Raw genomic sequence first — 72,089 nt, 5'->3', positions numbered from 1 at the left:
AACAATCAGTGGGGACACTGGACGATCGAGGTGCTAAAGGAGCACTCCAGGAAGACAAGGCTGTTGTGGAGAAGCTAAATTAATTCTTTGAATCAGTTAGCACTGCAGAGGATGTGAGGGAGATTCCCACACTTGAGCCATAATTTTGGGTGACAAATTTGAGGAACTGTCCCAGACTGAGGTGTCATTAGAGGAGGTTTTGGAACAAGTTGATAAATTAAACAGCAATAAGTCACCACGACCAGATGGGGTTCACCCAAGAGTTCTGAAAGAACTCAAATATGAAATTGCAGAACTACTCACTGTGGTATGTAACATATCACTTAAATCGGCCGTGTTACCAGATGACTGGAGGATGGCTAATGTAACACCATTTTAAAAAAATGGCTCTAGAGGGTATTGTAGTAATTAAAGGCTGGAAAAAGGTACAGAGAAGGGAAACAAAAATGATGAGGGGTATGGAAGAGCTTGTTTATGAGGAGAGATTAAGAAGACTGGGACTGTTCAGCTTGGAGAAGAGTTGTCTGAGCAGGGATATGATCTATGTACCATGTGTATATGTATATGGGCTATACAATCATGAATGGTGTGAAGTAAGTGAATATGGAAGTGCTATTTCCTCCTTCCCAGAATACAAGACCTAGGGGTCACCCAATGAAATTAATAGGCAGCAGGTTTAAAACAAATAAAAGGAAGTATTTCTTCAATCAACACATAGACAACCTGTGGAACTCATTGCCATGGGAGATTGTGAATTGCAAAAGTATAATTGAGTTAAAAGGAATTACATAAATTTGTGGAGGATACATCCATTAATGGCTGTAAGCCTGGAGGGTTAGGGATGTAACCCCATGCTCTGGGTGTCCCGAAACCTCTGACTGCCAGAAGCTGGGACTGAATGAGAGGGGATGGATCACTTCCTAATTGGTCTCTTCTGTTCATTCCCTATAAAGCGTCTGGCACTGGGTAGTGTCAGAAGACAGGGTACTGGGCTAGATGGACCATTGGTCTGATCCAGTATGGCCATTCTTATGAACTGTGCCACTTGGAACTACCCGAGTCAGGAGAAAGAGAGATGCACATCTCTACCCAAAAGAGGTCCTTCCTTACTTCAGGGAAGGACATGGAGGTACTTGCTGAGGGAGAGATCCTGCCTTCCTAAGGGGCTGCCATGTGAAGGTCCTTTCTCCCCCTTGGCCTGCCCACTGGTGAGCTGTTCTGCTCCCTTTTAATGCCTCCCCCAGTCTGTGCATCTCTGGCAGGTTGGTGGGGCAGGGCTGGCTGAGCCAGAGCAGCTACTTATAATCATAGAATCATAGAATCATAGAATATCAGGTTGGAAGGGACCCCTGAAGGTCATCTAGTCCAACCCCCTGCTCGAAGCAGGACCAATTCCCAGTTAAATCATCCCAGCCAGGGCTTTGTCAAGCCTGACCTTAAAAACCTCTAAGGAAGGAGATTCTACCACCTCCCTAGGTAATGCATTCCAGTGTTTCACCACCCTCTTAGTGAAAAAGTTTTTCCTAATATCCAATCTAAACCTCCCCCACTGCAGCTTGAGACCATTACTCCTCGTTCTGTCATCTGCTACCATTGAGAACAGTCTAGAGCCATCCTCTTTGGAACCCCCTTTCAGGTAGTTGAAAGCAGCTATCAAATCCCCCTCATTCTTCTCTTCTGCAGGCTAAACAATCCCAGCTCCCTCAGCCTCTCCTCATAACTCATGTGTTCCAGACCCCTAATCATTAATCCCTTATTAATCCCTTAATCCCTTATTGCCAAGGCTGGCTTTGTATACCCCATCCCAGCTGGTTTGCTCCAGCTGAGGACCTGATTTATAAACTCTATAACTGTTGAGCAACCATCAAATAATGACACAGGTTTCAATCTAAGTGTTCTGAGTATTTTCAGACCATTTGTTTGCCTGACAATTCTTTGAATTTTTTTTATTCACCAAATGAAATAGCTTTTGTGACAAAGTTCCTCCTCTACCTTGGTGGGTCTTGCACTTATTAGCAGATTTGCTCGCCTTGGAGCTTCACGGCAGCCCTCAGCTTGGCCGTTTTTCTGAACCCACAGTCCAGGTCCACTCCTCCTGTGTCTGACCAGAAGTTGGAAGGTTTTGGGGGAAGCGGGGCCCGCCCTCGACTCCGGGTTCCAGCCCAGGGCCCTGTGGAATGCAGCTGTCTAAAGTGCCTCCTGGAACAGCTGTGTGACAGCTACAACTCCCTGGGCTACTTCCCCATGGCCTCCTCCCAACACCTTTGTTAGTCTCATCATAGGACCTTCCTCCTGGTGTCTGATAATGCTTGTACTCCTCAGTCCTCCAACAGTCCGCGTTCTCACTCTCAGCTCCTAGTGCCTCTTGCTCCCAGCTCCTCGCACGCACACCACAAACTGAAGTGAGCTCCTTTTTAAAACCCAGGTGACCTGATTAGCCTGCCTTAATTGATTCTAACAGCTTCTTGATTGGCTGCAGGTGTTCTAATCAGCCTGTCTGTCTTAATTGTCTCCAGAAGGTTCCTGATTTTTCTGGAACCTTCCCTGTTACCTTACCCAGGGGAAAGGGACCTACTTAACATGGGGCTAATATATCTGCCTTCTATTACTCTCCTGTAGCCATCTGGCCCAACCCTGTCACACTTTATAATACAACAAGTCCAGCTTTCAATATAATGTTAGTGAATTTTCCTTTTGTGTATCACATAAATAGCAGTGTTATACACTAACATTAATACCCATTCTTATTGTACAGTGCAGTAGCACTTAGAGTTGTCAAGCAGGTCTCCCCACATCGGGGTAGGTGCTGTGCAAAAATAGTAAATGACAGTTGCTTCCCCAACAGAAAAGTCCTAGCAAGTGGCTAAAAAATAATTGGGTGTGTGGGTAACAAAAGTACAATATTTTAAAAATCATAGGTTGTTTTAAGATGTAAGTATTTAACATAAGAAGACATTTAAAATCACCTCAACAGGGAAGAATTGGATGTTTTATTTTTGTAGGTAGACTTTAAATAATCCATTAACTATACTTACATACTATTTTAGCTTATTTTCCCCCCACCTATATTTTTTATGGGGACTTCTCCATATCTATTCCACATATTTCATTAGTATTGCATTTTATTAAAATCTTTGTGTGGTTATTAGAATTTTAAATGAATGATTAAAGAGACCCCAAAGAGATGAAATGAATGTTAATGGAATTTAAGACACTCTGTTAGCAACTTTATGCCATATTTATATATTTCATGAAGGAACACATTTAATTATATATGCTGAAGAAATCCAAGTTTGAGAGCCTATCAATGGATTAACATCAACATTACATGTTTGGTTTAAGGTTAAACAATATATCAATCTTGATAGTTTCTGGAATAAGTCATTTATTAAAGCTGTCAGAATCATGCAGAACCATTTATCAAAACAAGTGATAAGCTACAGAGGAGGTATTCTAAAAACAGCAGAAAGTTCAGCAACACAGCTTCTGTTTGTTTAATGCACTTTTTAAATTATTAGCATGTATTTGTATTGCAGTCATGTCTAAAAGCCCCACATAAGGTCAGGTCCCTGTTTTGCTGGGGATGTACAGACACACAGTCAGAGATATTCCACACCCAAAGAGCTTGTGTTTTAAACAGAGAAAACAGACGACAGTTTGTGGTTGGAGGCAGTATTATTATCCCTAATTTACAGATGGAGAATTGAGGCACGAAGAGATTATATGACTTTCCCAAGCCCACAAGTGGAGTCTTTGGCAGAGATTGCCTCTATAGTCGGGTGGGTGGGGCATCCTGGGGGCACTCCTGGGATGTGGCAGCCCCAAGTTCAATGAAAAAATAATTATTTACTCAAAGTGAACTGACTTTAGCAGGAGGGAAGGAGAGAGTTGTCAATAACCTGATGGTGAGGGCTGGGAGGCCCAAGTTAAAGTCCCTACTCCAAATCAGGGATTTGAACACAGGTCTCCCACTTCCCAGGGGAGTACCCTGATCATCTGGCTATTCCCTCTCATAGGGTGATTTTTGCTCATAAAAAAACACACTCAGGAAGTGCTGACCTGCATAGTGGGTTCACTAGTGCAGGAATGGGTTCAAAAAGCTGAAAACAATTATGAGTCAGATCAGCTGGAAGGAAGAATTTAATCAGAAAAATGTGAGTGGTAACTGGGCAGTGATTGTGACTTTACTAGATGCCCCAAAGGCCATGATCCTACAATCAAGAAAAAGGCAATACTGGTATAAAAACCTGACCTGGTTTATGGGTGGGGGTGAGGAGTGAAAGCATTTATAAAAATCAAATATGTATACAATAAATGGAAAAAAAGGGGAAGTTGATTGTAATGAATAAAAATAAGAAGCTAGGAATTGTAGAAAATTGATAAGGGAAGCAAAGGGATACAAGGATACACTTATGGCCAGCAAAGTTGGGACCCTCCTTCCAGATGATGTCATGGTATCCTCTCACATGGAGGATAACTCTCCGGGGGGAGACAAACTCCAGTTATTAGGAAGAGACAGGTAATAGTTATGGGGGATTTGATCATTAGAAACATAGATAGCTGGGTTTGTGATGATCCAGAGAACTGCATGGTAACTTGCCTGTCAGGTGCAAAGGTTGCAGATCTCTAGAGTATCTAGACATACTTATGTGTAGTGCTGGGAAGGAGCTGGTGGTTGTGGTAATTGTAGATACCAATGACGTAGGGAAGGATAGTAAAGAGGTCCTGGATGCCAAATTTAGGCCGCTGGTCTAATGTTCTTATGTTCAAACAATGGGATTGGTACAGTACTAGATGGACATGGTAGAATTCTGAATAATAATGCAGAAAAGGTGGAAGTGCTTAGTAAAGGTTTCTGTTTTGTGTTTGGGGGGGGGGGACAGATGATGTATTCTTCTCATATGATAATGACTCTTTTCCCACTCCACTCCTCTCTCAGGGGGATGGGAAACAGCAGCTACTAAAGTAAAACATTTTTAAATCAGAAGGTCCAGATAACTTGCACCCAAGAGTTTAAAAAGGGCCAACTGAGGAACTCGCTGGACCATTAATGTTGATTTCCAATAAGTCTTGGAGCACTGTAGGGGGAAGTTCCAGAAGACTGGAAGACAGCTAATGTTTTGCCAATGTTAAAAAGAATAAATGGTATGACCTGGGTAATTATAGGCCCGTCAGTCTGACATCTATCCCAAGCTAGGTAATGTAGTGTCTGATATAGAAGGACTGGATTAATAAAGACTTAAAGGAGGGTGATATAATCAATGACAGTCAACATGGGCTTATGGAAAATAGATCCCATCAAAACAACTTGATATCTCTTTTTGGATGAGATTAACATTGGTTGACAAAGGTAACAGAGTTGATGTAATATACTTAGACTTCTATAAGGCATTGGACTTGGTACTGCATGATGTTTTGATTTTAAAACTAGGACAATATACAATTTAAATGGCACACATTAAACAGATTGAAAGCTGGCTGATAGGTCTCAAAATGTAATTGTAAATGGGAAATCATCATCAAGTTGGTGTGTATCTAGAGGGGTCCCACAGGGGTCAGATCTTGGCCTTATGCTGGTTAACATTTTTAGCAACAATGTGGAAGGAAAGAAAATCATGACTAATAAAGTTTGCAGATGACACAAAAATTAGGGGAGTGAAAAATAATGGAGGGACACCAATCTGTATTGCATGGTAAGGTGGACACAAACAAACAATATGTGATTAAATATGACTAAACACAAATGTATACATGTAAGAACAAAAAATGTGGGCCATACTTATAGGAGGAGAGATTGTATCCTGGGAAGCAGGGACTCTGAAAAAGATTTGGGGGTTCAAGCAGGTGATCAACTGAACATGAGCTCCCAGGGTGATGCTGTGGCCAAATGTGAAAATGTGATTCTTGGACGTATAAACAGGGGAATCTTGAGTATGAGCAGAGAGCTTATTTTAACTCTGTATTTGGCACTGAAGTGAATTTGGCGCTGCTGTTGGCATACTTTGGCCAGTTCTGGTGTTCACAATTCAAGAAGGATGTTGATAAACTGGAGGGGGTTGAGAGAAGAGCCACAGAATGATGAAAGGATTAGAAAAACTGCCTCATTGTGATAGAATCAAGGAGCTCAATATATTTAGTTTAAAAAGAGAAGGTTAAGGGGTGACTTGATTAGTCTATAAATACCTGCATGGAGAACAAAGATTTGATAAATGGTTCTTCAATCTAGCAGAGAAAGGCATAACATGATTCAGTGTCTGGAAGTTGAACCCAGACAAATTCAGACTGGAAATAAGGTATTAACTTTTAACAATGAGGATAATTAACCAGTGGAACAATTCACCAAGGGTCGTGGTGGATTCTCCATCAAAGACCATTTTTAAATCGAGGTTGTATGTTTTTTTCTGAGAGATCTGTGCTTGGTATTACGTAGGGGAAGTTTTCTGGCCTGTGCTATAAGTCAGATGAGATGATCAGAGTGGTCTTGTCTGGCCTTAGAATCTATCTAGTATCTATGAACCTTCCTCTTTGGCCTCATTCCTGTGGTAACTTGTTGGCTGACCAGTAGCTGTGCTAATATTAATGCAGGACTGGCCTTTCCTGCACGCCTGGTTCTTTTCGCCATTTCTAACTTTATGCTTAACAAGAGACTCTTCTCACCCTCCGGGACAATGCAAACCACTCCTTAAATCAAACTATTTCACTTGTCACATGACCAGCTCCTGAAGCTCTTTCTTGATTCTTACTCTGGCAAAACTGCCATTAATTCAAACGTAAGAATGGAGTTTACTAAACTCTCTCTCTCCCTCTCTTAGGTTTTCATACTGGTGCCCATCAGAAAAGTGTAATGTTGGCCACAGACTTTAGGATTTGGCCTCAGACTTGGTTTTACTTGATTTATTTGTAGACCAAGAGGCAAATGTGCTTCAAATAAATAGATAATATCAAAGCAGAGTCCCATAGATCACTGTATTTTATCACTGTTCTCCCTTCTCTGGTTTAGTTGCAGACTCTCTGTGAAATTGTGTGTGTGTGTAGGGTTGAGGATGTGCTGAGTGAAGACTGCTGGGCAAGTATCCACTTGAATTATTGAAACATTTAGGTGAAAACAATTTTTGTACTATTGGTATGTAAATAATATGTGGAAATAGACGAAATGCTGGGTGATGACATGAAAACCTGGAGAGAAGGATATATGGAAATAGCAACAAAATCTCTGGAAATTACATGGCGGGGCTAGCAAGCATCATGCATAGCTGAACGATTGCTTTGGCTTTGTCCTTTTTGCATCATTTTCTTTTTCTTTTCTTTTTTTTTCTTTCAGATTCTCTGAGCACTTTTTCTCATTCTTTGCATGAAAACCAAGTGCATTATTTAGGACCAAATCTTGCTCTCTGTTTCCCCACAAGAAATCTGCTAGGTTTAAATTAAGATCCTCAGGTGAGGCAGGCAAAGTGATTTAGCCCTCAAAAGCCACTCCCCCTCTCCAAAACTAGACAGGGATATAATGCCCCAAATGATCCATAATTACCACGGATGGCAAAACCATACATTGAAACAAACACGCTATCACTGCTCAGGGCTAGCTGTGCCTCTTGATCCTTCTCTGGTGTCTCTGAATTGATGCTCTGAATTTGATGCCCTCAGACTCAGACCTCTTGTCTTACCCTTTCCGGGGGTAAATCCCGTGAGTCTCCCACTCCTACTCCAGGCCCTGGGCTGCAGTCCCGTGTGCACTAGCCATGATTATTCGTCTCATCCAACCGGGCTTCATATTTGTGGTTCTTCCCTTCAAGAGCTTGTGGCCATGGAAGAACATAAGAAACAGGTTCAGACCAAAGGTCCATCTAGCCCAGTTTCCTGTCTGCCGACAGTGGCCAAAGCCAGGTGCCCCAGAGGGAATGAACAGAACAGGGAATCATCAAGTGATTCATCCCCTGTTGCCCATTCCCAGCTTCTGGCAGATGGCGGTTCAGGGACACCTGGATCATGGGTTTCCATCCCTCACCATCTTGGCTAATAACCATTGATAGATCTATCCTCCCTCAACTTACCTCATTCTTTTTTTTTTAACCCAGTTATACTTTTGGTCTTCACAACATCCCCTGGCAAGGAGTTCCACACATTGACTGTGTATTGTATGAAGAAGTACTTCACACAATTCACAGTGACACAAAAAGCCTTCTTAAAACAAAACAAAAACAGTGTTTAATCACAGGAACAAAATATAAGAGAAAAAGGATTTTAAAGCAACATGAGATTTACAGGCATGTCTGTCTTACCCAGAGTCTAACCATCCTCCTGGTGGGGACCCTGGTAGGTCTAACTTCCCACAGATCTTCTCCAGCAGGCCCAGGGGGCTCAGTAGCTCAAAAACCTGTCTTCCACTGAGGTTGTGTGCATCTCTTTATACCCCCCCTGGATCCTTTGATTCCCCTCCTCACAGGGACCAAGTCATTCCTGTGGAAACTGGTCTGGCAGGTCCAACAGGTGCCTGAGCCAGGACATCAAAGTGCATGGCTCTTGCTTTATTTCTTTAAGTGTTGCAAAGAACTGCCTTCCCATTTCCACCTCCCCTTCCTGGGTGCATTTGCTGACTACGCTACTATTGAATTAACCCTACATATGCATTCAGTGAGCATCACCATAACCAGGTCCACACCAAATATGAATACGTTGTTACTGGCAACTCCAAATCCCGCACATTTGCATAACACAAGCACTAGTGCTGTGGCTACATTGACACGCAAACCTCAAGGTCATTTGAAGGTCACTGTAGGAGTGAACAGACTGACGACACATTTTCAACATAAGAACGGCCAGACTGGGTCAGACCAAAGGTCCATCTAGCCCAGTCTCCTGTCTTCCGACTGTGGCCAATGCAGATGCCCCAGAGGGAATGAACAGAACAGCTAATCCTCAAGTGATCCATCCCCTGTCACCCAGTCCTACCCATTCAACGGCGTTACCATGGACATGCCCATAAGAAATGTTTATTGGAAACCTGTTTTCAGAACGTGTTTGGCTGCTCTTAGCAGCTGCTCCCACGTGTGAGGTCGGAAGGAATAGCAGCAGAGCATAAGAGCAGCAAGCTAGCACAGTCGAAGAGCAGGTCTTGGAGCAGCAGACTGGTACACCGCAGACACTGTGCAGCACCGATCTCGCTCGGCACAGTGACTCACAAAGATCCGGGCCTCTTGTGCAGAACTGGGGGAAGTGGCAGATGTGCCAGACATTCCACTGTCCCATCTGCGCAGTCCCAGGCTTGCTCCCCAGTGGGGGCTCCCCTGGTTTATGGATGGTTTAAAAGATAACGAAGGTGCCTTTTTAGCAAACTGTTCAAGCCCTTGCCAGCCTTCACCTTCCTCCCATCTGCCTTTCTCAGCTGCCCAGTGACTGTTCTTGCCAGCAAGGGAGAGGGAAGGTGACTGTTGGCATAAATTGGCACATTAGACTCTATTTCTGCATGACAAGAAATAAACCGGTGTGAAGGAGCTGGACGGGACCTCAGCTACAGCGTGCCGATGAGGAGAGCGTTTGTCAAAACATTTCTGCATGTTTTTAAACAGATGGGATACAGAGGGAGTCAAAGCTGGGAGTTAGCAATGGGAGGGAGGCCGTAGGAGGCATCGCAGAAGGAAGCATGACGGGACTTGGGCTAATATCATAATGAAAGAGGAATTAACATGCTCCTTACGTTCCTGTGCTTTAACTGAGGGCAGCTCAGAGGGGTGATCGGACCCAGACTTTCTTTTCCTTTTTAAAAATACTTTTGGCTGAGCTAAATGCAAAAATGCTGGGGCCTCTTTCCCTTTAAACCCAGAGAGAGAAGCTCTGGGTCTGAGGGGCTAGGGCTGAAATCTCCAGGCCCCTCTGCCATGTTTGCAAAAAGGAAAACAAGCAAAGGACGTAGTGGAAACCCCAGCTTGCCTGCATTGCTCTGAGCTCTCCTTTCTCTGGCCACTTTTCAAAAAGTTAGTTGGTGCCACATAGAAAATAAACCCCTTGTGGTTCTCTGCTGATTCCATGTAGCTACATGCTACTCTGAGCCTGGACTTAGCGATGGGCTGCCTTGAGCCTGGATAGACTACAGCTGTGTGCCCAGGTGCAGGGCCCCAACTCAGCTGTCAGCAAACAAGGGGTTAAATCCAGCTTAGCCTTCCCTTCCCCTGCACAGGTGCCTAGGGAAGGAACAAAGAAGGGCTGGAGCCTGCAGGCCAATCTGATTTCCCAGAGAGAAAACAGGAAACTCTATATAAACCTCTGCTTGGCATTGGCAAGAGGAGGATGTCTTGGAGCAAGGAGATAAGTATCAGGGTGTAGCTGTGTTAGTTTGTAGCCACAAAAACAACAAGGAGTCTGGTGGCACCTTAAAGACTAACAGATTTATTTGGGCATAAGCTTTCGTGGGTAAAAACCCCACTTCTTCAGATGCGTGGAGTGAAAGTTACAGATGCAGACATAAATATACTGGCACATGAAGAGAAGGAAGTTACCTCGCAAGCTGAGAACCAGTGCTGACAGGGCCAATCGGATCAGGGTGGATGTAGTCCACTCCCAATAATAGATGAGGAGGTGTCAATTCCAGGAGAGGCAAAGCTGCTTTTGTAATGAGCCAGCCCCTGCAGAGCTGGGGAAGCTCCTAGCTGGGATAGGCATCCCAGCCCCCTAATGATGCAAACACCACAATGCGGGGGGAATGAGCAAACCCCAAATGTATTATTTTAAAAAATCTAACAATTGGGGTGGGCCAGGGGGCAGGAGGCAGAACAGCCAGAAACTGCACTGGAGTTGTTGGGTGATTTGAATAAAGAATTAAGCTGCTTAATCTTAAAAGTACCTAAACTTGCATTAAAGTCAGCCCTTAAACTCCTCCCTGGGATTACCCCGGTGAGAGCAATGCACTGATGCAAACAGTGCATTCGTCCTGCTGCTCCAAAGGGAGTGGAAATTAAATTTTGTCTGTAAATCACTGACCTAAAAACAATTTCAGTAGTGTTGCAGGTTGTCACATTCATTTAATTAATACATCTAAATATGAGGAAATAACAAGCACCCAGGAGTATTTGGGTTTGGAGGAGATGGGAAGGATTCCGAGAACAGCAGTGGGAAGATACTCAGAGCTTTCAGTGGTACTTCAGCCGGCCATTGGTTAGCTTTGCAATTTGTTATTTTTGTTTTCAACCTTAATTATGTGGCAGATTGCAATATCTTTCAAAGGCTTCAGAATAAAGCGAGATCTCCTGGAGCCAGCATTATAAATCCCAGGCACTTTCTCCAACTGGGAGGCACAAATTCAACAAAGTCAATACGTGCTTATGAAGAATTTCCCAATTAGTGCATGGCTGAGTATAGAAGAGGGAAAAAAAACCCAGAAAGCTTAGAAATGAGAGAGGGGGAGAGAGACAATGAATTGGGGTCTAATCTTGCAATAAGCCTCATACATGCACCACCCTCCAGCTGGGCTCTGTGCGGGTGTGGGGCTGAGCTCACTGCACAAATGGAACTTTGGAAACAGCTGATAGGTTCCTAATTCTCCTTTCGGCTGCTCTCCACTTTTGTACATGCGCCAAGTGCTTTGCCCCAGCCTTGCCTCCGAGTCTAGCCGTTCCTTGGGGGATCTGCGGTGCACTCGCTACCCCTTCTGTCACCTCGACCGCTCTGCCCCTCAGCGTATGCCCGTGTGAAACGGGGAAAATCCTGCTGAGGTTCCTGTGCCCTGGAGGTGCTGGAAGGCTGTCTCTAGGAGGTCCCTGACAGAGGCCACGTGAGCGCAATGAATTATTTTTGCTAACTTCTCTGAAACTGCAGTGGAAATATAAATGCCATGAAAATGTAAATATAAGGCTGACAGAGGGTGCCCAGCCCCGTGGGCTCCTAGGCAGCACTCTGCAGGATGCCATGGAGCCTCTGCTGACATTTGGAGTTTGCCCTTCCTGTGTTTGAGTCCCCAAGGCCAATTATAAAACTGTGTCTATTTTAAAGTACACTTTTAGAATTGGAAACCAAAGGGCCCTGGAGGAGGCTATGCAGGCACCATTTCCCATTTTGGCCACCTTTATGCATGCAGATTCTGGCCCAGGTTCAGCAAGGTACTTAAGCATATGCCTAACTTTAAGCATGATGGAAATCCCACTGGAGTCCGCTCACATCCTGAAGTACCCTGCTGAAGCGGGGTCTAAAGCTGCGGAAATCAATAAGCACTGAGTGGAGGTGCATTCGGTAAACGACTGCTCCTTGAGAGACTTCCAGCCAGAGACCCCGCAGTCTCTGCGGCTCACAGGTGACCCGCAGGATGTGCACCGCAAACACATGCGACATTGTGCAGCCTTGACACGTCTTTACCTGTGATACATGGTGACACTTTTAGGGCCAAATTCTACGGCGGTGCAAATGGTTGCAAAAGAAATAGATGTCCCTACACCTCTGACTGCCAGAAGCTGAGACTGGGGCAGGGGATGGATCACTTTGATAACTGTCCTGTTCTGTTCATTCCCTCTGAAGTACCTGGCATTGGCCACTGTCAGAAGACCGGATACTGGGCTAGATGGACCATGGGTCTGGCCCAGCACAGCCGTTCTTATGTTCTTTGGCTGCAGGGGTGTTGCATCTGGTTGTACCAGTTCTGGATTCAGCCTGTAATGTTGAATGGCTCATATATCTCCAATGGCAACATCACACTGCGGTGTTGTGGTGTTGCATTGTCAATCTGGGCTGGAGTATAAAACACATAGGAAGGAAATATGTTTAAAGACCTACTCAACTCCTCCTCTCACTGCCTTGGCTGGTTTTTGTAAAATAAGGAACAAATATCCTGAATTCATTCCAAAATATTGTGAAGTGGGTAAATACTATAGGTTATATTTTAGGTAGGGAGTTTTTCACTCTCCAGCAGTGAGGTTATTCTGTTAACACCAGACACTCACGGGCTGCACCATAACAATAACACCTGGCTCTTATTCAGCACCTTTCATTAGCATGTCTCAAAGCACTTGACAAAGGAGGGCAGTATCATTATCCTCGTTTTCCGGATGAGGAAACTGAGCCACAGAGCAAGGAAGTGACTTACTCCAGGCCAGCAGCAAAGCCAGGAATGGAACCTAAATCTCCTGAGTCCCATTCCAGTGCTCTGTCCACTAGACCATGGGTTGGCAACCTTTGCCATGCGGCACATCAGTGTAATCTGCTGGCGGGCCACAGGACATTTTGTTTGTGTTGACCGTCCGCAGGTACAGCCCCCCGCAGCTGCCAGTGGCTGCGGTTCACTGTTCCCAGCCAATGCGAGTTGCGGGAAGTGGCAGTCTGGCCTGTATCATGCATGAGGTCAGAGTAAATGCTCCAAATGGCCTTAAAATCTTAATATCTGAGTCAAATACATTCACAGAAATCTAGATTGTTTCCTGAAGATTCATGCACAGAGGGAAGGTCTGAATTTACAATTTACAATGAATAATTTGATCAGTTGACCGGATTGGTCTATTTCATATTTATTTTCAAGTATTCCTTTGCATTTTTAATAACTATGCTTATTAAGGGCCTAATTGCTTCCTAATTAGTCGTAACCTATTTCTTTGTTTTTAGCCCCACACTAAACACACTGTGTATGGAAATAGAGCCTGGCAAGATTTACCAATATAATATAAATGATTGACATCCAAAAAGCCAACTCGATATAAGCCTGGAATACATTCCAATAGGAACTCCAGCTAAAAACATTCCAAGATCTTGAAATACAAATGTACTTTGCTTTCACTTCCTGCCGATTTTATATCAAATACTCCGAGAAATGGCTTTATTCCACATTGCCACTCGGGATGTAACAGTAGCAATGCCCATTTCAAAGAGGGCCCCGGTGTGAAGACACAGAGCGGGGGAGAGGCTCATTTGCTGGTGTAGCCTGGCGTCCGAAGCTGATGTGTATTGACAGTTGTTGGGAAAGGGGAAGGCTATCAGATGCTTTTACACAGTTTATTTAAAAGAAACTTTCTCACACTTTGACGAACATCGAGTCCAGGTAGGCGAATGGGAACAGCCGGCACCCAGAACTTTTGGAAAGGTGCCTAACCCAAAATGTAGATGCCTCACTTTACAATACCCCTGTGTCCAGTTAAGATCCTTGTTTCTTAAGAGGTTCTCCGCTTCTCCTCTAGCTGAGGGGCTACTCCTCTCTTTGTCCCATAGTTGCTGGCTGCCAGAAGTGCTGTGACAATGATTATGATGTGACCTGTGCAGGAAGGGAATGGATGTATCCTTACTGAGCAAAGATCTCACTTACGCCCAAGTACCCTCATAAATACGTAACTTTAGCGCCCTCGTGGCCAAGATGGAGTCTGCTCTGCAGGCAGCTCCGGTCAAGAGATGCACAGGAATGCAGCAGGAAAAATCCCTTCCACCCCAGGGGCACCTGTTCCAAACCCCCCAGAGTGAACACACACCCACCGGAAAAGTACAATGGATATAACAAAGGGAGATATTTATTTACAGAGGGATGAGTGGAGAAAAACTACAAGGGGGAAGTATAGGGGGAGCAGCAGAACAGGGTTGCATCCAAACCAAAGCCCCACAGGCCCAGTGGGAGCACAGTCTGACAGGGCAGACGCCGAGCGATGTGTCTGCACACAGAGTTCGGGAGTCCCGAGCAAAGACCCAGTCCAACGGTGAGTCTTGGGTGCTCCTGGTCGTCTTCAGCACCAGTGAACTTTCCCCAACAAACCCCTCCGGTGCCCTCTTCTGCAGCTCTCTGCAAAGCCACCCAGAGCGACCACCTCCTCACTTAACTAGCTACAGCCTCCCTCCTTATTCCCAGTGCAAAGTCACCAGCCCCAGGACTCACGGCCCCATGCAGCTCCGGGCAGCAGTGATCCTGGGTCCAGCTCCAGCCTGTGCTTCTGGGGTGATTCCCCCCGGCACAGTGCTCCTCCTGGCTCCTGTCCTGGCGTGTCCCCGATCTTTCCTTTGTCAGGGCCTGCGGGCTGCTGCCCTTCTCACTGGAGCTCCAGAGCCACTCCTGAGTTTCCCTCTTTTACCTCACTGCTCCCCTCTCCACTAGGAAAAAGATTTAAAGGGGCCATGCTCTCTAAACCCCCAAGGAGTTACAAATAAATAATGAAATGCACATAGTGAAACTGTCCTGTCTACGACAGAAACACTTCTGGAGTGCCTGGCTTTGTACTTGCTACACAAGTTGTAGGCCGGTATGCATCCGCTACCATAAAACTAGCGTAAAGGAATTGAGAATCAGGTACAGAATGGTTCCCAGGTCCATATCTGAGGATAGGCCGGTCTTTACATGACAGTGAAAACTCCTCTGACTAGACACACAGTACTACAAATACCTGTAATGGAAAGCATGGAAGTCAACACTTTCAATCCTAATGGTTTGGCCTTAGGACAAATCATCTTTTAAACTTCCACAGAAAACAGAATGAGACGAAGGGCTCACAGACTGTTCCTCCTGCTTCCATTTTTGCCATTTGGGAGTTTAAAAATATTAACCAGTGAAAGCAGCGTGGTACTTGACCTTTACCTCATTTGTGCTTATTTTAATTAATAATACCCTATTTGAAAAAATATACAGTGGGTACGATCAAAATCTTCACAATTGCCACTTGCAAGTAATTACCCAGTGCCCTGGTATTCTCTACACTTACTTTAGGGGAATATGGCAACAATGTTAATGAGGCAAATGGCCAAATAATAACAGTTTTAATGGTGACTGCTGCATACAAATGCTGTGTTAAAAATAAAACATCAGATACCATGGTGCTCACTTGGAAAATTAACTGCTCAGACCCACAGGAAGGTCAGACTCATCTTAAGAATTAGGATAGACGGGATATACTGGGTAAGTAGGGTGTATTGGTTGGGTGCTCTTGCATTAATTTAGATATAATATAGGGGCCCAAAAGTTTTAACATACCCCATAAAGTGTTCATCGTTAAACAGTGTTAAATAAAGTTCAGTGTGTGGTACACAGACACCTCAGATTCATAGAATCATAGAAGTTTAGGGTTGGAAGGGACCTCAGGAGGTCATCTAGTCCAACCCCCTGCTCAAATCAGGACCAACCCTAACTAAATCATCCCAGCCAGGGCTTTGTCAAGCCGGGCCTTAAAAACCTCTAAGGATGGTTAGCTCCATGGCAAACATGACATTAAAAACAGAGAAGAAAGACAAATAGTTAGAGTATTAGAAATGTAAAGTACGATGTAAGGCTTTCATTTTAACAACACCCTTTGTTCCCCTTCCCTTTAGCCAGAGAGAGTTTTAGAAGAAAAACTGCCTTGTCTGATAGTCTCTTAGGTGATATCAAGGATGGTAAAAAACATCATTTTGGGGGAAAAGAAAATAAGTTGGCCGAGATGGGCTGCTGTTAATGTGAAATCCTGTTTCATCTCAGTGTTTGGTGTTTGGGATTCACTTTTTGCTGGTAGAGGCAGTGATGTTATCTGGGTCCTTCTCTCTGACCTTGTCTGGTCTGGATATCCCTGATGATTAGGACAAAGAAGACCCAGAGTCCCAGGAGATGGTGGGAATGGCAGCCATGGTGGTGAAGCTCACACCAATACTTCCATGTTTTCCCCCCAAAGTCTCCTCTTTATGGACCCCTGAAGGAAGTGATGGGTGGAATAGCCCTTTCCCTCATGATTTTGTCCAGCTGGTAGTGTGACGTGCCTTGGGACCTTTGATCCCAGAGAACCCTTACCAGAGGAAGCCATGGCCCCCATGGGGCAGGGGAAGGGAGTAGCTCCTGATGGACAAGTCAGTTCCCCCTCCCTTTGCAGTATGAGAGCTGCCCTACAGACATACCTTTGCTGACGGCCCAAGGGAATAGAAAGGAGAAAATGTAACCTGCACAAGTAGCCCCGTACAGCTAGCCACCCCAGCAGCCAAGGCAGAGACCCCACATGCTGTTGAGCAGCCTGTCTCATGCCCCATATGACACTTGCCACGCAGTGGGGGAGGAAGACAACAAAGGGACATGGGGGCCAGAAATGAGTCAAAACAGGGCAGAGCTGGTGCAGTTTATTTATAAGAGCTAGTGGGAATCTGCATCACTGGAGGTTTATAAGGACAGGCTTGACCAGCCCCTGTCAGGGACAGTCTAGCTTTACTTGGTCCTGCCTCAGCGCCGGGGCTGGACAAGGTGACCTCTTGAGCCCTTCATCGCTATGATGCCATGATCTGGGCTCTAATTAGAGTGTTTGGGAAATTTTGACAAAAGCAACATTTGAATGAGAAATGGAACCGGTGTTTCTCAAATACCTTTCTGACAACCTCGCCCCATCCCACCCCTTTGTCCCAACACACTGGGTGAGTTTGAGAAGCCTCTCAAAGCACCACAGATGCGGGTGTGAGCTCCAAAGAAGGACTCATAAGCTCCTCCAGCGACAAGCTACGGCCCCCTCCACCTCTGTCATGGAAGCTCTCAACATGCGATTACGCAGCTCCAGGACATGCCTTCCAGGGCACCTGATTGCCAAGTGCAGAGCCGCTCCTGGGCGCCCGGTGGATGCTGAGCCCAGAGTATCATCACGGAACCCTCTCTCTGTGCTCCGAGCAGTTTTGTTTCTCTTTAAATAGCGGGCGGTGCTGTAAGACCAAGCACACGACAAAATGGCACCTTCTTCCAGACTGTTCCCACCTCCCTGGGAAACCAGGACTCTGGAAAAGTACACATGGAAGTAAAACCCTAGATTACCTTGATCAGGCAAGGATACTGCCAGCACCGAGTGAGCACAGTTCACAGGAGTCTGTGCAACCATGGAGAAACTTCCAAAGGATCCACTGAGAAAAGAGGCAAATGGTAGGCTCCAAGCACTTACCAATTCTACAACATTTTAGGGGCCGAGACTAAAGGGCAATTACATATTTGTCTTTGCTCAGCAGGCTATTCCCATCCCTTACCTACAACCTTCGATATATCACCGGCTCTCTGAGCTCACAGGCACTCAGTGAAGGTCCTTCCAAAAAGAGAAGCACACAGGATAAAATCCTCAGCTAATGTTTATTGGAATCACTACATCGACCTCAATGGAGTTAGGCCAATGTGTGCCAGCTGGGACCTGGCCCGTTGCTTTCAGCAGGGCTCTGACAGTTTGTGCCAGCATGATAGATTTTTTCCTAAAAATCCCTAAAAGAAAAAAGGGCACAAAAGCTTGTTGCCTAGCTAAAAAATGGGGCCCTACCGTGGTGATCTGGGACATTTCAGCCTGTGTTGTCTGCTCTAAAACCTACCTCAGCCTCACTACCTGCGTGCTTCATTAGTACAAATATAATCTTTTATATATATCTTTTTAAATATAATCTTTTATATGCTCTGTTTTGTTAGAGAACATTTTATTCTAACACAATGTCATTTTTATAACTGTACTCTACATTTAAACTCAGAATTGCAGCTGCATTTTTAGTCAGGGTGATTCTCTGAGAAGTGTGAAGAATTAAAGGGCTGTGATCATGTAAAGTATGTCCAGGTATAATCCAAAAAGTTGACCAATTTAATTGACATTTTTTGGAAAATATTAATTTAGTGCTTGAGAGAGGTGAGCAACGGATAGCACTGGAATCTGAAGACTGTTATTTAGGTACATGTCAGATAAAGTGTGGGCAGAAACAACAGTGGCCTCAAATTGTCCTGGTGTTCTCTCTTAATACATCTTGAACAGACTCTTGAGACAGTAATTCAGACTGTTTCATTTTGTCCTGAACCCACATGAAATAAAGAATGACAATCATTACAAAGTTTGCTGGGAATAAGAAAGTCAGTGCAATATTAAAAAATGCTGAAGTCCTCACATTCATTTGACTGATCTGGAGAGTGTAGAGGTGAAAGTCCAGTATCTAAGGAGAGACATATTGAAAAGTAAGATAGATTGCCTTACTGTCTTGCAAAAATGACCCTCTCTTGTATTAATGCTTGTAAATGAGGTATAATGTCAAAGACGAACGTTTTGCACATTTAGTCAAAGGCTTCTGGCTCAAAGTGAAAATGATATTATTAGGGCTGTCAAGCGATTAAAAAAATTAATCTTGATTAATCGCACTGTTAAACAATAATAGAATACCATTTATTTAAATATTTTTGGATATTTTCTACATTTTCAAATATATTATTTGAGCACAGAATACAAAGTGCACAGTGCTCACTTTATATTATTATTTTTGATTACAGATATTTGCACTGTAAAAACCAAAAGAAATAGTATTTTTCAATTCACCTCGTACAAGTCCTGTAGTGTAATCTCTTTGTTAAAGTGCAACTTACAAATGTAGAATTATGTACAAAAAATAACTGGATTGAAAAATAAAACAATGTAAATCTTTAGAGCCTGCAAGTCCACCCAGTCCTACTTCAGCCAATCGCTCAAACAAACAAGTTTGTTCACATTTGCAGGAGATAAAGCTGCCGACTCCTTGTTTACAATGTCACCTGAAAGTGAGAACAGGTGTTCACATGGTACTGTTGTAGCCGGCGTTGCAAGACATTTACATGCCAGATTCACTAAAGATTCATATGTCTTTTCATCTTGCACCACCATTCCACAGGACATGTGTCCATGCTGATGACGGGTTCTGCTCAATAACGATCCAAAGCAGAGCAGACCGAGACATGTTCATTTTCATCGTCTGAGTCAGATGCCACCAGCAGAAGGTTGATTTTCTTTTTTGGTGGTTTGGGTTCTGTAGTTTCCACATCTGAGTGTTGTTCGTTTAAGACATTTGAAAGTAGCTCCTTACCTCGTCCCTCTCAGATTTTGGATGACACTTCAGATTCTTAAAGCTTGGGTCCAGTGCTGTAGCTATTTTTAGAAATCTCACATTGGTATCTTCTTTGCGTTTTGTCTAATCTGCAGTGAAAGTGTTCTTAAAACAAACATGTGCTGGGTCATCATCCGAGTCTGCTATAACGTGAAATATATGGCAGAAGGCAGGTAAAACAGAACAGGAGACGTACAATTCTCCCCCAAGAAGTTCAGTCAGAAATTTAATTAATGAATTATTTTTATAAGAACATCATCAGAGTGGAAGCATATCTTCTGGAATGGTGGCCGAAGCATGAAAGAGCATATGAATGTTTAGCATATCTGGCACGTAAATACCTTGCAACGCCACCTACAAAAGTGCCATGCAAACCCCTGTTCTCAGTTTTAGGTGACATTGTAAATAAGAAGCGGGCAGCATTATCTCCTGTAAATGTAAATAAACTTGTTTGTCTTAGCGATTGGCTGAACGAGAAGTAGGACTGAGTGGACTTGTAGGTTCTAAAATTTTACATTGTTTTATTTTTAGAGCAGTTATGTAATTAAAAAAATCTGCATTTGTCAGTTACACTTTCATGACAAAGAGATTGCACTACAGTACTTGTATGAGGTGACTTGAAAAATACTATTGCTTTTGTTTATCATATTTACAGTGCAAATATTTGTAATAAAAATAATAATATCAAGTGAGCACTGTGCACTTTGTGTTCTGTGTTGTAATTGAAATCAATACATTTGAAAACGTAGAAAAACATCCAAAAATATTTCATACATTTCAATTGGTATTCTATTGTTTAACAGTGCGATTAATCACCATTTTTAAAATTGCAATTAATTTTCTTGAGTTAATTGTGTGACTTAATTGTACTTAATCGACAGTCCTATATATTATATATTGATTTTACATAGGAAATAGCACACTTATAGAGTCTTCCTCAAGATGGAATTTAAATAATGAATATCATAGGGTGGTGACAGGCAAAGCAGTTCCTAAAACAATAGAAGAAACTTGAAACTAACTTGAACCAAACCATATCCATCTCCTAAGGTTCACCTCAGGTTGGATAAATGTACCAGGTCACCCCATCGGCACTGCTAACACACATTAGAGGTATCAGGTCTGGCAAGGTCTCCTGGCTGAGTTTCAATTTTTAGATCTTCTGCACTCAAGGTCTTCTCTGGGATCAGTATTATGCAGGGTGTATCCTTGTACCTCTGACCCAGTAAAGCCTGGGAGCAGGCACAATTTGAAGACAACAGCCCGCTCAGCAGAGCCTGTCAAACTTGCGGCAAGACACTCAGGAAAAGAACAACCTCAAGATCTGGGCTGTGGGGATTTAAAGATGGGGGTCATGGAGCCGGGGTGAGCAGTGCAGGTCTGGGATAATGAGAAGGAGATCTGGGAAGGAGAACTGATGGGTGTGAGGAAGTGCATGTCTGGGAAGCAGGGGAGGGGAGTGGGAAAGAGGGACATGAGGAATTGCTGCTCAGATAAACTGTGGACAAGCCTCCAAACTGTGTCTTTCTCCTGAATGAACAGTAAATTCCTTTGCTCAGAGACCAGGAGGCCTTGGGTATCTGTGATCCCTTCACCAGCGTGGCTGTAAAACGTTAGTAAAGAGAAAAGCGGATGGAATGCTGCAGACCACGCTCCTGAAGAGACATGTGGTGTCCAAGCAGCTGCTGCACCCAGATGTGTCCGTTACATGCTCTGTTTGCAACCCCTGCAACAAGCATGCTTTAGTTCATGGGAATGCTTAGGGAATAGCCCTTTCCCACATGGGAAAGAGATTGTTCAGACATAAACACGAGTGATCTCTGTTATTCACTACGTGAAATTTGCTAATCACCATTTCTTTGATATTCATTATTGATTATTTCAGGGGGCAGAAATAACATCATGTGACTTATGCGACCAATCATGCACCACGAATAATGAATAGCAAACTGTTAAAATGAACTGCTAACAAACACCTCCTTGACTGACATTAGCTGTGTTAAAGTATTCAGCAACTCTTTGTCAAAAACCAACACAGTCACCGAAGCCAGGACCTCCTGGGGAATGCTTCGCAGCCATGCACAGAAGGCTAGATTTATTTGCTACCCCCAGTTCAACCAGCTGTACTAAAAAGTGTTCAGCAAAGAATGCAGCAACCACAACACTGAAACTGGAGGAAAAGTAGACAACGATTGTAAACCTGCTTCTGCAGGTGTCTCCTTGTTCAGTGTGAATTTCATGTCTTTGGTGGGGGATTCCAGGTCACTAGGCCTTTGTTCCACTTCCATGAATCCTTGCTGGAATAAAGCCATTTCTAACCTTACTTTGAGCATTTCAGTGTTTACGTTTGAACCCGTTCCCTACAGCTCATTTAACTGGGAGTATTTCCTCCAGAAAGAGCTGTGTCCCCTCCCCTGCATGTGTCAGGTGGCTGTGTCCTCCACGGGACAGGGCAGTGCTTAACGCCTTTGCAGTGACGTGGTCTGCCTTCATTTGAGTCTGCAGAGATAGCTCGAAGGGGCTCTTCACTCTTACTTTAACAGCATTAAAGATAATAGGGAAAAACTACACTCTGGGCACAGCTATGTAGATAAGGGGTTTTTCACTTTGCTGTCAGCTCCAAAAATCAGGAAAAAAATCAATTTGTGAACCAAAAATGACACTTTTCAAAACTTTCAGAAACTTGAAAAGGAGGAAAAAAGAAATTTCAGGTTGAACCAAATGTTTTGTTTTGATCTGGAGCTTTTAAATTTAACTTGGAGGACATTTCAGACTGAAAAGTCATTTCAAATGGAAAAATCAAAGTGTTTTGTATTTCTTTTTGTTTTTTGTTTTTTTTTTTTGGTTGGTTGGGTTTGGGTTTTTTACACAAACAGCTCAGCAAAACTGACATGAATTAGCAAAATGATTTAGTGTCACTGAATCTGCATTTTTCCCTAGAAAATAATGGATGAAATATTTCACGCAGCTCTAATTAGAAGAGGTGAAGAAGGGACCTCATCTTATTTTTGTATGAGAACTTCTGGTTGTCCTATAGACAGCCTCTTGATCCTTTTGTCAATACATTATTAACACTCCTATCACCTCAGTATCAAAGTTACACTGGTTAAAAAAACTGTAACAGTTTTTCACACACCACCCCAACAAAAAGGCAAACTCTTGAAACCTATTTCATTCTGCAGGCTTCAAAAAAGAAAGGTTTTTATTTATTCGGCAGGTTTTGTGAACATTTTTCTGTTTCTACCCTCCTCCTTTTTTCCTTCTTTTTCCATTTTCCTACTCCAAAGGGGGGACTCAATGGAGAAAGTGGAGGAAAGATGAATAAAGGGTATTTTTGGCCCAGTGTTATGATTCAGATATGGCAAGATGGAGTAATGGGTCTATATTCGGAGGACGAACGACCCAATGAAGCGTGAGCTCAGAGTTCCTACCAACACGTCAGCAGGCTTCCCTTGTGCCAGCAGCAGAGCTTGCTAAGGCAAAGCTGGAGTGAGCCGCTTATCGCACAGGTGCTTATCTCAGTTCTGCGCAGGGACATCGGAAAAATGGCATTGCGTGCGGCTCTTGAGAATTGAATCATGGAGCTGGGACGCATCAGGATGCTGTTGGAACTGAAGCCCACAGTGGCTCACAGTCTCCCCTACATAAGTAAGAGGGGATGCCAAGTGGGCACTGTAAGGCTACACAGGTCTCAGAAACATCTACCCATCAGAACCCCCTGAGCCTAGCCACTGAAATCCAGGGTAACCCAACTCCCCCCAGCCCGGCTAGAGTTTGTGGTAGGACAGCAGCATCTCCTGGTTGGCTGTTTTAAAAGCTGCAGACAGATTTAGCAGAGTTAGCATGGACATTTGCATTCTGCTTTAGGTTAGAAGATGACTGCATGCCAGGGCTACAATATCCTGGTCTGAAGCTGGGTCGGAAACACTGTAGGATACTGGCAGGGGCTTCATGTTGTTTGGGGACAGCTTCCAACTAATTTACTGATAACCCTGAAGGGCAAAGTGCTTTGTTTGAAGCTAGTAGACAATAACTATTAAGATAATTATAACTTTACTCTTTTAGCAGCCTCTTAAGGTCTTTTCAACATCTTGTTTTACTTGATTACTGTACAGATGTATGAAACCTGTTTGCCATCAGTTTATTTGATATGCTGTGTTACTTTCTGATTGCAAATCACACTGTATATTCTACAGACTGGGACAAGTATGACCTTCTTTAGCACTCTGTGACAAAGTGACATGCTGCTCTACATGTGAGCTATATCCTCTCCTTGCTGCACACGGGGAGCTTTCATTTAAAGCAGTGGCATTTCTGTGTAAAGGAGCTTAAAAGATGTCTCTGTGTTTGATTCCAAATAATACCAGGAGTTCTACATTTTGAGAGGAAATACAAATATTTATTTCATCTACTCTGTGTCTATGGTCAGCCAGTGTGCTTGTAGGCATAAAACTGGTCAACACAACACCAATCACCCCAGCACAGATATGATGTTGGAATGCACTTAACATTTTGTAGCACTCTACTGTTATCTGCAGAGTTATTAACACAGAACATTTGACTGGTAATATGTATTCAGAGCCTTTTAATATTGAGCCACATGGGTATCTTACCCATTTCCTATCTGGCTGCAATATTTGAAAATAGTGGTAAGCGACAATTTCTTCCCCCCCAGGCATCCTTGATTTTGTGCATATTTGATATATTTTGAACACAGAATAGTTCAGTGGTTGTTGCACTATTAATTTGTTTGGTTTCTAGTTTTCACATCCCATTGCCAATTTATTCTGTTCCATATGTTTTACGTGTTTGTTAGAACTTCATTTTTCAGATGTATTTTCCACTGATTTTTGGTGTATCTATTTTTTTCCAAAAATCAATATTTTATGGCCAAACATTGGAGATGAATGGAGATGAGACAAGGAGATGCACAAATATACACAAGTTCCTAGTGGAATTTGTGAATGAGGGACCCATCCCTCACAGAGCATAAAGCTAATTATTGATCTGTGATAGGTTCTTGGTTGGAGGTAGGTGAGTGTTACTTTGCTACTACACAAAGACAGGATTGAGTGATGTCTTTCTCCAACTTCATCATTTGTACTTTTCAAGGATATTAAGATCTTGATTCTGTCTCTGACGTTCATTTGCACATTCATGCAACACTTTCTCTGTCTTCCAACCAAATAGACATCACGGGTCTATGAGTCACCAGGAGTAAGAAAAATGCAGGTCTGCAACAGGACACGTGATACTCTCATTTCTTTTAGTTTTTCCGTTCATTATTTTTGTTTATTTGCAGACTTAAAATCATTTTAAGATACTAGCTACAGGAAGGGGAGGGATTTGGGGAATGACACAGATATTTGTTAGGATGGATCCCAGATCTGGAATATTACTGTTCTGTAAATGGGTATAAGCATAGATTCATAGAAATGTAGGGCTGGAAGGAACCTTCGGAGGGTATCAAGTCCATACCCGCTCTCCACAGGAGTGAGAGAAAAGGAAAGAAGACATGTAGGGGCAGCACTTAGTCAGTTGTATTCACAAAGTCAGTGAGTTGCAATGCGACCACAAACAGTATGGTGGTGAAATGTCTTGGGCAATGTTACTGAATGTCTCCAAATCGTGATCTTATCACACATCTCACAATAGCTGATGTCTTTCCGAGGTTCCGAGCTCCTAGAGGCAAGTGATTTTGTGAGAATCTCAACTTTTTTTTTTAAATGAATCTCTGCCTTGTAGTTGTGGAGAAAAGCTTGACAATGTGTTTCCCGGGACTCAAAACCAGAAAGCAAATAAATATAACTAAAAGTTTAATTACTTAAAACATCTCATGATTGTAAAGCTGTTGGTGCCTTACTCACGGTTTTGAACGTTTGCAGTTCAGCAATACTGTGTTACAAACCATGTAAAACAAAGGAAGAGCAACCATGGACAATCTCTTAAAGACCATCCAAATTTGAGACGCTGAAGAGCAAAACAATTCTGTACTATCTTCCAAGCACACGCACAGCCAGGCATGCTGTACATGAGAGAGTTCCCAGACAACCACTGGAGATGTCAGTCAGAGCAGAAGCCAGGGCTGCAGCTCCTCCTTCCTGGGGAGCCAGGACTGAACCTCAACATGAGCATCACAGGGAGTCTGGGCACCAGTGAGAGCTAGCTACTTGAATTTAGCACAAGGAATTAACTGTTCTAGTCAGGCCAATGGACGGGATCCCTCTGGCTTGTCTAGGAAAGGGAGCATACACCACATTGTCTTCAATTCAAAAACAAGGGAGAGACATTCAACATGTATGCAATTTGTGATAGAAAGTGGAGCTTACCAAACTCAAAGTGGATGCTGTAGATGGAGTTCTGTCCATTCAATATTTTTAAAAAGGCCATTCCAAGTGTAATGAATATCTTCATTTCCCCCTCTCTGTCATATTAACTGAGTTTGGCCAGGTTTGTTTCCTCAGACAGTAATTTGCTGATCTGAAATAGAAGCAGTTGCAAAAGAGCCACCTGGCCTTTTAGATGGCTCTCTAATATGTGATTGCTCACAGCTGTGATGATTATATAGTCAGGATAGATCCTGCCAGGTGCTCTCCAGACAGGCAAGAAGGAGGGAAGATAGTAGCCTCACTGCTGAGGCCAGGAAAGTGTTGCCATGCATGAGGGTAACAAAAAAGAGGATATGGGCATATTGATGTGAGAAGCTCAGGGTGGGAGCAGATAATGAAATAACCTGCTAATTCTCTGAGTATCCCTGTTGAGCAGAAAGGCAGGGGGTGGGGGTTCGAAAAACAAGCAGGTCACCTACTAGAGCTTTCATTCCTAGTCTTTCAGACTGGTTACCATTCCTTCCATTTCCAGTTACCAATGAGGTGACATTGCTGAGGGAGGTACTAATCGATAAAAGAATTCTGACAAGGAAGGAGACTCCGGTCTTGTTTCCCGGGCTAGGTGAGAAGTGAGAGGGATCACTCCCTTGGTTTATTTAAATGCTAACGGGGCGGGGGAAGGGGGGTTGAAATGTCACCTGTGGACTTTTAAAAATGTTGCTGTTGATTCAACCTTATCAGGTGCCTTTTCCTCCCCCGGCACTCACCACAATGGTGTGACGTCTCCTCTTCTTGGCGGCCGGACATGATGCCGTACGGGAAGGGTTAACGGAGTTCTCATATCTTGGGGCATCAAACCAGATGTACAGTTCAGCAAACACTTCCTCCCTCCCCCAGATTTGCAGATGAAGTTTAAGGAAGCCTGTATTAAGTAACAGCTACCCCCTCCTCCTGTTTTAGAAACCCACCCGGAAGCTCTTAACTTCTAAATATTACCTCCTCTTAGGCGTCTGACTTTTGCTGGTCCTTTGAGTGGCTATTTAACACAGGCATCATTTTAGCAGCTCTTGGAAATGTTTTGAAGACAATTATTTGAAATCTGCCCAGTGTTTTTCCACATAGATTTGATTCTTACATGGCTTACTCAGTTGCATTATGGCACACACAAGCACCCAGATTACTAGACTGTTCCTGGGAATGAGATTATTAAAAAAGGGCTTCCACAAAGCTGACCAAAGTCTCCTTGTCTACATTTTTAGGGCTGCAAGGGAAGAAAGTATACATAAGAACAAGCTCATGCTACATGCCTTTACAGCTACTCTCCTGCTAAATAAAAACATCCCTGGATAAATGCATCTCTCCTAAGCATGGAAATATGCTCAATAGAATGAAGAAAAAAAAAGTCAACATTTTCAAAAGTGACCAGTGATTTTGGTGTCTTCAACTTTAGGGTTCTCTATTTGAGACCCCTTAAAGGGACCGGATTGTGAGACAGTGAATGGCCAACTCTTCTACCTGCTAGAAGCGGTTGAATCTTGACCTAGAGGTCCTTGGGGGAAGCCCTGTAGAGTACACAATTGGATGGTGAAACACGGTGGAGCCCTGTTGTGGGGCGTACAACTGTGACCACTAATGAGTCTAGTGCAACGGTAACAAAGGGTAGGACAAACCACATGGTGTTCTGTCCAGGAGCAGAGTCCACCTCACGGTATGTACAGACTGTCAGCATGGCTGCATTTACTCTCTCTACTTTTTCCCGCATAATATCCAAATCCTGCTTTGATAAGGGAGTAGATCAAAGTGCACTGCAGGACTTTTTGCGCACGATGGCTGGGTCCACACAGACGATTAGTCTGTGGCAGGTTAGTGCAGGGAAGATTTACATCCCAGCCTTAAATGAACTAAGTGTTTGTGTAGACAAGTCCTAAGATACAACTTTTGCTCTCCATTCACACAGCTGAAGCTCCAAGCTAGGCTCTCATCATCCTGTGTCTTGGCTACTGCAACGTGTTCCTCTCCAGCACTGATTCATCCCATCTTACTCTGCTTATAACTATTCAGAAAGCTGCTGCAAATATCGTTACTGGGCTTGTTGTTTTGACCATGACACCCCTCTCTTGGCATTCTTCCACTGGCTAGACTTTCTTCTTCCCACCAAGTCTTTGCTTTCACAAGGCACTTCACATCCTATCCCTCCCCCACCTATCTTCTTTCCTATGCTCTTGAGCTGTACATTCTCATCCCCCCTCCACCAGTGGTGCCAGACTTTCTTGCTCACGTGTTACATTGTCATACAAGCACTTTGATACTTTCATGCATGGGAGGAGCTCCACATTATCATCTGCTAAGCCCCATCATAGTCCTTCTTGAAATCCCTCCTGAAAATTCTCCCATGCCACACTGTCTGTATAAACTTGCCAATGGTTAGGCAACTGGTGAGCTGTAATCACTGCTTCTCATGCTGACCAGCTGGTCACTGTCTCCTTGTGCTTCCCAATCTGTTCCTTGTATCAATCTGGTGCCTCTTGCCTCGTACGTTGTGTGTACACACTCTTTGGCGCAAGGACCATCTCTTTGTTGCATGTTTGTACAGCGCTAGAATAGCAAGGCACTAACCCACCCCGGGCACAAGCAGCATGTCAATCATCCCAAAAACTCAGCAGATGTTTTAAAAAACATTAATTCAAAGTTTTTCAAGTCACAAGAGAGAAGTCTGCTTGAATTTCAAGTGACGGCCAAAGATGTCTGCAACAAACCAGACACGGACAGTGATCTTTAGCGCTGCACTTTTTGCATAAATGTCCTTGGGATTGTTTATGTATCAAACAACCTGTCCACAAAGCTCAGGATGGGTTTGCTTGGAGGGCAATTCCCACGGAAAGCTCTCATTCTCCGTGACATACACGGAGCTTTGATTATTTGCAGTTTGTTCTTTTACTTTTTTCCTGCTTAAAAACTTGTCTGGCTTTCTAGACACATTTGGCATTTTATTAAATTCAGACATGAGGTTTTACCTCTTTCTGTCAAGTCTCCTTTGACACTTCTCAGTTAGTCTAATCACACCTGACCTGACACCTGACCGGTTCTCTGAAGGGCATGTGCTGCGATAATCATGGAAGGAATAAATCAGGTTGATATTAACATAGTACCAAGATGTTCTGTGATTTAGTCTCTCTATAAAGTTCCTTTTAGCAGCTGTATTAGCCAGTTACAACTTGTCAGAAGTTAAAAACTTCTTTAAAAGGTTTTAAAAGGTCCTCAACACTGACATGTGCAAAATCATTAGAGAGTAGGCGGAAGAAAATTCTAAGAGCTCGATGGTGCCTCTGAGGCAAGGCCCCAGGGAAATGCAGCTCACTTTTTTCCCAGGCTGATGGAGGTGGGAGTGGAGTCATGGAGTTCTCAGGAAAGGGAAGAGACTCTAACTGCGTCTCACTCTCCACACAGCCCGCCCTTTGCATGCCCTGACAGAGACAGATGCACGCATACAGAGACAGAGAGATACATTCTCTATTTTAATTTCTTCTTTTCTCTCCTGTTTTGTTCATTCTTCTTCACTCAAGAACATAGAACAGCCATACTGTGTCAGACCAAAGGTCCATCTAGCCCAGTGTCCTGTCTTCTGACAGCGGCCAGTGCCAGGTGCCCCAGAGGGAATGAACAGAACAGGTCATCATCGAGTGATTCATCCCATTCTCAGCTTCTGGCAAACACAGGCTGGGGACACCATCCCTGCCCATCCTGGCTAATAGCCATTGATGGACCTACCCTCCATGAACTTATCAATTTCTTTTTTGAACCCTGTTATAGTCTTGGCCTTCACAACATCCTCTGGTAAAGAGTTCCACAGGTTGACTGTCAGTTGTGTGAAGAAATGGTTCCCTGTGGTTGTTTTAAACCTGCTGCCTATTAATTTCATTTGGTGGCCTCCTAGTTCTTCTGTTATAGGAATGTGTAAATAACACTTTCTTATTTACTTTCTCCACACCCGTCATGCTTTTATAGACCTCTATCATATTCCGCCTTAGTCGTCTCTTTTCCAAGCTGAAAACTCCCAGTCTTACTAATCTATCCTCACACAGAAGTTGTTCCATACCCCTAATATTTTTTGTTGCCATTTCTGTACCTTTTCCAATTCCAATCTATCTTTTTTGAGATGGGGCGACCACATCTGCACACAGTATTCAAGATGTGGGCGTACCATGGATTGATATAGATGATATTTTCTGTCTTATTCTCTATCCCTTTCTTAATGATTCCAAACATTCTGTTCACTTTTTTGACGGCTGCTGCACATGGAGTGGATGTTTTCAGAGAACTATCCACAATGACTCCAAGATCTCTTTCTTGAGGTAACAGCTAATGTAGACCCCGTCGTTTTATATGTATAGTTGGGATTATGTTTTCCAATGCGCATTACTTTGCATTTATCAACATTGAATTTCATCTGCCATTTTGTTGTCCAGTCACCCAGTTTTGTGAGATCCCTTTATAACTCTTCACAGTCTGCTTTGAACTTAACTATTTTGAGTAGTTTTGTATCATCTGCAAATGTTTTCACCTCACTGTTTACCCCCTTTTCCAGATTGTTTATGAATATGTTGAATAGGACTGGTCCCAGTACAGACCCCTGGGGCACATCACTATTTACCTCTCTCCATTCTCAAAACTGACCATTTATTCCTATGCTTTGTTTCCTATCTTTTAACCAGTTACAGATCCATGAGGGGACCTTCCCACTTATCCCATGACAGCTTAGTTTGCTTAAGAGCCTTTGGTGAGGGACTTTGTCAAAGGCTTTCTGAAAATCTGAGTATACTATAGCCACTGGATCCCTCTTATCCACATGCTTGTTGACCCCCTCAAAGAATTCTAGTAGATTGGTGAGGCATGATTTCCCTTTACAAAAACCATGCAGACTCTTCCCCAACAAATCATGTTCATCTATGTGTCTGACAATTCTGTTTTTTACTATAGTTTCAAACAGATTGCCTGGTACTGAAGTTAGGCTTGCAATAGCTGGGATCACCTCTGGAGCCCTTTTTAAAACTTGGAGTCACATTAGCTATCCTCCCGTCATCCAGTGCGTAACACAGTTAGTAGTTCTGCAATTTGTTATGAGTTCCTTCAGAACTCTTCGGTGAATACCATCTGGTCCTGATGACTTATTGCTGTTTATCAATTTGTTCCAAAACCTCCTCTAATGGCACCTCAATCTGGGCTGGTTCCTCAGATTTGTCACCGAAAAAGAATAGCTCAGTTTGGGGAAACTCCCTCACATCCTCAGCTGTAAAGACTGATGCAAAGAATTCAGTTAGTTTTTGCCACTCCCTGTAGGAGTGACTTTCTCTTCTCCTCTCCACACTTTCTGTTTATCCCTCTGCACGTTTGCAACATTTTGGGGTAAATTCTGCTCTCAGAATGAATTTGGAGTAACTTCTTCTGTAGAATTTATCCCTGACAGAGCATCGCTGCTCATCCCAGATCAGCTGGTAGCTCTGAACATTGTCCATGCAGTTCAGCAGTGATTGTTCGATGCTAGAGGATGCTCCAGTATCTTTAAGAAGGGGGTGGAAGAGTGTCACAGCAGGGAGTGGGGGTGGGATGAGATGAGGGGTGGGGCTGAAAGCCATGTAGGGAGGAGTCTCGCTGACCTCATAGTTAGAACTGCGAGATTTTGGAATTTTTTCACCATCCTGCTTGGCTGTGGGATCCTGAACTGGAATAAATCTGTGGAGCATTGCTGACTTTAATTGAGCTACATCATTTTCCCCCAGCTGAGGATCTGGCCCACACTGTTAGGACCTGTCGATGATTTGATATTTCCACTGGATGATACAAATGGGTATGGGTGAGATTTTAAATTGCTAAACTGATTGTTCTCCCCAGAGAGAAGTTGGACATGTCTTTTTTAAATAATGGCTGCCTAGAGAAATAATCTCCAAATATAGCTTTAACTGATAAATTAATTCACTTGTGTAGACAAAACAGGGGAGGAAGAAAAGCACTATCTGGTACCATATATCCTAATTACATATCATAGTGCTGAAATCCTATTATTGATCCTACAAATGTGTCCTTGATGGTCCCCATGTCCCACTTGTGTTTTCTTTGTTGTTTCTGTGAGCTCCCATGCTCTCTGTATGTGTGGATCAAGCTTAGTTGAGGTTTTGGGGTTGCTTATTTCTCTGAAGTAAAGGTGTAACATCCATATTCTTATGTTCTATACATCATATTAACAAACATGCTTAGTCTATAGAGGACCATTGCACCAGCCAGAGTAACCATGGTTGATGATGTCAGACCAGGCATCAAATAATGAAGTTCCCAGATCTGGCTCAATCCTGTGAATCTACGAAACCCTGTGGTGGCCTCGCAGGTGACCTCAGCTAGGGTTCGGGCATGCTCCCCTTTGTGTGTTGACGCTGAGGACAAGAGTATGGTGTGCTGGCATGTTTTTGTCCACCCTGGTGACAAGGCCAAAGAGGACGCAGTGCTGCTTTTGAATATAATGAGTGATTGAAGGAAGGCCAGGTCTCTGAGATTTAGTCATTTTGCACAAAGTCAAACCACTTTATGCTCAAGATTTGGTACTTACTGTACATATGGAATACCTCATCCGCTCCGAGTCTGCCTATAGGAGGGTCTAAGTTTCTGACCTATACAGCAATAAAGAAAATACTTAGGTTTGATCCTGAACTTTGTCTCAGTGCAAAGATGTTTTTGTGTCTGTAAGCGAGACATGGACTCTTTGCAGGAGGCGGCAAGACCTGTTAGTCAAAGAATGTCTTGTTTGCTGCAATCATTTGTGCTCTGCTTACAACCTAAACTGATGAACTTGTCAATGCTTTCCATGGTAATCGACACCACCTGCACTGGGGGTTCTGGTGGCCCAGTGCCAAGGTTCTGGACCTTTGTCTTCTGCCATAAGTCATTCAACCGTATAGTGCAGGTGGCGTCTTGGAGACCCTGGAAGGTGGTATAGAAATTCTCTAAATTCTCCACAAGCACGGCAGCAGCATCAACAAAGTCTCGACCAACATTGATTCCAATGTGACGATCTCACACCAGATTTAACAAAACATCTTAAATGCCAGCTCCTTTCAGTGAGAGCCAAATTGCTGACCTATGCACCAAATCAAAAGCTGCTTTGATGTTGATATGTGCCAGGTCAAGTTAACACTTGGTGCAGCTCAGCAAGAAACTGGAGGGCAAGGGCAGTGTCTGCTGTTCACCAACAGCGAAATCTGATTGCTGTGGACAACGATGTCTGTTACAGTGGCAGAATGTGAGCAAAGACCTTTGCAGAGACTAATAACAATGCGACTGGCCTGCAGTTGCCTCACACAGGGCTACACTCAGTATAGGAACACTATGGTGTCATCTTTCCATTCTGCTTTACTTTGTCTGATGCCCACACTTTTAAGAACACTTGATGCAAGCTGATGCTCATTGGTTCCAAGGCAACTTTGTGTAGCTCGGGTGGAATACCAGCAGCACATCATTCCATAGCTTTTGGATGGCTGTTTGTACTTCCTCGAATGATGGCAGATCAGTGTTTGTCTCTGGATCTGCAGCCATACAATATGACAAATCATGTAGTTCTGGACAGCAGTTGGCAGGTGCATGGCTCAGCACTCTTTCACAATGTGTCTTCCATCTGTTCAGGACTTCATCCGTCCTTGAGCAGGGAGAGCTGTCTGATTTTGTGATGGGGATGTTAGAAGGCTATTTATGGCTGCCAGCCTGGTGCAGGTTGGCTGTATAGGCAGGATGCAAATTGTTGTGTTTTAGGCCATTCTTTCTCTGCTTTGTCAGCCAGGGAGCTGATGGAAATCTCATGATTACCTTTTGTTATGGCCTAGAAATTGCCTTTCATCCATTTACCTTCTTGGATTATTTTTTGCCTTTTTCTCTAATACCTCAAATGCCTCTTCAGAAAGCCAAGGTTACTTGCACTGCCATCTGAAGCCAATAGTTTCAGCTGTAGTGTGTGATATAGCATTATGAATACCACCCTTGGTGATCTCTACATGGTCAGAAAGGGTACTGAGGTTTTGTGTGTGATCCTTGATGGCTTGTGTGTATTTCACAGCTCGCACAAGATCCTTGGAGAGATGCTGGGCATTGTACTGTTGATGAACATCTGGCTTTCAAGGAGATGGAAAATGCGGGGAGAACTGAGTGATAACTAGCGTATGGTCTGAATTTGCTGGTGTTCATGCGCCACGGAAGATCTGGTGAGATTTCACTGTGGAGTGATTTCTGAGGAAGAGGTGGTCCGTTTCCTTCATGTTTCATTGTTTCAAATCCAGGTCAAGTGACGATTGTTAAGGTGCCTAAATCAAGAGCCCATGACAGACAAGCCTTCAGTGGCACAGATTGTGAAAACCCACGTGGTGGTGTCACTTGGAGAACCCAAACCAAAGGGACGTATCATAAATTCATACGGAGTTTGATCAGAGCCACACATGGCATTAAAATCTTAAGTACTAGCACCTTGTCATGGGGCACAGCTGACTGGATCTTTGCTTAGCTAGTGGTTAAATTCATCCTTTTCCACGGCTGGTGCAGCTCAGATCCCTCCTAAAGACGTGTCAGTACATTGAGCATCACCATCCTAGACCAGATTTATTAAAGGTCAGATCCTGCTCCCATGACCGTCTCTGGCCAGACCCCTGCTGGCTGCAGTGAGAGCAGCAGTGGGCCCTAATTGCAAACTGGGAAGTGGCGGCATTAGGGTCAGACTTTCACCCTCTATGTTGACAAAAGACAGGGAATTCAGAGTTAACTTTGTCACAGTGACCCTAATCATCCTTCCTGGGGTTCGTGCATTTTAGCTAGGGTTTCCATTGTGAGCCAGATAGTGCTCCCTTAAAAACACAGAGCCACATGCTGAGAGATTTGTGACTTGCTCTTTATGAATATCACCATTTTCTACAACATGAACCTAGCAGAAATAAGGAAATTTCACCTTGTGCTCTGAGCCTGGTCAACTCCCACTGGAAGCAATTAAAAGGCTCCTAGGACTTCAAGCATCTCATTGAAGAAACCCCTTTTATAAACTGCCTGAACCTCTTGAATTTGGCACGTGGGTCCTGCTGCTTTTGCTCAGTTGCTTTTAAGACTGATGGCATCTGCTTAGTAAAAATTCTGTCTCAGACAGTGGAGTATGTAGAAGATGGTTCATGAGCACAAATGTGTGACATTGTGGAAAAGCAGGCTTGTACGTGCTTCAGCCCTTACAAGTAGTACACAGCCATAGTTCAATTTAAAGACCATCTTTACTCTTTAGGACACTTTTCTATTGGCTTTCCAGGCACATGCCAAGTTTTCACTATCAACCTTTCAGGTGTTGACATTGTTTGCGGGTATGGTTCATGCTTTTGACAGGAGCACGGAAATGTGGTAACAACAGACACTTTAAAGTTATAGTGGGAAGCACATTCCATGCCCTAGCACATACCAGGAGAGGTACACTGGAACCTCAGAGTTACAAACCCCTCGGGAATGGAGGTTGTTCGTAACTCTGAACAAAATGTTCGGGTGGTTCTTTCAAAAGCTTACAACCAACCATTGACTCAATAGAGCTTTGAAACTTTACTGTGCAGGAGAAGAATGCTGCTTTCCCATTATGGTTTTAGCAGTTTACATTTAACACAGCACTGCACTGAATTTGCTTTGGGGTTGTTTTTTTTGTCTCGGCGGCTGCCTGATTGCGCACTTCCGGTTCCAACTGAGGTATTTGGTTGACAGATCAGTTTGTAACTCTGCTGTTCGTAACTCTGAGGTTCTACTGTAAATGTTTAAAAGCAACTGGAAAGGAAAAGAATGGATCTCTGGTATCAGTGGTTTCTTTTGAAACATTTTTTTCAGACCAGTAGTCAAGATTTGCTTGCTTGATACCTGAACTGAGTCTAAGGTCACACTGTTAGTTTTCCTGTGTTTAGCAAAAGTTTATTTAACTAATAAATCCTGCATCTTTCTGAATGTCCCTTTTCATGATTTTAGGGTCATCGTTTCAGAGACGTGTTGTGCTGTGGAGCCAATTTTAATGTTTTCTTGCTTTTTCTGGTTCCAGTCTTTGGAAATACTTTGTCTGTCTGCCTTAATACTCAATATGAAAAGAATAATTACAAGAGTGATGTTCTGCTGCTATAGCAACCAAAGTTCTTGCACTTTCCAGATCGAATCCCAAAATGAAGCATGAAACTGAACATTTTATGTTTTACAAGAGATAATGTGTATCGTGTGAAGATTGGGCATTTGTGCACTGTGCAGAGCAGCTGATACTTCCATGTGAGGTCCCTTCCAACCCTGATATTCTATGATTCTATGCCTGGGATAAGGATAGAGCTTTACCAGGGTTTCCGGTGACAGTATAATCCACAGAAACATCAGTTGTCACAAGAGCCCCTTAATAAAAACACAGTCGTGCCACCATGCCAGTGAGAAGAAATAAGAACTTACTCTCTTGTATCTATCTTACATAATTACATGTGCCCTTTTACTGCAGTATCTGAGCATCTCACATTCCTGAATTCATTGACCCTCACACACACCTCTGTGCGGCAGGGCTATTATTCCCATTCTACAGATGGAAACTGAGGCACAGAGAGACTAAGGCCTGATCTACACGAATGCTGTAAGTCAATGTACGTTACAGAAGTTAAGCTACGAAAATATCATAACTTAACTCAACATACTTAGATCGACTTACAGCGGTGTCCACACTACGCTGTGTCAATAGGAGACGTGCTCCTGGTGACACAGCCTCCGCCTCCCACTGAGGTGGATGTCGATTGGAGAGTGCTCTGCCATCGACTTAGCCTGTCTTCACCAGACCCACTAAATTGATGCTGCTGCATTAATTGCACTGATGCCGATTTTGCCGTGTAGTATACGCAAGGATCTTGTTACTTGCCCAAGGTAGACAGAGAATATGCAGAGGAGCAGGGACTTGAAGCTGGGAGTTCTGAACCCTAGGCTGGCGTGCCAACCATCAGACCACCCTTCCTCTCCTCCAGTGGTGCAAGGATTTTTTAAAAGAAGTGAATAAGGTAACCTTTCTAGTGTTCCAGCCTGGGCTGGAGCATGGACTAGAGGTGTGCATAGACACCCTTATATTGAGCGAGGATCATTATTTAATCATTTTGATAGTTTTGTAAATAGCACAAACTAAATTAAACTCTCTGTGGCACACAAAATGGACAGGTTATAATCTGAGTACACTGGACAACCCACCTAAAAATCATCTATCTGAAACACAGTGCCAACAATAATTAAACCAATGTCCTATCCAAATAGTTGTTATTCAGAACACTCCGCATGGGCATAGAACACACAGACGTTGTCCCCGGAGGACTCTGAAGGGTGGGCCTTACACCATCTAGATATAATGGCATTGGCAGAATGGTGATTTTCCAGCCAAGTCTGGTTCAGCCATGTGAACAGCTGTGGGCATATTGAACGTAATCTCTTTGCCACACTAGAGTTTCTGCCTAGATGGACACTTGACCCCTCAGATACAAACAAAACTGAGTTTTCTTGAAGATAAATGTAAGTGAATCCAGCATTCCACAAACGTGCAAGGAGTGCTGAGACAGCACCCTCAACTCTCGCTCCTCAAGTCCAACAATGTCAAGGAAAGTGAATCTAGGACTTTCACCTGCCACAGATGCTTTAAGATAAACAATCAAGGTAGCTTTTCTGCTGAGAATACTGGATTCATCAACAGGTACAGCCAGCATCGATGAAGAAGATGTAAGACTCTTGAGCATGTTCTTCTGTATCTTCTTTGCAATGTTATTTGCAATACCTGTTCCCCGTATCATGAATGCACATTTCTTTCCATGCTTACTCCATTGAGTTCTTGTAAATCAGTCAGATTTTCATGGTCACTAAATGGGCAATTGTTCTGGGCAAGGTAATATGCAGTTCTAACTACAACCTCACTTGCCTGATTTATAGCTACTGAAATTGCTTCAATAGTTTTTCCTAACACCTTTGCCTGCCTCTGAGCTTGGATTTTATGCACCATCTCAGGATATTCCACAGGCCTCTTAATTTTAATTTTGAGGGATGCCAACTTAATATTTCCACTTTCATTATCAGATGCTTCAGTACAGTCGTTGCACCACTCATTAACAACAGATATGCTTGTCCTTTAAAAAACTCCAGTTGTCTTGGCCGCACTGCAGTCTAGCTGATCTGTAAGACAAATGAGATCATTTTAGAAAAGTTTTAAATAAAAAATCCCAGTACAGCAATAACACTCCAGCCATATAGCTTATTGCTAACATTACAACAGTCAAATCGAAAAGACTCGAGCACACTGCAGGTCATCGGATGAACCATTATGCACCGCTTTTATAATATACTCCACACACAGAAAATCAAAACATTTTGCATTAGGAGTTAGAAAATGTTAAACCACTTTTTGTATTAATAATAATTACAAATAAATAATATATGAAGACAAGCTACAAAGTGCACAGAACACTCATTGTTTATAGATTCGTAGATTGCCTGGCCAGATAAAGGGCTGGTACAGTGGAACACTTTGAAAGGAGCCAGGGACTGGGGTGCACCTATTGCTAACCTGCAAGGCAAAGTAGGGGCTGGTATAGCCCAGGGGAAAGTCGGGTGGTGTCAGAGAGCTAACACCCAGTGAAGCACAAGCAAGTTTTCCTCACACTGGAGGCAGGAGGGGTAAAAAGCTTTTCAGAGATTCCAAGGCCAAAAGGGACCAGTGTGATCATCTAGTCTGACCTCCTGTATAACACAAGTCAGAGAAGTGCCCCACAATAATTCCTAGAGCAGAGCTTTTAGAAAAACAGCCAATCTTGATTTTAAAATGGTCAGTGATGGAGAAACCACCAGAACCCTTGTTAAATGGTTAATTACTCTCACTGTCAAAAATGTATGCTTTAATTCCATTCGGAATTTATCTCGCTTCAACTTCCAGCCAGTGGATTGTGTTAGACCTTTCTCTGCTACACCGAAAAGTCCTTTAATAAATGTTTGTTCCCCATATAGGTACTTATAGACTGTCATCAAGTCGCTTAACTTTATTTTGATAGTCAAGGAGCTCAATCTATTTAGCTTATCACCAAGTCATGTTTTCTAATTCTTCAATCATTCCCATGGTTCTTCGCAGAACCCTCCCCAATGAATTAGCATCCTTCTTGAATTGTGGGCACCAGAACAGGACACAGGATTCCAGCAGCAGTTCACCAGTGCCACATACAGAGGTAAAATCACCTCTCTGCTCCTCCTCGAGATTCCCCTGTTGATGCATCCCAGGATTACATTAGCTCTTTTGGCCACTGCACCACACTGGGAGCTCATGTTCATCTCACTATCCACCATGACCCTGAAATCTTTTTCAGAGTTACTGCTTCCCCAGATAGGGTTCCCCAGACTGTAAGAATGGCCTGCACTCTTTGTTACCAGATGTATACATTCCTATTTAGCCGTATCAAAACACATATCGTTTGCTTGTGCCTTCCTTACCAAGCAGTTGAGATTGGTCTCTGAGTGACCATTAATTACCACTCCCCCAATTTGTGTGTCACCCGCAAATTTTATGTTTTTTTCCAAATAATTAACAGAAATATTAAATAGTGTAGTGCCAAGAACCAGTCCCATCAGGACCACTCTACAAACATACGTTCTGTGATGATTCCCTGCTCACAGTTGCATTTTGGGACCTCTCAGTTAGCCAGCTTTTAAATCCATTTAATGTGTGCCATGGTAATTTTATATCTGTCTAGATTTTCAATCAGAATGTCCTGCAGTACCAGCTGGAATGCCTTACCGAAGTCTACGTCTATTACCCCAGTATTATTACCTTTATCACCCAAATTTGTCATCTCATCCAAGAGTTAGTTTGACAGGATCTTTTTCCGTAAACCGTGTGTGACACCCTGGGGTTCACCCACACCAGTGAGGGGTTGTGTCACCACCTGCCCTGCAACTCTGGGTGCCTTCAATCCTACGGTGCTGTGGCCCATAGCCTGGACATCAGCAGCCAGCCTACAGGCATGCAGGTCACACCGTGGCTTCCACCATGCACTTACCATGAGCAGCGTGACCCCAACACCCTCACAGTCCTGATTTTCCTCTGAAACTGTCTGCCATCGTGGCAATCTGCTGAGGTTCCCAGAACTGTGATTTCCGGTGTTCCCCCTCTCAGCCTCAGCAAGTGAGAGGTTTGCTACTACCAAGCTGTGTGACCATCCCTGACACAACAGCTTATCTGCCTGGCCAGCAAACTCTTCAGGGCTCTGCTTGTCCACACCTTGCCTTCTGGGTAACAAACCGTGAACCCGAACTCCTGAGTTCCCCAGAGACGCTCCCAGTGCCCAGCCCTCTCCTGGAACACTCACAGAAGCTCACTATATAAAATCTCCTCACTGTACTTTCCACTTTATGCATCCGATGAAGTGAGCTGTAGCTCTCGAAAGCTCATGCTCAGATAAATTGGTTAGTCTCTAAGGTGCCACAAGTACTCCTTTTCTTTTTGCGAAGACAGACTAACACGGCTGTTACTCTGAAATCTGTCAGAAGTTAGTGAGTTTGTTTCTCCTTTAAAGAGACAACACACTGCAGCTCATTAATTCACAGGGGTTTGACAAACACTCTTATTTCAATCACAGCACTGAAATGGATTATAGCTAAAGCAAAATGAGTTTATTAGACAAAGTCATAGAATCATAGAATATCAGGGTTGGAAGGGACCCCAGAAGGTCATCTAGTCCAACCCCCTGCTCAAAGCAGGACCAATTCCCAGTTAAATCATCCCAGCCAGGGCTTTGTCAAGCCTGACCTTAAAAACCTCTAAGGAAGGAGATTCTACCACCTCCCTAGGTAACGCATTCCAGTGTTTCACCACCCTCTTAGTGAAAAAGTTTTTCCTAATATCCAATCTAAACCTCCCCCACTGCAACTTGAGACCATTACTCCTCGTTCTGTCATCTGCTACAATTGAGAACAGTCTAGAGCCATCCTCTTTGGAACCCCCTTTCAGGTAGTTGAAAGCAGCTATCAAATCCCCCCTCATTCTTCTCTTCTGCAGGCTAAACAATCCCAGCTCCCTCAGCCTCTCCTCATAACTCATGTGTTCCAGGCCCCTAATCATTTTTGTTGCCCTTCGCTGGACTCTCTCCAATTTATCCACATCCTTCTTGAAGTGTGGGGCCCAAAACTGGACACAGTACTCCAGATGAGGCCTCACCAATGTCGAATAGAGGGGAACGATCACGTCCCTCGATCTGCTCGCTATGCCCCTACTTATACATCCCAAAATGCCATTGGCCTTCTTGGCAACAAGGGCACACTGCTGACTCATATCCAGCTTCTCGTCCACTGTCACCCCTAGGTCCTTTTCTGCAGAACTGCTGCCTAGCCATTCGGTCCCTAGTCTGTAGCTGTGCATTGGGTTCTTCCGTCCTAAGTGCAGGACCCTGCACTTATCCTTATTGAACCTCATCAGATTTCTTTTGGCCCAATCCTCCAATTTGTCTAGGTCTTTCTGTATCCTATCCCTCCCCTCCAGCGTATCTACCACTCCTCCCAGTTTAGTATCATCCGCAAATTTGCTGAGAGTGCAATCCACACCATCCTCCAGATCATTTATGAAGATATTGAACAAAACCGGCCCCAGGACCGACCCTTGGGGTACTCCACTTGATACCGGCTGCCAACTAGATATGGAGCCATTGATCACTACCCGTTGAGCCCGACAATCTAGCCAGCTTTCTACCCACCTTGTAGTGCATTCATCCAGCCCATACTTCCTTAACTTGCTGACAAGAATACTGTGGGAGACCATGTCAAAAGCTTTGCTAAAGTCAAGAAACAATACATCCACTGCTTTCCCTTCATCCACAGAACCAGTAATCTCATCATAAAAGGCGATTAGATAAGTCAGGCATGACCTTCCCTTGGTGAATCCATGCTGGCTGTTCCTGATCACTTTCCTCTCATGCAAGTGCTTCAGGATTGATTCTTTGAGGACCTGCTCCATGATTTTTCCAGGGACTGAAGTGAGGCTGACTGGCCTGTAGTTCCCAGGATCCTCCTTCTTCCCTTTTTTAAAGATTGGCACTACATTAGCCTTTTTCCAGTCATCCGGGACTTCCCTGGTTCACCACGAGTTTTCAAAGATAATGGCCAATGGCTCTGCAATCACAGCCGCCAGTTCCTTCAGCACTCTCGGATGTAACTCGTCCGGCCCCATGGACTTGTGCACGTCCAGCTTTTCTAAATAGTCCCTAACCACCTCTATCTCCACAGAGGGCTGGCCATCTCTTCCCCATTTTGTGATGCCCAGCGTAGCAGTCTGGGAGCTGACCTTGTTAGTGAAAACAGAGGCAAAAAAAGCATTGAGTACATTAGCTTTTTCCACATCCTCTGTCACTAGGTTGCCTCCCTCATTCAGTAAGGGGCCCACACATTCCTTGGCTTTCTTCTTGTTGCCAACATACCTGAAGAAACCCTTCTTGTTACTCTTGACATCTCTGGCTAGCTGCAGCTCCAGGTGCGATTTGGCCCTCCTGATAACATTCCTACATGCCCGAGCAATATTTTTATACTCTTCCCTGGTCATATGTCCAACCTTCCACTTCTTGTAAGCTTCTTTTTTATGTTTAAGATCCGCTAAGATTTCACCATTAAGCCAAGCTGGTCGCCTGCCATATTTACTATTCTTTCGACTCATCGGGATGGTTTGTCCCTGTAACCTCAACAGGGATTCCTTGAAATACAGCCAGCTCTCCTGGACTCCTTTCCCCTTCAAGTTAGTCCCCCAGGGGATCCTGGCCATCCGTTCCCTGAGGGAGTCGAAGTCTGCTTTCCTGAAGTCCAGGGTCCATATCGTGCTGCTTACCTTTCTTCCCTGCGTCAGGATCCTGAACTCAACCAACTCATGGTCACTGCCTCCCAGATTCCCATCCACTTTTGCTTCCCCCAAGTGATACCAATAATAAGGGGTAAAGATAGACAATGTTACAAGCAAACAAGAGTGAAAATACCTTTCTAAGACTAAAACTTAATTTTAGCAAGTTACAATCTCTACCTAAGCAGGTTTCTCGCCTAAACTCAGTTCCCAGAGACTTCAACCCTGTAGACTGAAGCAGCTGATGTTTGGTGTTCCCCAAGTGAAGGACAACTCAAATGTCTTTTGGCCCACTTATATCACCCCAGATGTCATTGCCTCACTTTCAAGAGGCAGGAAGGTTTCCTGCTGTTCTTCCATGCCCGTGGACTTTCCATCCCCCTGCTGTAAATGGGGCTTCCATTGTTTTGATTCCGTAATGCTTAATTTACATTGGAGACAGGTGAATAGGAGGGAAGGAAGCTGTCTTGGAGAAAACCTGTTTCTCCCTGTGTTTGGTTACACGCTTCGAGGGATAATATCAGTTATTATCCATAATTCCTCAGCTAGTGTTAATATAGACATTTCACAATGAAATTAATCACCAATGTGTCACCTGCTTTCATAAAACATACTTAACCATTTATAATACAGTAATAATGTATAAAATCAGTTGACTCAATTTCTTAGCATTTGAGATTCCAATCTCTACATAAAAGGATAAATGGACACAAATCAGACATTAGGACTGGTAACAGAAAATCCAGTAGGGAGAACACTTCAGTCTCCCTGGACATTCAATAACAGATTTAAATGTAGCCATCCTTCAACAACGACAAAAACTTCAAAAACAAACTTCAAAGAGAAACTGCAGAGCTACAATTGATTTGCAAACTTAACACCATTAATCTGGGCTTTAATAGGGACTGGAAGTGGCTGGCTCACTACAAAAGCAATTTTCCCTCTCTTGTTATTGACACCTCCTCATCGATTATTGGGAGTGGACCATATCCACCCTGACTGAATTGGCCTTCAGCATTGGTTCTCCACTTGTAAGGTAACTTCTTTCTCTTCATGAGTCAGTATATTTATACCTGTATCTGTAATTTTCATTCCACGCATCTGAAGAAGTGGGTTTTTATCCATGAAAGCTTATGCCCAAATAAATCTGTTAGTCCTTAAGGTGCCACCAGACTCCTCATTATTCCTTGAAAAGGAAGCCCATTCCAAGCTTCTCTGTCTCTCTCTGAGGTGTAGAGGCCATGCTGTTTTTATCCTGGCTTCTTAGCTTGATAGTTTTGTTTACCTTATATGTAAATATACTTTCATTGTCTCTGCCTGTTGAGCAGGCTGCTCAGACAAGCAAATACACATTCCTTATCTAAGGCAGACTGTGCTTACACATTATTTGCCAAACACATTTTAAGAACAAAATTCTAGCATATATTTATATCTCTTTGTTCACCCTCTGTAAATACACCACACAAGAACATTTGTGATCAGGGAGTTATGAGTTTTCCAATGATATATTACATGCTACCTTTTGGGTATGTATCATGACAACAATGTGTTATATTGTGGTGAATATGTCAGGCTTGATGAGTTGCTGACACAGAGTAGTGAACCACCAGTGGGCTTCTGTCTCACACCATGTTGATTGGCATTAATTATTATCCCTCCTTTAATTCTTTATTAATCAAGTCCCATATAAGCCATTCCATTATCTTGCCTGTGTTCAATGCCAGACTGACAGGCCTATAATTTCTTAGACATCCCATTTGCCCTTTTTAAATATTGGCACATAATTAGCTTGCTTCCATTATTTTGGAACTTCCTGAGTGTTCCAAATCTTATTAAAAAACAAAAATAATGATTTAGGAGCTCCTCAGCCAGCTCTTTAAAAACTCTTTAAAAGTACACATATATAATTTAGTATAACAAATACTTTAAGGTTATGTTAGGGTTAATAAATGTACTCATCTCTGTCTCATGAGTTCACAATATTAATGCATACTCACTAAGCTTTTTGTCCTTGCATCCCAGTCAGAGATACTCCTTATATTGGTTGTAAATATCAGGCCAAAAGTTTAGATCTCAGGTCAATGTCCCAGGTATCTGAAATTCCTGGTAACTTCCAGTGGTACCAGTCGAGTAATGACTGCTTTCAGAATTTTCTATAGCTGGAAACTGCTGTGTTTCAGGAACCAAACTTGAATCTGTTGAGGAAACATTTTGTTTCTTTAAAAAAATATTTCATGGCTGATTCTTCATTTTGTACAAAATAAAAGTAAATTTCAAAAAGTTGTAAAAAATACATGTTGTATACTTTTAATGATAGACAAATGTCTGACGTTGCACTGCATATGTTTATGGAAATATGTTTATAAGTGTGAATATGATGTAACTGGAATATGCTTCATGCAAAACGTCTCTTGTAAGGTATCATTACAAATCTTATAATCTCCTGAGTGTGGTCATCCCATTTGTTTGTATGTATTATTTCTATGTCTGGAGTCAGGAGAATAAGATATAAACTTGTATTACTGATGTAAACTTTAAGTGGAAGCTATTAAGGGTGCTTCAGAATCAATGACCAGTGAATGGGTTTGTTTACCTGCAAGCCTGCCTGTGTACATGTCTTCCAGCTACTAGGTAATGAAGAAGAAGGTCTTACAGTGACATGTGATCAAGTCACCTGAACTGGAATCCGTCTTAAACCTGGTGCTTTTTCATTTAGAAGGGGGGGGGGGGAATCCAGAGAGACAAAAGATTCCCGCCTTGTGCCAAAACTATTAAAGGGGGTGGAACAGAACAAAGGAGGCTGACAGTCATGAGAAGCCCCCTAGTTACCACCTGAGCTGGAACTGACAAGGACTGTACCAGGGGAAAGAATTGGGCCCAGACTAAGAAGAAGTCTAGTCTGTGAAAGAAGCTTATTGGAACATCTGAGGGTGAGATTTACCTGTATTCAGGTTCTTAAATGTATTAGGCTTCGACTTGTGTGTTTTAGAATCACCGAATCATTGTTTTATTTTGCTTGGTAACTTACTTTGTTCTGTCTATTATTACTTGGAACCACTTATATCCTACTTTTTATTCTTGAATAAAATCACTTTTATTTATTATTGAACGCAGAGTAAGTGATTAATACCTGGGGGAGCAAACAGCTGTGCATATCTCTCTATCAGTGATATAGAGGGCAGACAAGTCATTAGTTTACCCTGTATAAGCTTTATACAAAGTAAAACGGATTTATTTGCAGTTTGGATCCCATTGGGAACTGGGTGTCTGGGTCCTGGAGACAGGTAACCTGCTGAGTGATTTTCAGTTAAAGCCTGAAGCTTGTGGGGGTGTGATTCAGACTCTGGGTCTGTGTTGCAGCAGGCTGGCATGTCTGGCTCAACAAGGCAGGGTTCTGGAGTCCCAAGCCATGAGGGAAAACGGGCTCAGAGGTAATTTCAGCACGTCAGGTGACAGTTCCAAGGGGGTCTTTGTGACCGAATCCATCACAAAATGTATTCCGTCAATCCACACATGCAGTAGCACTTGATGGCTCATTGCAGATTTGTACAGGTCATAATTTCCACAGTTAATGTGCTGCTGAGTGTAACCAGCCAGTAGATCCCACACACATCAGTTGTGGAGGTCATGCAAAAGCAGAATTGTGGGTTAAAGATTATAGGGTTTTCAAAAACGTAGTTCTACACGATGAGCACTGTGAATTGGGCCCCAAGTGCTCTCAAGTACCTGCTGGACACATTTTCAAGGACTTGCAGCACTAAGACTTTGAAAGACAGAACAAATACGTGTCATATTAAACCCACAAGAAATATATGCGTTGCTGCAAGAGGTTTTTAAAGTTTTTTAAAATGAGTGACATTCCTCTTGTAACATTTGATCTTTTTGGAGCCATGACAATGGACAAGAGACTAGAAGAACAAGCGGAAAAAACTGCTGTTGAAAAAAGTTAAAAAAGAAAAAAGACAGAGCTCTAACAAGTAAACAACTTAATAATAAAACAGAAGAAAATAGAAATGAAGCACACGTGCACACACACACACACACACAAACAAGTGCGTGGGCAGCTGGTGTTTTTATTGATTGGGTGAAAGAAAAGGAAAAGATAATCAACTTAGAAATGGTTTCTCTTGAAAATGTAAACATTCTGTTCTCAGAATTCATGCCCCTGAAAAGATCAAATGTTACACGAGGAATGTCACTCATTTGAGAAACAAGTTGGAAACCTCTCACCTGTTTCACTAATTCATCACATTTCCCATTTTCAATGGAACATTTTACAATAGATAGAAATGTTGAACGGCTCCACTTTAATGTTAATAACAAAGAAAACCTTTTGTGTGCCTTTTTTTTTCTCCAGAGCGGAAGATAACACCTCAGGGTGTTGTCATAAAATTTTTAGTTTGTTTGAAGAATAAATAACTTGTTTGTTTTTATAGTATCCATTTGATAAGCAGGATAACACACTCCAGGGCTTGTGTGTTGTGTTGCAATAACAACATACAGCTTTTCTGGCAGAAGGCACTCGGGTTCGCTTCATACCTCCTATGTGATTACAACACAATGCATGCCCTGTCCTGTGTTATCCCTTACCTATGCCTTGAATTTAAACCTCAGTGTAGCCAGGATTTGCTTATCACAGGAGAGTAGAAGTGCGTTAACACCGTATTCCCCAAAGGAGACGTGAGTAAATGCCACATTCCCCGACTGGAAAGTGTGTAATTTCTCTTCACTCACGTTTACCATTGACTACACTTCTGCTCTCTCCCTCTGACACTTATCATTCAGTCCCAATAGTGTCCTGCTTATAAAACCACTTTCTCGTTTCCTATTTGTAGACTCCTTCACTGCTGTAGAAAGGAATGCTGCCTCTCATAACTTAGTGCAAGTTCCCATACTTCCCAGGAACTGCACTGCTAAATGAACCCGTTAGAACACTTAGAACTGTTTGATTACTGCATTATTACCTATTAAATCTACTGCTTTCCTCAGGAGACTTCTATGGAAGAGTGGCCTGACCGTGGCTTACTCAAGAAATGGAGTTATCTGGGTTGTTACACAGGCTAATAGCAGGAGGGGCATTACAAAGTCACTATTGCAGCCTCCATAAATGAATGTTTGTCTTAATAATCAAGATTCCACTGGTTCCTGTGTTTACTGACTAAAAATCTAAGCAGTATTCATTCACATTGCCCATTTATTCCAGCCTTTTTACTCTGATGTCCCTTAAACTTTACTGGTCCTTCCTAATAGGATGTGATTGGTTGAACAGGTGCTAAATAAATGGCATATGCCTTTGTTCAGTAAAAAGAAAAGGAGGACTTGTGGCACCTTAGAGACTAACCAATTTATTTGAGCATGAGCTTTCGTGACCTACAGCTCACTTCATCGGATGCACACCGTGGAATTTATGCATCGGTATGCATATCCATGGTATGCATCCGATGAAGTGAGCTGTAGCTCACGAAAGCTCATGCTCAGATAAATTGGTTAGTCTCTAAGGTGCCACAAGTCCTCCTTTTCTTTTTGCGAATACAGACTAACACGGCTGTTACTCTGAAATTTGTTCAGTAAATGACTTCTGAATTCCCTTTTTCGAATCCTTATGCCACCCTGTCCAATCAAACACACACTCTACGATGATTTTAATGGAGGAAAGGGATCAAAGAATCCTAGAATATCAGGGTTGGAAGGGACCTCAGGAGGTCATCTAGTCCAACCCCCTGCTCAAAGCAGGACCAATCCCCAACTAAGTCATCCCAGCCAGGGCTTTGTCAAGCCTGACCTCAAACCTTCAAAGGAAGGAGATTCCACCACCTCCCTAGGTAACACATTCCAGTGTTTCACCACCCTCCTAGTGAAATAGTGTTTCCTAATATCCAACCTAAACCTCTCCCACTGCAACTTGAGACCATTGCTTCTTGTTCTGTCATCTGCTACCACTGAGAACAGTCTAGATCCATCCTCTTTGGAACCCCCTTTCAGGTAGTTGAAAGCAGCTATCAAATCCCCCCTCATTCTTCTCTTCTGCAGACTAAACAATCCCAGTTCCCTCAGCATCTCCTCATAAGTCATGTGTTCCAGTCCCCTAATCATTTTTGTTGCCCTCCGCTGGATGTTTTCCAATTTATCCACATCCTTCTTGTAGTGTGGGGCCCAAAACTGGACACAATACTCCAGATGAGGCCTCACCAATGTTGAATAGAGGGGAATGATCACGTCCCTCGATCTGCTCGCTATGCCCCTACTTATACATCCCAAAATTCCATTGGCCTTCTTGGCAACAAGGGCACACTGCTGACTCATATCCAGCTTCTCGTCCACTGTCACCCCAGGTCCTTTTCTGCAGAACTGCTGCCTAGCCATTCGGTCCCTAGTCTGTAGCGGTGCATGGGATTCTTCCGTCCTAAGCACAGGACTCTGCACTTGTCCTTGTTGAACCTCATCAGATTTCTTTTGGCCCACGCCCCTAATTTGTCTAGGTCCCTCTGTATCCTATCCCTACCCTCCAGCGTATCTACCTCTCCTCCCAATTTAGTGTCATCTGCAAACTTGCTGAGGGTGCAATCCACACCATCCTCCAGATCATTAATGAAGATAATGAACAAAACCAGCCCCAGGACTGACCCTTGGGGCACTCCACTAGATACTGGCTGACAACTAGATATGGAGCCATTCATCACTACCATTTGAGCCCGACAATCTAGCCAGCTTTCTATCCACCTTATCGTCCATTCATCCAGCCCAGACTTCTTTAATTTGTTGGCAAGAATACTGTGGGAGACCATGTCAAAAGTTTTGCTAAAGTCAAGGAATAACACGTCCACTGCTTTCCCCTCATCCACAGAACCAGTTATCTCATCATAGAAGGCAATTAGATTAGTCAGGCATGACTTTCCCTTGTTGAATCCATGCTGACTGTTCCTGATCACTTTCCTCTCCTCTAAGTGCTTCAGAATTGATTCCTTGAGGACATGCTCCATGATTTTTCCGGGGACTGAGGTGAGGCTGACCAGCCTGTAGTTCCCAGGATCCTTCTTCTTCCCTTTTTTAAAGATGGGCACTACATTAGCCTTTTTCCAATCTTCCGGGACTTCCCCCGATCGCCATGAGTTTTCAAAGATAATGGCCAATGGCTCTGCAATCACATCTGCCAACTCCTTTAGCACTCTCGGATGCAGCGCATCCGGCCCCATGGACTTGTGCTCGTCCAGCTTTTCTAAATAGTCCTGAACCACTTCTTTCTTCACAAAGGGCTGGCCACCTCCTCCCTATGCTGTGCTGCCCAGTGCAGCAGTCTGGGAGCTGACCTAGTTCGTGAAGACAGAGGCAAAAAAAGCGTTGAGTACATTAGCTTTTTCCACATCCTCTGTCACTAGGTTGCCTCCCTCATTCAGTAAGGGGCCCACCCTTTCCTTGACTTTCTTCTTGTTGCAAACATACCTGAAGAAACCCTTCTTGTTACTCTGAACATCTCATGCTAGCTGCAACTCCAGGTGTGATTTGGCCCTCCTGATTTCACTCCTGCATGCCCGAGCAATATTTTTATACTCTTCCCTGGTCATTTGTCCATTCTAAGACAAGTGTCTGATCGTGACCTAAGTTTGTTGACTTGATGCTACATATCTTGGATAATTCCTTATCTGTGTGGCAGTGGCTCAGGAATTGAACAGTTATCACTGAAATGTATGGAACAAAGTAGATTTCAGTGCAAATGTTGCACACTCTTATGTGGTCCGGAACAGTGCAATTACTGACTGTAATAAATTCTGCCGAGTGTAACGCTGTGTTAGAGCCATACACGTATGACCATTGTGCACAATTGCCCTCAGCTTGTGAAATAAATATTCTCCTGTAAGTGGAATTACAGAATTAAACCAAATGAAACCAGCATGCAGGAAACAGAGCAGTGCTCTGATGTTATGTCCTCAGATAATTGTCCACAGGAATGCATGCACATTGCCAACCAAACCCACAACAAATTGAGTGGGGGAAAAACTTAAATGAAACAGTAGAAAAGCCCAACCCTAAGCAGTTAAGGGGAATACTCTTTATCTGAGTGCTCTCACTCTTGTGCTCCTCCTTGCGGTAGGAGCCATTGGCTGCAGGCCCAGACAGCTGCTGTCCCAAGCAGCAGCAAGCCCTGGAATTGCTCGGCTAAGCAGGAGAGGCTTCAGCATCTTCGGCCATTCTGCCCAATGTGTGCGCCGCACACAGAAGTTGTGGTTACTAGTGGTTACTGTTGCTAGGGCTGCTCGAGTATTTTCTGTTGTCATTTTCTGACAGAAAATTGGGTTTCCAACTAACTGTTTTTGTTTTTTTGTTTGTTTTTTGTGGTAAGCATGTGTCCACATTTCCTCACAATAATTTACAAACAAACCAAAAAAAAAAAAATCCAAAACCTGCAAATTTTCGCATGAAAACTATTTTTTTTTTTTAGTTTGCCACAGTTTGCATCCAAAAGTCTTTGGTTTTTAGTTTTTAGGATTTTTTTTGGGGGGGGGGGATAAAGAGACTTATTTGGGTGTTGATTCTCCTCTCCTACAAGCAGCTCTAAATATTAGTATTGAGGTTGCACTTGGGAGCCCTGCTCATGTGTCAAGCCCCCTTGTGCTAGGTGCTGTACAATCACAGACAAACAGATGGTCCCTGTGCCAAAGAGGTTGCAATATGTTTATGAGACAAGAGACAACAGACAGATACAGACAGACTGCCAGGGCATTAAAGGAAATAGTGAGACTCTACTTGTCAAGATGACAGGTGTGGTCTCTGCTAAGGAGAGTTTTAAATATTTTTGGAATAACTGCATCTATTTCCTCCTCCCTCCCCCCCCCCACCCCCCGGTGATCCATGCCAGAAATTCCCATACAGGTGTCAGGTCTGCAACCAGCACCTATCTCTGGGGGCAGAGACCCTTGCCCCACTCTTTTCTGACCGGGGTGTTAAAGCTTCACAGCTCCCTGCCTTACACTGGGGTATCCCCTGCAAGGCAGTCGGCCTAAAGGTGAGTGCGTGTGCTTTACTTTCTCTCTGACAGTTACTACACAGATCCTGTGTAAAACACACTTATTCTTAAGGCAAACACATTCCAGAGAAAACATACGAACAAGAGATGTTCCTATGCACATGCTAAACTCTTACCAAATGTCACTCATCGATCCTATGGGGCTGTACTGGGCCAATGTCTTTCCAACCCTTCTGGAAGCACTGGGGCCCCCTTGGTCCTGTCCCTTTGCTGGATCAGAGGGAAGCCCCTGTGTCAGTGGTGGGCAACCTGCACCCCACACCGCTTGCCCCAGTTCCCATTGGCCGGGAATGGTGAATCCCAGCCACTGGGAGCTGCGGGAGGCTGTGCCTGTGGACGGTCAATGTTAACAAACTGTCTTGCGACCGGCCAGTGAATTACCCTGATGGGCCGCAGGTTGCCCACCACTACCCTGTGTCAATGCAAGCGCAAACCTTTGTAGGCAAAGCCATTTCTTCATCTCCAGAAAACGCAGCTTGAACCAGTCTCTGAAAACCCCTCCAGAGGGTGATGCCAGGAGTTGTTTAGTCACCATGCCTCGCCTTAATCAGCCCCACTGCTTTTAATTGGAGGAGCTAAGCTAACCCTCCCCCATGGAGGAGAACACAGTCCTACATATACCATTCATAAATTTAATCCAGTGGCCTCCAAACATACCATGCCCATCTGTCACATCTGCATCTTGTTTCCAGCCTGAGTTTGACAAGAAAATTGTGCCTCTTCTTAAATTCCAACAGCGGTCTGCCCAAGAGGGGCAGAGAGCGTCCAGGTCTTAGCAGGCATCTGGTGTCAGCCTTTACACCAAATTATGTTCTTGTTGCTTTGACAGTTGCAACCCTGACGGTCTCACAAACAAGCAAGGACTGTCACCAGGGCCTGAGCTCAGTCTCTCCTTCTCTGCCACCATTTCATGAGCAGAATGAATAATCTTCTCACTGCCACGGGGAGGTCGGCAGCAGATTATTTTTGGCTGTCACTGGTTTCTTACTCCGTTCCCTTTTCTCTTTTGCTGTGCTGCTGTTTCATCTGCAGCTGCTGCACCTGCAGAGCTGTCTTCTCCTTTCCCATGCCTCCGAGTTCTAGGGGGATTTTCACCTTAATTCTTAACCTTGGCCCAAATCATCCCGTCATGACAAGCGCTGTGGGGGGAGACGTGGGAAGAAAATTTCTCCCCAAATTATTTCTTTCTCAGCACAGAGGAATTAGACGTAGTTCCATCCACTGGAGCCCTGAGATCCCCAGAGACCCAAGTAAGTCGGTGAACACTGCTCCATGGCAGGGCAGGTCCAGCCTATTATTGTTCACAGCTGCCTTCTCGTCCCCTCTAAACCATGTCATTTTTTAACCCAATTCGACCTCCTGCCTTTACTGTGGCTGTTGGGGTGTCCAGGGAAATGTCCGGACAGGATTCCCAATCACCATTCACATTAGGCATAATGACATGTAGCTCAGCTCCCATGCACATGTAGTTCTGTGATCTGTTCCTCTTTAGAAAATTGCCACCTACAATGTTTAGAAATTGCAAGGATGTTTTAGTACGAGCAGCATGAGACCTCCCGCATGTGTCACTCAGACTGAACTCCCGCATGATCACACCGTTTTTGTTCTGACACATTGTAGATAGGTGACACATTGTAGATAGTCATCCTGTACCCTACTGTGACTTGGTGGTCCGTAGTAGACACCAAGTGAAACCCCATCTTGTGCTTTATCTGTTAGGACATCGAGCCATAAGCATTCAGGATCAAGGTCAGCAGTCAATGACAGTGACTTCCTTTGTAAAGTGCTTTGAGCTCTACAAATGAAAATTGCTCTACAATGATCATTTATGGCCCTGAAGCCAGATTATGCAGAGGGTGACTTGGGTGTAGCAGGATCCCATGGTAGCACAGATCTAGTATTGCAGATCCTAATCCAGCAGCCTACCTGCTGCTGGCATTGGGCCTGTGGTTTGGAAAAAGGGGGCATGGCAGGATTTCCCTAACCCCACTGATCCTTAGCTGCCCTGGGGGCTGTTAGGAGCTCAGCCAGATCCAGGCCTGGCCCAGCACACCCCAGACTCAGGATCCTGCTTTCCATCCCCTCCTCTCCTGAGCTGTGCAGTGCAGTCCTCAGCTATAGCCAAACATCCAAATCACTTAGTACACGAGAGAGGTTTCAGCACAGCCAATTAGCCTACCGCCCTGTAATAGTCTGGATTGCCCATTCGCCATTTACTTTGGGAGTCAGGTAGAGAGAAGACACTTAAGGGAATCCTTGACCTTTAGGGTGATTTTATAAATCATTAACCCAGCTGATGGATGTTAAGATGAGAGAGCCTGTAACAGGGCAGTGCAGTGGCTATATAAAAGGCACTCCTGTCTGGATGCTGTATAATTGCACACTCTAATAGATCTGGTGTTATACTTGACCCTTTCTACCATTAAAACATTGTTCCATTTGCCGGACATATCGCAAAGGTCAGCCTTTCCCCTGTAGCTCTAGCTTGACCACCCCCGTCCTTTATGTTATCACAAAATGTACATAATACATGCATCATTTAGGGCAAAATCCTGCCTTTATCTCCAGAAGCCCATGCAAGCAGATTTGCCATAGTGCTGGCTCCTGTAAAGAAAATATCTTTGCAGTGATACATAAATAAAGGGAATAATCAAAGTCAGGGCAGAGCTTTACAGCTGTAATTAAATATGTATTTTGAATAAGATGTGAAACCTTTCTGTAATGCCCAGGTTTGTAACCCTCCTTAATCACCCTCCCTTGCATCTGTCCCTGTCTTCTCAGAGGGGCAAGCACAGTGACTCAGGGGAGATGACTCCAAGGTTTGTAGTTGCATCACGATGGGAACTGTCCTGATTGTTGAAAACATTTCTGTCATTTTCTCCTGCAGAGAACAGCTTTCTTTCCTCCTGAGCTCTCGGTGCAGAAAAGGGCTAATTACAGACACTGATTATGTGGTTTGTCTTCAGCTATTCTGCCAGAAGACAAGCATGAAGGACAGGAGGGATATCACTAAATATTGAATGAGTGGGCAAGGAACAACAGTATCAGTTTTGGAGATGTAGAGATTATTAGTGTTTTCGTTTTTCTCTCAAGGTCACCACTTCAGCCAAGTAGTTAAGCACTTTCTCAGTGAGACCGGCTTAAGTGCTTTATTAACCAGGGATGGGTGGCTGAATGGTGGCCAGGCTCCAATAGACAGAAAGATAGGTTTGAAGTCTGATAATTGTTAAGGGCTCAATCCAGCTTCCACTGAAGTCAGACCCGATGGGAGCAACAGCTAGAACAGGGGCATGTCTCAACAGAGACCAATATCCCAAGCCAACCACTCAGAGGAGACATTGTCTTCTATTCAAACTGTACTTCCAAAGTCCTGCTCCCAGGTAGCACACCATGAGCTGTCTGCTCTTGAAGTTCATCAGTGGTATCTCTGCAAGAAGAACTTTGCTCTGAGCACTGTCAGAAATGCATCATTCATACATACATATATACTGCAGCATTCTGTCCATAAAAAGAACAGGAGTATTTGTGGCACCTTAGAGACGAACAACTTTATTAGAGCATAAGCTCTACAGCTACAGCTCACTTCATCAGATGCTTGCAGTGGAAAATACAGTGGGAAGATTTTATATACACAGAGAACAGGAAACAATGGGTGTCACCATACAGACTGTAACAATGGTAACACCCATTGTTTCCTGTTCTCTGTGTCTACAAAATCTCCCCACTGTATTTTCCACTTTATGCATCCGATGAAGTGAGCTGTAGTTCTCGAAAGCTTATGCTCAAATAAATTTGTTCGTCTCTAAGGTGCCACAAGTACTCCTGTTCTTTTTACGGATACAGACTAACACGGCTGCTAGTCTGAACTCCGTCCATAGCTCACAATGGCATAATCAGTGTTGTACTCTGACACTCGAGTGAGGCTGATAAGTGGAGTTGAAATGTCGCTGACATGTCTTCAGTAGGCTCACAGGCAGAGGAAACTGGATTCTCCTGGAATATTAATAAAGTTTTTTTTATGGTGCAGTCACTGTACAATGGAACCAATTTCATGGTTGTGTTCTCGGACACAGTTTGTGAAAGCAAATCTCACGAAAGCACAAACTACTATACCTGTTGACAAACACAAGGCAAATGTGTGAAAAGGGACGCTCATTTTTCTTTGCAAATAGTTTATTTTCAAAGGTTCCCCACTTCACTTTCTTTTTCAACAGGCAAATTAAATGGCCCAGACTAATCCACATTACCTTCTCCCATACAGAAATGAAATAGTCAAGATAATCTCTGCTATAATGTAAACACATCTGATTACAGGTGTTTAATTGCCTCTTCATTCATTTCTTCTTTTGATTAGGTTTTTTTTAATGAAATATAGCTCTTCAATCGAGAGTACCCTTGGTGCTTTAGATGAAAAAGATATAGGTAACAAAACTAATCAGAACAAGAAATGAATGAAAAGGTTATAATTTGCTTAATGGAATATAGGGGACAGAAATACCTGTAATCAGATGTGTTTACATTACAGCAGAGTTTCTCTTGAATATTTTGTTTGTATATTGGACAGGGAAATGTTGCTTAATTTTGGGGCATGTAATTTGCCTTTTGAAGTAACATATGGTGTAGTATGTTAACATTTTACTGGAACTAACTTTGCCTTGATAAAAAGTTTCAAAATTCAAAAACAAAACAAACAAACAAACAAAAAAGAGAAGAAGACAATGTGAAGAGTATGGGAAGTGTGTGGAATATGTATAGATCGCCTAATTTCAAAGCAATAATGTAATACATAAATAAATAAAATGACACCGCTACCGAAATACGGTTACAGAAGGATTCCCAATGAGGCTGCACATTTACAAGTCTACGGAAGGAAGGACACAAGCTCTCAATTTGAATATTGTGCCAGCTTACAGCCTGAGTGTGGCCACTGCTGAAATATTGTCTCCTCTCTGGTGTCCACACCTTAGAAGAGGTTGTTGAAAAGCTCCCGAGCAGAGCTACAAAAATGGTCCAGAGTCGGGAAATGAGAATCCTCACAGTGAGAAACTTAAGGAGCACAATCTATGTAGTTAGAAATGGGAAGAGTAAGAGGCATTTTTTCTCCTTTTAATAAGTATCTACATGTGGAAAAGAAAGGTGGTGGGGGGGAGGGCAGGGTAATTTAGCCAACCAAGGCAAAATAATTTCCAGTGGCTGGAGGATCAAGTTAGAAAAATCAAAAGTGGAAATAAGGTGAAATATTTTAATGGTGCGGCTAATAGCCACTGGAACAGCTCCCCAAAAGAAGTAGAAAATTCACTGTCACGTGAAGTCTTACATCGAGCCTGGATGTCTTTCTAAAGGAAACACACTGTAACAAGTTGTTTTTCTCACGTCTTCATTCCCTTATTCATTCCCATATGATTCCATCCACTGTAGGAAATACTAGGTGACACAATTTGTCCTGGGCTATGCAGGAAGTCAGACTAGATGATCAGAATGGTTCCTTCCAGCCTGAAAATCTATGAAAGCAAAATAAAAATGAATTACAATGGTATGGTGGTAACACCTGAGTCCCCAGCCAGGGAGTGGGGCATCACTGTGCTTGGTGTTGTGTGAGAATTTATTGAAAAGCCAATCCCAGCTCCAAAGATCTTGCCATCTAGAACTTTGCCAACCAACAGGTGACCAACCTAAACCAAGGGGCAAGAGCCTGAGAGGTGGGCATGAAAGTTGAGGTGATTATAAGTTAATCATATTTTAGCACAGTGACCATTTTTGACAATTTGCCATCTGCCTAGTTATTGTCATACAATCATAGGGGTGGAAGGAACCGCAAGGGTCATCTAGTCTAACCCCCTGCCAAGATGCAGGATTTGTTGTGTCTAAACCATCCCAGACAGGTGGCGCCAGACTCCTTTTGAAAACCTCCAGTGAAGGAGCTTCCACGACCTCCCTAGGCATCTGTTCCATTGTCCTACTGAAGTGGTCCCATGGAAGTCCATTACATTGTTTATATAGTTAGGTACCACTAAAGGTCAATATGGTGACACAATCTGAATTGTCCTTAGTATCCAGAGTCTTGATGAGGAGAAGCTAAATGGCATAGTATTTACCATGGCGCTAACGATTAGATACGCTGAACCCTTATTTCTCTGTGCTGTAGGCATAGCGTCTCCGATATCAGACAAAATTACATTGTACAGATATACTCAGTGATTTCTGAGTGACAATGCTGCAGGATGTATGCTTAATTACAAATATGGTTAAGTAACATAAGAGTAGAGTAAACTAAAAGACTGGTCCAGAATGATATACAATGCAAGTTCTACTGTGGTAAAACTAAAACTAAACTGGAAAGGGAGAGCCAAAACAGGGGAAATCTTTAATGTAGTTTAAAAATAATTCTGGGCTCTGTAAATTTGAACTCCAGATACTAGGAGGCATCTGACAGGCAGGCCAGGGTAAATACTATGCCCTTTAGCTTCTTCTCATCAAGACTAAAAACAAACTACACAAATACAAAATACACTCCCCCGCCCCAATTACAATGATAATTCTTGTAATTCAGCAAACAGGCACTCTGATTATGCTTACCCTCAGATTCCTTTTCCCCATTTCCCATTCTCCTTCTAAGGGGGGATATGATGAAGGTCTATCCAAGCATGACTGGTGTGGAGAAAGGAAATAAGGAAGTGCTATTTACTCCTTCTCATAACACAAGAACCAGGGGTTGCCCAATGAAATTAATAGGCAGCGGCTTTAAAACAAATGAAAGGAAGTATTTTTTCACACAATGAACAGTCAACCTGTGGGACTCCTTGACAGAGGATGTTGTGAAGGCCAGATGTATAACTGGGTTAAAAAAAGAATGAGATCAGGTCATGGAAGACAGGTCTATCAGTGGCTATTAGCCAAGATTTTCAAGTATGCACCATATGCTCTGGGTGTCCCTAAACCTCTGACTGCCAGAAGCTGGGACTGGATGACAGGGGTTGGATCAATCAATAAACTTTGATGTTCTGTTGATTCCATCTGAAGCATCTGGAACTGGCCACCGGCACAAGACAGAGTACCGCATGGCAAGATAGATCCACGGCCTGACCCAGTATGGCCATTCTTATGTTTTGTCACTCACTGTGTTTCTTCTGTACCTCAGGTGAAATTCTGGGTCCACTGCAGTCGGTGGCAAAAGTACAATTCATTCCACTACAGCCAGGGTTTTACCCCTAGTTCAGGAGCTACTCAGCGTAGGAACCACATTTTATTTCCTGTTTGTAACCGATTATGCACATTTCTGGAGCTTAATGTCAAAAGCTGCTACTCATAAATTGAACACATCTGCGTAAATGACAGAAGATTTTCTTCAAACTAGGAGAGCTACAAAAATAGAAAGAGTGGGTGTAACAACAACACTTTTTATAGGGAAAAAATCAACCAAGCCCTATAATAACTATCTTCACTGTGGCTTGGTCTACTATTATGGCAAGTTAGCAGTCAATATGCTGTCAGAGCCAGTGGAAGTACATTCAAATTGAAATACTATGCTGCTATAATTGTTCTTATAGCCCCGTCTGGGGAGTTTTGCACAGTCTGGAGATTTTGGAAGCTAATTGAAAGGCCAGTCTGCAATGCGTCACAGTAGTGGAAGATAGAGGCATAATTGCATCCTTCTCAGCCAGGAGAGCTTGAAACCAAGAGAGTGATGCTGGAAAAAGGTAATTATGGCTGTGGACTCTGACATGTTTATGGAATGACAAATCTGATCCAGCTGCAGAGGTAGAAGATGCAGAATCTGAGTCAATGGTAAGGCATCACAAGTGGAGAAATAGAAAAAGCCCATATGGGTCATTAACAGTCAACTCCATTTTTAAAAACATGCTTATCAAAGCCACAGCCACGTGCAGCTCCCGAAAGCACGGTCCTTCTGAGATGTGCAGAGCCATCCCAGAGCAAGGACTCGCCCAGTCTGTGGGCTGACAAGACTTCCACTGAGTTTGCAGTGAGTGAGAAGTGAGGGCCTCATCTCCATCTCCCATGCTAAAACCTGTTGGAGTGGAAACCTCCCAGGACCCCTCACTGACAGGGCTTCCTGCCAAACTGTGTGGTGTATCTCATGGGGTCCCACTGGTGTCTGTCCTGGGTCCGCTACTAGTCAATATTTTCATTAACGACTTGAATAATGGGGAGGAGAGTATGATTATAAAATTTGTAGATGACACAAGCTGGGAAGTATAACTTTCTTTTCTTTTCTTTTCTTTTCTTTTCTTTTCTTTTCTTTTCTTTTCTGGTGCTCAGCCCAATAGGGAGGTCTATTAGGGGTCAGAGCCATAACTAGGCATTTTAGAGCCCAGGGTGAGCAAGCATATTTACACCCTGTAGAAGTGATGTGTGAGGGGGCACACAGCCTCCCCCCCCCGATTTCTGCCTTCCATTTAGCACAGAGGTGTTTAAGCTGTGGGGCATGCCCCCGAGTTTGAAAACCATTGCCTCCTGCCAGCAGCCGGCAGATGAGAAGCTGGTGGGTGCTGCGCAGTCCACCTGGGCCCCTGGCTCTCTGTACTATGGGAGCCAGGGGAAGTGGCTGGCTGCCCGGCAGCTCTCCCAGCCCTGCTCCCCTAGCTGTGCTGCCTCTGCATGGCTGGGTGCTCCCCAGGCAGGGCGGGGGGCACAGCTCCACGCTGCGCCCTGACATGCTCTTGCCTCACCTCTGAAGGAGCCCAGCACTGGCCAGCAACGACCCCTGGAGCCAGCCCTTGCCTGGGGAGCCTGATGCCATGAGATGCTCCCCGATGCAAGTTTAGTCTTGAGAAAAGAAGAATGGGGGGGGGGGCTGAGAACAGTCTTCAAGTATGTGAAGAGCTGTTCTAAAGGGGGCTGTGATCAGTTGTTCTCCACGGCCACTGAAGGCTGGCCAAGAAGTAATGGGCTTAATCTGCAGCAAGGGCGATTTAGGTTAATTAGGAAACGCTTCCTAACTCTAAGGGTAGTTCTGCTCTGGAACAGGCTTCAAAGGAAGGTTGTTTAATTCCATCACCGGAGGTCAGGGATGACCTAGGTTTACTTGGTCCTGCCTCACCACAGGAGGCTGGACTTGATCCTATTTTGATTTGCATTTTTGTATTGTGTGAAAGGGTAAATAATGCTTCTCTGTTCACTTTTTCCACAGCATTCATGAGGTTATGCACCCCTATCATCTCCCCCTTTAGTCGTCTCTCTACTAAGACAAACGACATCTTTTTAGTCTCTCCTGATATGGAAGCAGTTCCATATTCTTGTATACCTTTGTTACCCTTCTCTAAGCCTTTTCTAGTTCTACCATATCCTTTTTGAGATGAGGCAACCAGAATTGGACCCAGCATTCAAGGTGTGGGAAGACCATGGATTGATGTAGTGGTTTTATGATATTTTCTGTCTTATTTTCTATCCCTTTCCTAATAGTTCATAAAATACTGTTAGCCTTTTTGGCATATGCTGTGCATTGAACACAGGTTTTCAGAGAACCACCCAGGATGACTCCAAGATCTCTTTCTTGGGTGGTAATAGCTAATTTATCATATCATATTGCATATGTAGAGCTGGGACTATTTTTTCCAATGTGCATTACTTTGCATTTATCAACACTGAATTTCATCCGCCATTGTGTTGCCCAGTCACCCAGTTTTGTGAGATCCCTTTGGAACTTTTCACAGTCTACTTTGGACTTAACTATGGTGAATAATTTTGTGTCACCTGCAGACTTTACCAATTCATTGTTCACCCCCTTTTCCCGATCATTGCTGAATATGCAGAACAGCACAGGCCCTTGTACAGATCCTTGGGGGACCCTGCTGTTTACCTCTCTCCATTGTGTTTTATTTGTGCAATCATCTGCTTACAAATCCAAATTATAAAAAAAGCTATCATGGGGGGCAGTAAATTCATTCTGAATCCCATAGGAATTAGTGTCTAATTCAGATGAAGACCTACTCAAGACAGCACTTTAGTTTCCTGTGCTGATGCTAGACACAACACTTGAGAGTTACCCCAGGGGAATAAAATCCCAGGGGGGCCAAAAAGAAAAAAATCCAACTTAAAAACAACAACAATTGGGAAGCTAAAATGTAGAAGTGAAAATACACATTAACTGTTGGCAACAACTCAGAGGAAACTAGGACCACGTCTATGAATATAAATAGATAATTATTCAGGATTTCTTTAGCTCTGTGTTTGAAGTGTCATTATCTCTGCATAGAACCCAGTGCTAGAAAGGGTAAAAAGTGATGTAGGCTGGTAGTGTATTAGATTTATCGGTTTTCAGCATGGCTCAGTCAGGTAGGTTGTGTTAGACGACGCGCAGGCCAAGGTAAGAGGAGCTGCAATTATTATCGTGATAAACCAAGACAAACAGCTGCACATAGCAGAAGTGCAAGAGACTGATGAGGTTGTTCATGGCTGGGAATGACAGACCCAAAGTCCCCAGATGTTCTGAAGTTTTTTGCTTCTTGGAAAAGGTTCCAAATATGCATGTTTAGCCTGAGGAGGAAACTTTAGAATTGTTGCATCATTAAACTACCAGTGAGTTCTGGGAGACCTTGTCTCAGATTTTCAGTCTCCGAGGAGAGTTAGGAGACAGCAACCCCCAGTGAAACTGGTAGGAATTGGACATCTGGTGCCCCCCAGTGCTTAGGGAAGCTCAGCCTTTGAGTTTTAATCCTGTGATTCCTGACACTCCTCTGCCATGATTGCCCCAGGAAGGAGGCTGGGCGGAGGGTCAGAGCACCACCCTCAGTGTGGGACTGCGTATAACAGGTATCACAGTGTCCTAAATGGGAGGGGACTATTTTCCAGCACAAGATCAAAAAACAAATAAATCCAACACCATACACAGCAACAACAACACAACAAAAATGTGCAATGCCCTGGTTAAAATAAGTTGTGAGAGTTCATGCAATCATGGCAATGTTGTGACTGAATTATTCAATGCAAAGCTGAGGTGAGATTCTGTGAAACTACAGACCGTTCTTGTCATTTCTATTGCAAAAACCCAAAACTCCTGGGCAAGAAAAGCACACACCTGCCGGTCTTTTCATACAGGACCCAATGACTCCACTGCCTTGGCATTGTGAAATAATGTTGTTTGCTCACCATGTAATTAACTGCAAGACGTGCTCCTGTCTTAAATCTCAGCCAGAGCCTACCAAGGAAATTTCAGAAGAATCCATGTTGATGTGCAGCCTCATGACCTGGGGAAAAAGATGTGGCCAGCATAGAGAAGGGTGGAGCCCCCAGCAGATGATTCTTTCCCAAAGTTAATTCTATAAGAAGTGCATAGGAGTAAGAAGCATCGTGGGGTTTGTTTGCACTAATCCACTTGTGTCTACTTGCTCATTGATGATGTGGTTATAAGTTCCCTTTACTAGCTCCACGAGCATGCCTGAAGCTGTTTTAACTCCCTCTCTTTGTGGAGCAGAAGTTCATGCGTGGAGCTGGTTGTAGAAAAAAAAAACAACAAATTGTTGAAAAATGTCATTTTTAATCAAAATGAGAAAAAAAAATACCATCTGTAATTGTGAGTGCTGATCCTCTTCTGCATATGCTCTGTGTAATTGGCTGCATTACCATCATTTCTGAGGCCAGAAGAGATCATTTTGTCACCTAGTGTGCTCTCCTGCATAACAAGGGCCAGAGAATAATCATCTCGTGTCTCGGTCATTTGTGATGAACCATTAAATGGCACAGACTGAGTGACTAGATAACACTGGCCTCAGATGAGGACCCATTCAGATACAGGTGTCCTTGTTGTTCTCTGCCATTTCAGTGCAGATTCAGTTAGTTAGTGAACACAGTCTCAGGGCAGGTTTTAACTATTCCATGGGTATTCTGAGTCCCTTCTCAGGGCTGTTTTAATGGCGGCCTCTTTTAAAATTCTTCTCCTGACACGCTACCAGCTGTCTCTTGCGGCCTCTTCATCCTGGCAGTTGTTAAAATGTTTGAAATACCCAGGGTAACACAGAAAGTGTGCAGTAAAAGTTCCCTGTGTATCTCTGGAAGGGAACTAAACAGTAGGTCCTGAATCTGAGAGGGGCTCAGTCCCTGCAGCTACTAATGAAGTTAATCAATCGGCTGATCAGCTCGTTTGAGAGTCCCTAGGCAGAACTGAACCATGGCTTTTCTTTTCGGCACTGGCTTCCCCAATAGCCCAGGCCTGTTAAGTTGTTAAAGGATTGGCTCCCCTAAGGCCTGACTCAATAGCTCCATCTCTTAGCCCCTTTTCCCACCTTCTTCAGGTGACCTTGCAAGAAGTGCAATGTGGATGGCCCCGTGACAAGGAATCCAGGGGAAGGACCACTCCTGCCATCTCCCCATCTGCTTTGTTGCAAATCCATGTAGAGGTCCCTAGAGTGTTAAAGGAAAGGTGATCTTTGTTACTTGATTCCCCTTACAAAATCCTAGGAGGAAAATGTTCGTCAGAATGAAGGGATCCTCCTTCAGCCAAAGCAACAACAATGCACAATCTCACGAATGCTCTGGTGTGATGCTTTGTGGTAGAGGCAATAAGTGTTGTCAATATGTTTTAATGGAAGGTTTTGGGGGGAGATTTACAGCACGTAGATACAATTTATGTAAAATATACGTAAAGTATAAGTTTAGTTGATTTTAATATGTAGCCCATAACCCTTCCTGGGTTTGCTTATTTTGTTTAAAGTTTCACATTGAGAGCTCAGTTTAATGCCAGAAGGCACCAAAATTGGAATTCGCCCTTCTGTGGAAGGCTGACTGAGAGCTTAGGCAATATTTAAACCCACTTAAAGGGAGTCCTTTCCCCTGTCTTAACTCTGTATTTTAAGTTCAGTGACCATTGAATCAGGGCCTTGTAGACCAACAGCCCTTAATTTCTGCTGCTCCAAGCCCAAACTTAAGACCTGGACCACCAAACGCTGAGGACGTTCAGATTCAAATAAAAACGTTGAGCTTGAGATTCATCTCCAGCGTCTGAGCCAGGCTGACAGGAAATGCAACATGGTATTGTTCTCAGAGATCAGAATGTGGTTGAAATTTCCAGAGGCAGGTATAAATCTGCCAGCAGGCAGATTCATGGCTTGTGGCATCTTTTGCCATCTATGGTTTGCCTGAAGAGTACAGCCATTCCTCTCTAATGCAGGTTTTGCAACCTCTGTGCCAGTTTAATATAATGCACTCTCCTGATCGTTCCTCTTGCACTCCACCTGAAAGCTTCTGCTGATGCAGAGTGCAATTTTAGACACAACAAATCCTGAGGGTTTAGGATTAGAGGGTTAGACTAGGTGACCTTTGCAGTCCCTTCTAACCTTATGGTTCTACGATGTTAATGTCTCATCAGCCTGCCTGCCTCTGGAGCAGTGCACACCAGCCTGTGCTCAGTTTCTGTGCTGACTTGCAGTTTGCTTCTCGCTGCAATTAAAGGTGTCATTGATACTAGTTAAACCTGGAAAGGTTTGGGACCGGAGTGTGTGAGGAGTTTGCTTTTTGCCTCTCAGAAGTTCTGACAGAAAATCCTCCTCAGCTGGTGTTAAGTTAAAACTCTCCTGTTGAGATGCTGATCTCAGTCACACCAGAGTCAACCCCAGAGCAGCTCTTTGACTACACTGAAGCTACGCTGGTATGCATCGGGCATCACAGAGAGCAGAGTCTGGTCCTCCATCTCTGCTAGCAGGTCTTTCTCAGTTTTGAAACCGTCTCCTTTTGGCAAGATGCATTTATTTTATTCAGCTTTTAATTAACCCAGTTGTTGTTGTTTTCTCATGTTTCTGTTTTAATATTTGTTATAAAGCAACAGGCAGCCTCAGCAAGACGCTCTGTACGATTTGCTGCCTAGAAATAATCAGTGGATGAAAACGTAGTTGTGGTGGATTTTTGTAACAGTGTATCATTTCGTGGTGCACTTGTGGTTGCGTTATAGACATATGCACTCAAAGTATGTTCGTACTAGTCATTCCAAAGAGGGGAAGGAATTTGCTCAACCAGGTCAGTTTAATGGAGGGGTGACCGTACTGGACAGCCAGCGGGGCGGAGCTATGCAAATACTCGGTATTGGTGCAAGAGAAGTTACACTAAAGCTTACTGAGAATAAAACATTTCAGCACCCCTGAGGTGGTGTGTAGAGATGGGTGGAGTAATAGAGTGTGGCTATGGTAAAATTCTGAGCAAGCCACATTTGCCATGGTCATATGGAGGTTATTAAAAATATCTCTACAATTGTTCTAAAAAGCCTCTGGTCTGACTGCCTCTTAACAGCCCTCAACCAGAGAGAAGGGATTTATGTCCTATTTGATTACTGAGAAATAGCAGGAGTTGTGTGTCTGTATCACTGCAATACCTCTGTACTCTGACTAACTCCATTAATTCAGATCTAGTGTCAGAAGGTTTCCATAAAAGAATGCATTATATTTTGATCTATCCAAGATAAAAGAACAGGGCATTTGGATCAATAGAAAATGTGAACTTTTATGGCATTTTATTTATTTTTTACTGAAGTTTCTAGTATATTTCAGTCTTTATTACATAGCTTTTTACAAATCTGCCCTTGGTGAAGAATATTTTTTTTCAAGCAGAGCATTCTGAATGCACTGTAATTCTCCATCACCCTCTCTATGAACGGCATCCTACTACAAGAGTGTCCAAACATATTGACAGTCCTGAGAAGCAGCATATGCCCCCCATAACGGGGGTGTTTATGTCATACATTCTGGGAGATTTCACACAATTTGGTGCTGGGTTTATAACTTTGTTTTTCTTTTCAGTAACCATTTCTGTGATGTTTTTCATTGTAGTATTTGAGCACGCTCAAGCACTAGTGAATTAAGCCTCATCACACCTGGGAGAGGTAAGGAAGCTCCATTTGAAGAGTTCTGCTATTAAATCCTCATGAACATTAGAGGACGTTGGTGAAATGTTGGTCTCGAAAGACAGAAATCTATCTAAAACCCACAGTGTCGTACAGCCTAGAAAACAGAGAGCAAAATGTGTTGCTAGAGAAATTCTCCAGCCTCCATTTTTGTCTGCCTGATCTCTATCCTGAACAAGCCAGAGCTACTCCCCTCCAAGGCGGAAGCTGCCAATCTTAGCATGCTCAGTACTGAGGTAGGGTGCAGAGTTCAGTCAACCAAGGATGGCGACTTGGCAGAAGGCCCCGCGTGTGCGGTGGGGTCGGGGGAATCAGAACTCCGAGGCGAACAACAGCCGTGAGCACGTGCAACGGTAAGAGCCAGTGAGCATGTGCCGTGCGGGGTGAGAGAGAGGTCAGCTGGCTGATTGGCTGGTGGGTCACCACCGGCTCAGACCGGTTACAACTTGTCCCAGAGGTCACAGCTGTCAGTCACAGCTCTAAGGGAATGGTACTGAGCACGTGCGAAAAAGGTAATCGCTTCTGAGACTAGGAAGGCATGTTAGCAGAGAGCCAGAGGGCAGCATAAAAGGCCAGCCGCCCGCAGGCAGATTGGGATTTGGAGAGCGCGAGAGAGCAATAGGGAAAGGATGGAGAAGGGGAACTGCTGCAGAGAGAAATAAAGAAGAAGCCTGGAGCGGAGGAATGGTGGCTGCTGAGAGAGCAGTTGACTGGTCGGATCTGGGGAGCAGCAGCAGTCGGGAACTGCCCTTTAAAGGGATGCCAATGGGTTTATAAAGTCAGCCTGCTATTTTTAATTACAATATAGCATCAGGAGAGTGTAGGATCGTATACAGGATTAGCGAGTGTGTGTGTGTGTGTGTGTGCACCCTTATAAGAATGCATAAAATTCCATTTTTAATTGCAGCTTACCTATGCAAACTTCAAAGCAATTTAAGAGCTTTCGACGATTTGTTTGTACAAACGACTGGTCATTTGTAACGAAACACTTCCCACAGAATAATTTAAACTATATGCTAATGTAGCTTGAATGCTCCTTAAACTTGCAATAAGGGACTTGTGTAAGGGATTCTGTGCCTTGTTTAGGATTTTTAGAATATACTCTATTAGGGATTACTAACGACCTTAATGAAAAGAGACTCTGTTTTGGAAAATAATATTGTCGGAGTCAATTAATTTATCCAAAGGTTAAAACCAAGTCCTGTAGTGTTTTCCTCAACATCTCTGAAAATTTATACCTCAGGAAGGACAGATTAAAGGGGCAATAGGCAGGTCATTCTAGGAATGCCCAAAATCCATGTTTCGGGATACCAAATGCAGTATACAGCAGTAAAATAAACATCCATTTCAGCCCAGTTTTGAATGAATTGATGTGGCCATGTTTGCCATGCTGGGTCCGTGTGTCTTAGCGTTTTGTTTTTCAGTCAGTACGTCCTGTCCAGAGAATCGGTGGAAACCATCCGTACTTTGTCAGAGGTTGATCAACGGCTTTATGCTGTGGAACTGCTACTAATCCTCATGCTGCCCTCGCACGTGGGTTCAGCGCAATTACTCTGACTTCTGCTCTCTCAGTGTCAGACTCTTCTACAGTAAATAATCTGTTCGTGCTTCTTAAAAAATCCAGGTAACTAGGGAGAACCGGCAAAAGACAGTTGCAGTAAACGATACATTACCCCAGTGTAATCATAGATTCAGGTTTTCTCATGAGTCACAACAATGACAACATGTGAAATATGAGATATCAGCAGCACCATCCCATTTAACAAGCTTCCCTTCCTTTCCTAGGTTAGGCTGGTTTACTAAGCGCTCGATTGCACCCATACTTTATTCAGCTACACTGGGGACCATGGAGAAGTACCCTTCTCTCCCACAGGGCCAAGTAAGATCTGCCTGGCTCCTGGGTTAGTGTCTGGTGAGATGTAGAATCCCTGTGCTCCAGATACTCCAGCCCCTGTGGGTGAGTGAGAAAGGCTGTAGGAGAAATCATGGTGGTAAAGCCCACATGTTCCAGCAAGTACATCCCATCAGGTTTGAGAGGGGAGAGATCAGCACATCTAAAAGGAACATATAGTCTCCCCAGGAGTAGGAAGGGAGCAGCCACAGGGCTGAATCTTATAGCTCATTCTAGCCCTAAAATATCTGTGCTGTAGTTGTCCTACATTCATAGAGTCCAAGGTCAGAAGGGACCATTGGGATCATCTGGTCTGATCATAGAACATCTCCAGAATAATTCCTAGAAAAGTAGCCATGTGACTAAATCCTCGGGGTTAACAAGATAGACAACCCTCTGATCACCTAGGCACCACTTAGTTCTCCTGGAGAAGTCTGATTGCCGAATACTCGGCTAATCAGCTGATCAGCTGAGGGCTATATAAGAAGACGTGGGAAGGAAGTGAAGGGCAGAGGACTGGGTTAGCTGAGCCCAGGGAGGGAGAGATCTGGTTCTGTCGAAAAGGGCAAGAAACCACTGCAAATATTTGGCTGCTCAAGACTGTATTGGTATTGGAAGTGGGACTATAAATAAATAATGTGCAGGTCCCACTCGCTGCAGAGTCTGAGCGGTTTCTGGACATCAGCAGATGGGGATGCAGAGTGGCCCATTACCATCCAAACTTGATTTAAAAATTGTCAGTGATGGAGAATCCACCACAACCCTTGATAATTGCTAATTACTTGGTAGGGCTAATTACTCTCACCATTAACAAATTATAATTTATTTCCCATCTGAATTTGTCTAGCATCAACTTCCAGTTATTGAATCATGTCATAATTTTCTCTGCTAGATTGTAGAGCCCATTATTAAATATTTAGTCATCATGCAGATACTTACATATTGTAATAATGTCACCCCTGAACCTTCTCATGATTAAGTTAAATAGATTAAGTCTATCTAACTATAAAGTCTTGAGTCTATCACTATAAGGCATGTTTTCTAATCTATTAATCATTTTTGTGGATCTTCTCCAAACCCTCTTCAGTGTATCAGCATCCTTCTTGAATTGTAAGCAGCAGAACTGGACGCAGAATTCCAACAGCTAAATACAGATGTAAAATAGCCTCTCTCCTCATAGCTGAGATTCGCCCATTTATGCATCCCAGGATCACATTAGCTCTTTTGGCCACAGCATCACACAGGGAGCTCGTGTTCAGCTGATTATCCACCATAACTCCCAAGTCTTTTTTGGACTCACTGCTTCCTAGAATCGTCCCCCATCCTATAAGTACGGCCAACATTCTTTATCCCTACATGTACACATTTAGCTAGATTAAATTGCATATTGTTTCCTGGCTTCCACTTTGCCAAGAGATCCAGATTGCTCTGAATCAGTGACCTGTTTGGTCTCTTTGCTATTTATCATGCCTCCAATATTTGCATTATCTGCAAACTTTATCAGTGATAATTTTATGTTTTCTTCCAGGTCACTGATAATAATATTAAATAGCCTACAGCCCAGAACTTACAATTACATTTTGAGATGTATCAGTTAGTCAGTTTTTAATCCATTTAATGTGTGCCCTGATAATGTTATGGGTTTCAGAGTAGCAGCCGTGTTAGTCTGTATTCGCAAAAAGAAAAGGAGGACTAGTGGCACCTTAGAGACTAACCAATTTATTTGAGCATAAGCATCCGATGAAGTGAGCTGTAGCTCACAAAAACTTATGCTCAAATAAATGTGTTAGTCTCTAAGGTGCCACTAGTACTCCAGTTCTTTTTCTGATAATTTTATGTATGCCTTATTGTTGTCGCTGTGTCGGTCCCAGGATATCAGAGAGACAAGATGAGTGAGGTAATATCTTTTATTGGACCAACTTCTGCTGGAGAGCTGGTCTCTTTCACCAACAGAATTTGGTCCAGTAACAGATATTTCCACCTGGTAATTTTATCATTCTAATTTTTACTGAAACTGTTGTCCAGTACCAAGTCAAATGCCTGACAGAAGTCTACATTTTCTTTATCAACTCTATTACCTTTATCAGCCAAACTTATAATCTCATCAAAAAGAGATCAGCTTCGTTTGACAGGATCTTTTCCCATAAACCCATGTTGATTGGCATTAATTACATTACCTTTGTTAATCAAATACCATGTCAGCCACTCCATTATCTTGCCTGGGATCAACGTCAGGCTAACAGGCCTATAATTACCTGGGTCAACCTATTTAGCCTTTGTAAAAAAAAAATGGCACATTCATTTCCTTCCAGTCTTCTGGAACTTCCCCAGAGCTCCAAGACTTATTGAAAAATGTTAAACTAAAAAGAGGGTCAACTGTCTGCAAACAAATCAAAACATTTCTATTGTCCTGCATCCTGCAGTCCTGCCTTCCACTCTACAAGCATTCTCAGTTTGGAACTTGGGGAATGGAAACTCATTCACCTGAGAAAACAAGTCCAAGCACAAATACTGCCCTGTTTGGTTTCCCCTTAACGAATCAGCCACATAGCGCTAAGTCATTGTATGCCGGTTTTTTAATAGGGTTTAATAGGCAGTATCAAGGGCCTAAGTGAAATAAGTGACTATAAAGCTGTTAAACCTGAAAGAGTGAAGTGTGACAACATAATAAGACTTGTAAAAATGCAAAACTTAATGTGATTAAAATCATAATCCCCTTTCTGTGACCAAAGAAAAATGTATTGACTATAATGTGGCCTGCGCTATCCCACAGCAAAACAATCACTGCATTTTCCAGTACTGTAAACATTGAGACACCTCTTTTGTTCTGTTTTTCTTGCAGAATTTTTAGTTATAATTGTCCACCCTCCAAAGAGATAGATGGATGGAAATGAAATAAAGATCAGAAAAGGCAGAAGAGGGAGGGTATAAAACACTGAGTACAGGAGTTAATGATTCTCCTGGCATTGACTGGGTAAATGGGTGACCAAGACGTACGTTTTTCTGCTAAATTCTATTCATTTTGATACCTCATCTTGTTTGTTTGTGTTTTCCATGTGTTGTGTCTTATATGACATCTGGGTTGCGAACTGTCTGGGGCAGGAACAGTTATCTTCCATACTTCGCACTTATTTTTTACTAGGATTTCTACACCCTACTGTAATACTGTCAAGGTTCCTCCCCCACCCTGAACTCTAGGGTACAGATGTGGGGACCTGCATGAAAACCTCCTAAGCTTACTTTCACCAGCTTAGGTTAAAACTTCCCCAAGGTACAAATTAATTTTATCCTTTGTCCCTGGATCTCCACTGCCACCACCAAACTCTAACTGGGTTTACTGGGAAACT

This window comes from Caretta caretta, chromosome 6 (genome assembly GCF_965140235.1).
Source record: "Caretta caretta isolate rCarCar2 chromosome 6, rCarCar1.hap1, whole genome shotgun sequence".
Taxonomy (NCBI): domain Eukaryota; kingdom Metazoa; phylum Chordata; order Testudines; family Cheloniidae; genus Caretta; species Caretta caretta.
This window is presented reverse-complemented; position numbering follows the sequence as displayed.